At 33.6% G+C, this 68159-nt stretch overlaps 1 long non-coding RNA gene across 1 annotated transcript; it reads right to left on the bottom strand.

The window, feature by feature from the left end:
• Positions 1 to 31149: 31149 nt before the first annotated feature.
• Positions 31150 to 56724, bottom strand: LOC103102232 (uncharacterized). The gene is made up of 2 exons (XR_457305.2): positions 56574 to 56724; positions 31150 to 31280 (listed from the first exon to the last, which is right to left on the bottom strand). It is a non-coding gene; the product is annotated as an uncharacterized LOC103102232 (long non-coding RNA).
• Between the last annotated feature and the right edge of the window lie 11435 nt (positions 56725 to 68159).

Raw genomic sequence — 68159 nt, 5'->3', positions numbered from 1 at the left:
ACCACAAAGGGAAATCTCAGGGTATGCTCTGTTTCTGTCCATTTTGATGTAGAATGGCCAATTCCACACCGAGTCAACAACTGTGCATGCATAGAGGTTGCCTGACCTATAGCACTCACGTCAGCGAGGCAAGAGTCTCCCCTTCACAGAACTTCTTCTGGTATGAAGAAGGGTAGCAGATAGATCCCAGATCCAGTGGCCAGACTAGATTGACTTCTGGGGCTGATGGGAGAGAGAGCATGAAAGAGGTCTCACAAAGATGTCACCCAAAATATGGGGGTTTCAGGAGTCCAAGAAAGGCTCCTTCCTACCTGAGAAGAAGAGATTTAGATTCTCTAAATCTCTGCAAGTTTTTGGTGCTTCTAAGGTGGAATAATCTTGAGAGTGGTGTGATCACTGTTCTTCTGGTCTTTACTGAGAAAATACTCCATACTCCCTTGTAGTCAGAAGTACTAGTGCTCCTCTCAAAACCAGCAACTGTGACCCAGGAGTTAAGGCCAATAGAGATGCTAATTAGCAACTGCTCTTAGGTCTAGGAAAGGTTCCAATATAATTTTTTTCTTGCCAGTTATCCTACTTTCTTACTGCCTTCAGGTTGAGAGATCCTAAAATTGCTTCTGCTGCTGCTACTACTCTTAGGACCACCTTAAAAGGTCCATCTCTGGTCCTCTTATAGCTCTCTGGGCCTAAGTGACCCTAGTGTCAAAAAATTCTCCTACAGTCATTCTGGCTGGAAAAATGTCTCTTTATGACCCTTTGTTCACTCTGACACTCCAAAATTTGATTTCAAGAACTATTTTAAAGTTTGGGAGGGGAATTTTTAAAGAGTTTAACTGAGTCCCAGTCACTGGGGTATCATCTTGGCTATGCTCTTTTGATGCCTCTTTCAAGAGGATGTTGTTTGGTACCAGTGCCTTCTATTAACAAAGGTAGCAGGTAGGTCAAATGTAAGTTAAACCACTGTTGTTTTCATTTTAATATTGCAAATAAATGAAGGACATGAATTTTTCAGGAATCAACAAAAAAGTTTATTTTGCACAAGAAGAAAAGGGACCTTAAATGATCATTAAAAATATAAAATAAAATACATAGCATAGATAGACTCTTCCAAACAAAATATGCCTGGTCACAAATCAAGACAGTGTGTGGAAATTTGGAGGACCTTAGGAGTCTACTGATTTGGTAGGAAGCTAATTAGATGGAGAAAAAATCATTGGAATATAGCAATTACACTTTCACACAGAATGAAGAATCGATGGAATATATTAGATGGGAACCAGTGAAGGGGAGAATCAACAACAAATTTCAGCTATATACAAAGTACAGATATTATCTTTCCTGCCAGTAAGAGAAGAATACTGAAATTGTACTGTAGGCCAAGTGGTGACAACCATGAAATTCAAGCCTTCAATTGTTATGCTATTTTATCTTATTTTGGTTAGTGCTAAACTATCATTTCTTATTAATAAAATTTGGAAGTGTTGCCTCCCCTTTCTTATCTATCTATCTCCCTTGATCACTGGCACTTAAGCTTGAGAATGCAAGAAGAGAAAGGGGAGGGGAGAAAGATAGCTGTAGTTTTCACCCAACAATTCACACTATTTAATTGCCCTTATAAACTATTTGAAGAGCATCACAATATTATTTTGGCACTGGTGCTGGGTGTGTTGATAGTGAGATATAGCCCTTGGGTGTGTTTGTTATGGGGCATTTGGCAGTTATTTCATTAGGGAAAAAGAATGAAAAATGAGAGAATGTAATTTTTATTGGGACAAGACTGGGGAGGATATGAAAAACCAGTGGATAATGGGAAGTTTGTTGCAGGGTATGGAGGAGTTGAGAGGAGAAAGGGAATATTGCTCAGTGAAGCAGAGGAGAGAGATGCCCCCTGCCAAGAGGAAGCAGCAGAGGTCTGATTAGGATTGTTTGTCGTTGAATGACTGAACTGATGTTCAGCTCCTTCTATGCCCAGAAAAGATAGTCCACTTATCTGACTTCAAATTCAAATAATATAAACTTTAATAACCAGTTGGGATTGAAGTTTTTCCTCAGCTTCAGAGCTGAGGCCAGGCCCCAGAGGCTGGCGGAGGGTTTTTCCCACTTCTGTCTACTCAATATCTGTCTTCGCTTTGTCTAATTCAGAATTTAGCAGTAAACAGAAAGCCAACAAGAACAGTTCTGAATTTCAGAAGTGATTGGGCCTGAATCTTTGGGCCGAACTAAGAAGAGGCATGCTACTCCAGACTGGGCTGAACCAGCTCCTCCCTCCTCCCACACCAGGAAGGAAGTGCTAGTCACAAGACCCAATTGCCACTCCCAGCAGGAAGTGCTAGTGACAAGACCCAAATGCCACTCCCAGTTGCTCCTTCCCCCACCAACTGTCAGTTTTGTTTCCTTTCTACAATCATCCCCTTTTTTGTTGTGACCTTCCCAAGGTCATTTATTTATATTATAGTTACCAATTTATGAAATCTACTCTAAGGAATTTTTTTCAGGAAAGTTTGGGTAAGGGCAGTTTTAGGTTTTACAATAAATTCAGTACAATAAATGTTGAACAAAACTATTACAAGAAATTTGATTCTTAGTGCTAATACTACTTACTCTAAGTTAACTAAAATTAATACATTATTTATATATTATACAACAATACACATTGTTCCACATCATGATGTCAGTCAAATAGAAATACCTATTGATTTTTCTATTTGCCTAAGACCTTATGGAACTAAATATATACATATTTACATTTTGCATAAATACAATCTCAGACACTTGTTTATATAAACAAGGTCTCTCAATATGACAGTTTGTGGTTTTGTGTTTTGTGTCTAATAGTGTTGTGTTGAATTAATACTTATCAAGTTTCTTCAGATTTCCACTTCTCATGTTGTCTGATGGATCTCTTCTTTCTTCAATGTTATGTAGTGATACATTATATTTCCCTAATATGTGAAATTAGTTTTTTTTAATTATTTCCACATACTCATTCTTATATATAAGTCTCATTTTTGATCTGTCCTCTTCTTATATAAACAAATTTACAAAGGTCAAAGTCTTAGCTGTCCATTTCAGCTTTTTTTTTCTTTGTTTCCTCTCTAGCACCTTTTCTTGATGCTTTTCCTCTGGGCTGCTTTTCCTCTGGGATGCTTTTCCTCTGGGTTGCTTTTCCTCTGGACTAGAAAGTTATCTCGAACATTATGTGTCACAATTATTTCTTTGTGTTGTACTTTTTATGTTAATCAGTTTTTGTTTTCATTTCTCATCACTATCTGTTGTCTAATTATCTTCTATGTCTGTTAAAGTGATGTTGAACTTTTTCTGGTTTCAAGAGGGAACAATGGAACCATGAGTCCTTCCCTGCAATTTTTAAAGCTGTTGGGGTAGTAAGCAATACTTCATGTGGTCCAGTCCATTTTATGTCTGTAGACAATTTTCTATTAAATTTTTTTAAGTATACTATGTCTCCTGGTTTGATGTTGTGCAAATTGTAATCCAGAGGTACTGTTTGTTGTATCAAGCCCATTTCATGCAACTCTTTTATTCTTGTTTGTAAAGCTTGTATATATTTTAATTGACAGTCTCCACCTATCATTGCAATGTAAGCTGGTTTACAAGCCCTTCCTTGCCAAATTGTGTGTCCATATAGCATCTCAAATGGAGATATGTGCAAATCTCCACTGGGTCATGTTCTAAGATGGAACAGAACTAATGACAGAATGTCTGTCCATTTTTGGTGTGTTTCTGCGCAAAATTTTCCTATCAATGTTTTAATGTCTTTATTTAATCTCTCCCCTTGCCCTGAACTTTGGGGATGATACAGTGTGTGGAATGTTGCTTGTATTCCTAGATTTTTATAAGCTTCATTTAATATTGGTTGAGTAAAGTGACTTCCATGGTCTGAGTCCAATTTTGAGGGAATCCCAAATATAGGCATTATTTTTTTTAATAGAATTTTGACCACAAATGCTGTGTTGTTCTTTTTGGCAGGGAAAACTTCTGGCCATCTAGTCAGTCTATCTATGATGACAAGGCAATACTTAAACCCTTTGGCATATTGCTATAATCTATCTGTATTCATTCAAATGGAGTATATGCTAAGTGATGACTTCCTAACCCTTTAGTCTTATAAACTCCCTGATTGAACTACATACACATTTTACATTTTTGACAAACTCTTATGGCATATGAAGATATGCCTGGTGCAGTCCAAAATCGTCTATCTGAATCTATCATAGCTTGGGTTCCACAGTGTCCTTGTGCATGTATTGCATTGCACACATGATAAAATAAATTTTTAGGCAGAATTGGCTTGCCTAGTTGAGAAAACTATATTCCTCTTATTTGTTTTGCTCCTAAGTTCTTTATCCATGATTGAATTTCCTGTTCATTATAGGCATTAATTAAATTGTCCTATTCAACTATTGAGAAATTCAATACATGTAAAGGTCCTTCTCTAGCTCCAAATTTTGCTGTAATGTCAGCTCTATGGTTTCCTAAGGACACATGATCATTAGTCCCTGTGTGTGATCTACAGTGGATTATTGCCACTTCCTTGGGAAGTTGTACAGCTTCAAGAAGTTGCATTATTACTTTATCATATGTGATTTCTTTGCCTGCACTTGTCAAAAATCCTCTATGTTTCCAAATCTCTGCTGTGGCATGAATTACTGAAAATGTGTACTGGGAATCTGTGTAAATATTGACCTGTTTATCTTTACCAATTTGCAAAGCATTTAATAAAGCAACTAACTCTGCCCCTTGAGCGCTCACATGCTTTGGTAAGGACACATACCATAATGTCTCTGTTTGTGTTACTACTGCCGCTCCAGTATACCTTTCTCCATTAACTATCATGCTCGAACCATCAGTATACATTTCAATGTTGGACTGTTCCAGGGGAGTGTCTTTTAAATCATTCCCCCACCAACTGTCAGTCTTGTTTCCTTTCCACAAGAAAAATAATGTGTACATAAAATACTAGGGAGTGACAATGAGTAGGAAGGATATGAGTTCAGATCCTTAAATGAAACTCTATGTTTAATACATAGGATGTAGGTTTGAGAGCCAGGCAAATATAATTTACTCAAAATAATGTAGGCTCAGGGTCACCTACTACTTCCTATGGAGTCATACTAGCATTTTGAGCATATACATTGACACATATAAACATGTTAACATTAACATTCTGAACTTCTAGTAATCTCTATATGAGAAAAGATATGTTTTCAGAGAAGACAATATCTCTATAGTATGGGTGTGAAACTATGTATTTCTGGTTCTGTATCAGTAACTTCAGGAAACAAAAATGTATGATCCTACCTGAAATGCTTTTAAAATGTAGAAGAAAATTAATAGAAGTAAGGGGAAGGAATGTTATCATTTCTCAAATACCTGTTTGCATTGATTTATTTCCATAATTTAGTCAGTAGGGAAAATTGAGAGGATGGAGCTTTAGGTAAATAATTAAGATATTTTAATAATCACAATTTGTTTCTATATATCATTTAAAAAGGGTACAAAGAATCATAGAAATCTTTTATTAGAATAGACCTCAAGGGCATTTGATCCAACTCCTGAGCAAAGTGTGATAGAGTCTGGCACTAAAGAAAAAGTGCCAGATTGAAGAGTATGTAAAATTGATCACCTCAATGGAGGAGGGGCCCCAGGAGTGAATTCCCTGAGGGTTACCCATTTTTTTTGCTGGTGACTGGAAATCTTTCCCCCCAACACTTCTAAATTGAAGGTACTTTCTAAAGAGAAACCTGAGCAGACTTTACCCCAGTTCCTGTTGCCCAGAGGTGAATCAAGCTGACATTCTCTCAGGGGTACTTAGGCTACCAAGATTTCCAGACACCAGCGAAAAATGGGTAACCATCAGGAGAAAGTCTTTATCCACCTTTTCTCTTTGACAACCGAGAGACACTCCCAGCTCTCCCAGCCAGAGTTCTCTTTCCTCAGGATATTCACTCCTGGGGCCCCTCCCCCATCAAGGTGATCAATTTCACATACTCTTCAGTCTGGCACTTTTTCTTTAGTGCCAGCCTCTATCACAAAAGGAATCACCAATATTATAAATATATCAGCTCTTCAAATATCAACTTGAAGATCTCCAAGGAGAGATAACAGACAATTTTTCAAGCTGCCCCTTCCACTTTTGGATTACTATAAATATTATGTGATTTTTTCCCCTTCCCCCTATGTTTAAAACTATTTGAGTAATTAAACACCACGTAGAAATCCTAAAAATCAAAGGAGAGGTTAATACAATTGAAAGTAAGAAATCAGTAAATCAATCAATAAAAGTGAGTGCTGATTTTGTGAAAAAAAAAACAGTAAAACATATAAACCATTGTCAATTTGAAGGAAGAAAGAAAGAACGAAGGAATGAACGAATGAAATAAAGTCATTTTCTAATGTCAAAAATGAAAATAGTGAGTTCACAACAATAAAAAGGAAATTAAAACAATTATTAGAAATCATTGTACCCAATTATATGCCAATAACTGGCATTTTAAGGGAAATAGATTAATATTAAAATATATAAATTTCCTAGGTATATGAAAGAAACAGAATATTTAAATAACCTCATCTCAGAAAAAGAAATTAAATAAGTCATCAGTGAATTTCCTTAGAAAACAATCCCCAAAGCCAGATGGATTCACAAATGAATTCTACTAAACATTTAGAGAGCAATTCCAATACTATATGAGCTATTCGGGAAAAGAACTGAGAATGGAACTATTTTTTTTTTATGACACAAATACAGTATTAATAAATAACACAGAAAAGATTTAAGCCTAAAAGAGAGAAACAAATAAAGAAAATTATAGACCAATCCTCTAGAGGGTGTTGATACAAATTTTTAAAACTAAAACAATATTAAGAATATTACAGCAATATATAATAAGAATCATTCACTATGACCAGGTGGATTTTATATCAGGAATGCAATGATGGTACAATATTAGAAAACTATCAACAAAAATCATAACAGTATCTCAATATATGCAGAAACCTTTTGACAAAATACAACTCCTGTGTCTATTAACAATACTACTTAACATTGGAATAAATGGAACATTAATCAAAATGATGAATTGAATCTATGCAAAACCATAAACAATCATTGTCTATAATAGGAATATAATAGAGGTCTTCCTAATTTAAACAAGGGTGAAACAAGGATACCTATTATCATCACTATTATTCAATATTACACTAGAAATGCTATTTGTAGCAACAAGAGAAGAAATTGAATAAATTAAAATATGTAACTAGGAAATAAAACTCTCACTCTTTACAGATTATATGATACAATACAGTACTTAGATAATCAACCACATCTAACTGAAATGATCAACAACTTTAGCGAAGTTACAGGATATAAAATAAACCAATGTAAAGCACAGCATTTTTCTGTGTATATGATTTTCTCATTTTGAATATTTCAAGATCTGTTGATCTGGAAAAGAAATTAGATATCCTAATTGGTTTCATAGTAGGGAATTAGGACTATTGTATAGTAGTGACAAGAGAAGTTGAGGTTGGTTTAATATAAACAAGAGATTCCTAACAATTGGAATATTTTCAAAATTGTATGTACTATTTCATTAAATAAAGATATCTCTATGACTGTTCAAATAGAAACCAAATGACAACTCATCAAGCTGTTAGACTTTTGAAGACTTCTCATATTCAATTAGAGTTTGGATCAGATAGCCTTTAAAGTTCTTTCCAATTCTAATCTATGCTTTGGAGGAAATATCTGGCTACCCAGTGTGATGTACGCATGATATCAACTGTTTATATGACTTGTTGCACAGAACTATATTATTTTAGGAAGGAAGTAGAAATTGATCAGTACTAGGTATCACTGAAATTTTAAGGAAATGTTAAAGTTATAAACACATTTAATCAAAAAACAGTAGTGCTGTAGACCTATGTACTTTACAATCCTTGCCTAGCTAGCCTAGCCTTTCCTAACCTAGTCTAACAATAATATCCTGTACTACTTTGCCATCATTTTCCAAGGATGAGACCAAGGACAGAAGTTCAGAGTTAGGAATATAATCTTTCTTTCTTAGCTATCCAATGCTCATCTTAGGTAATTACAAACCTCTCTTTAATTGGCTCAGTACTAAAAATTGCTACTAACTTCATTTCAATCAATTCATTTCACAAATGAAAGATCATTTTGATATCCTCTTACTATGAGTACTGGACTTGGAATCTAAAATATATGTAGTTCTATATCTGGTTTCACTAATTTTTATTATATGATCATAGACAAGCCATTCAATTTCTTTGATACCATGTTTTTTTCATCTACTGAATAAAGCACATTAACAACATGATCTGTTTCCTAACAATTAAAACATTCTTTGACTCAATGAAAAATTCTAATTCTATTTGAAACTGTCACCCAATCATATCCTTGATCCAAATCATACTCCTTACTTCTTACATCTCAGACCTCACTCTTTATATTCCACTGAGATAAAATTAGATAATAGGTTATTTTTGAACAATATATTTCTGCCTTTTCAATCTTAGAGTACGTGTGCATATTTGCCTAAATTCCCAAAATATCCCCTTTGTCCCTACTTGACTGGTTTTTATTATTCCATCTTTGAAGATATAATTGAAAGACAATCTTTAGGGGTGAAGCCAAAATGTGGAGCAGAGAAATAAATTGATATTATATTCCCAAGATTTTCATCCAAACAACTTTAAAATAATGTCTCAAATCAAATTCTGGAGAGTAGGAACAAACAAGTTTGAGGTGACACTTTTTTTTTTCCAAAGTAAGACAAATTAGGAGTCAAAAAGAGAAGCCTGTCACACTGGGGTGAGATTTGGCTTAGAGACTCTGGGCAGCAATGCCAGCAGTGGGCCTTAGAGGTAGAAATGGCAACAGAAGGAATTTCAGGAGCTCTCAAGCCAGAGAGTATAAGAATCTTGCAAATGTTGTAAATGAGACTATAGAGGACTCCTGTGCTAATATTTGGCATAGCATAGTTTGTTGTGCAGCAACTTCATTACCTATAGCCATATTTGGGTTCTCAGATCACAGAGGAATGCTTGATGTCCCAAGGGAGAAGGGGTCCTGAGGAACATTACTACTTGTAGTCTCAAGAGAGCAACAGAAACCACACTTCTCAGCAGATTATACCATCTTGAAAGCACTAGCAATACCAAACTTATAGAACCATCTCTGAAAATAGCAGTTAAAAAAAGCTTGAAGCTAAAACAGTTACTGCATTTCCTGACTGCCACCCTAGGAACAGAGCTCAATTTTAAAATGAATCTCAGTGTAAAAATAAACCATGAATAAAAAGATTTTTATCATAAAATTTACAATGGTGATAGAAAATATTAAGACATAATTTCAAAAGACAATGATAGCAAAACAATAATAAACAAAAACCTCAAAGGAGAAAAAATGTGAATTATTATAAGAGAATAATAAGAATTCCCAGAAGAGCTAAAATTTTTACAAATGTTACATGCAATAGAGGGAAAAAAACAGGAAAAGAATAATGTTATACAGGAAAGCATGAAAAAAATAATTAACATGTTGGTAAGAAAAGACACAAAAATACTGAACAAAATAGCACTTAAAAAAACATAATTGTCCAGAGAGAAAAATATGTAGAAAATGTTATTGAAAATATATTTACTAGGAGACTATCAGAGTCAAGATGGTGGCGTAGAGGCAGCGAAAGTTCAGACCTCTGAAAACCCTTCCTCACCGTTTAAAAACAAAATGCTCCTAGGGGACTGAAAACCAAACCTAACAATAGGACAGAGCCAAGGAATCCTCCTGATGGATTCAAAAGTTACACCCCCAAAATGCCTGAATTTGAGAACACTTGGGTTTAAGGGAAAGGAAGAAGGAAAGCCCCAGGACCCTTGCCCCACCTATAGTACTGAGCCTCCAGCAGGAGATGGAAGTCTCTGGATGGGCAAAGGCTCTAGTCTGAAGGGAGTACCTTGTGAGTAAAGCTGTGTCAGGCTCAGGGCATAGAACATAGGCAGTGGGGAAGCAGCTGGAGAAGAAGCAGAGAACAGGCAGCATAGTCTCACCTGAGACACTCCATGTTCCCCCACTCTTCTCAGGGTTTTGGACTCAGCTCTGCAATTTTAACCATCCAGTTCTGCAAGTTTAACCCTGCTGGGCTTAATCTTATCAAGCCTTCAGTGAGCATGGAAGCTCAAGCTCCAATACCACTCCCCGACAGACTGCTCTGAGTGCCTTGCTAAGCTCCAAGGGTGAAGGTTGACAGAAAAGTCCAAACCCACAGATCCAACACATAATGAGAGGAGCAGGACTAAAGTCAACTACAGGAGAAAAAGAAGGGGCAAATATGAACAAACAACAGAAAAAGAAAAAAAAAGAAATTACAGTCCACAGCTTCTATACATGCAATGAACAAAGAACAAATGTAACAGAGGAGAATCAAGGAACACCAAGCAAAAACACAGAAACTCTAGCAAATTGGACACAGGCTTTGGAAGAACTCAAAATACAATTCAAAATACAATTAAGAGAGGCTGAAGACAATTAGAAAAATAACTTAAAAAGCAAGATAAGTCATCTTGAAACAGAAAATAGTGTCTTGAAAGCCAAAATTAATCAGCTTGAAAATGAGGCAAAGGAGATGAAAGATGAAGTAAGTAAAATGAAAGATGAGGCAAAGAAGATGAAAAATGACCTCCAAAGAAAATGAGACCAGAAGGAGAAGGATGACCAAAAAGCCAGGGATGAAAATCAGTCTTTAAAAAACAGAATAAAACAATTACAAGCAAGCAACTTCACAAGGCAGCAGGAAACTATAAAACAAAATCAAAGGAATGAAAAAATTGAGGAAAAATAGGAAACACCTCATTCACAAAACAGAAGATTTAGAAAATTGTTCCAGTATAAACAACTTAAGAATCATTGGTCTACCAGATTTGGTAGAGATTGGAGAGAGGAAATACTCAATTCTTACATGCATTGAAATTGACTCAAAGAGGGAAGAACAATCAAATACATTGGGACAGAGAATTGATATGTGCTCTATAGGGAAGTAGAAGGGTAACAAATGGACTGGTGGGGAGGGAAGCAATACAAGGGAGGGAGAGGATGGGGGTAGTTTAAAATGACTTCAAAGAAAATAAGAGGGGAATAAGAAGGGAGGGGGTATAAAGGGAAATAAAATAAGGGTGTAAATTAGGGGGACAGATTAAAAACAAAACACTGGTATAGAAGGAAATAGTGAAAGAAGAAAGGGCAGAATTAGGAGTGGAAATCAAAATGCTAGGAACACAGCTGGTAATCATAACTCTGAATGTGAATGGAATGAACATACCCATAAAATGCAAACAAATAGCAGAGTGGATTAGAAACCAAAATCCTACCATATGCTGTCTAAAAGAAGCATACATGAGGAAGGTAGATACACATAGGGTAAAAGTAAGAGGATGGAGTCAAATCTATATCAACTGAGGTCCTGGGTTCAAATCTGGTCCCAGACACTCCCTAGCTGTGTGACCCTGGGCAAGTCAATTAACCCCCATTGCCTAGTCCTTACCACTCTTATACCTTGGAACCAATACCGAGTATTGATTCAAAGACAGAAGGTAAGGGTTTAAAAAAAGAAAAGATATTTATTTAAAATTAGAATTAGACAAATAGAAGCCAACAACTTAATAAAACATCAAGAAACAATGCAACAAAGTGTTAAAGTCAGAATCACACAAGATTTAGTAGATACCACAATAAAGGAGTAGAGGACTTTGAATAGTATATTCTGGAAGGCAAAGAAGCTATTCAAGATTAATCTCACCAGCAAAACTGAGTACAATATTTTGGATATAATGAAGGTATATTTCATGAAAAAGAAGACATTAAAGCATTGGTGATAAAAATTCCAGTTGAATAGAAAATTTAACTGCCAAATCCAAGATGGAAAAGAAATGAGAGGTAAACATGAAAGAGAAATCATAAGGGAATCAATAAAGTAAAAATATTGTATTTCATGGAAACATGAGAAAAGACAGAGCTCTCCCAAGCTTCAGAGCCCACAAAAAGACAGGGTGAAACATTTTCCAACCCAAGACAACTTGAAACATCTCCAGGATCTAGAATAAGAGCAGAGAACCGTCTCCAGAGAGTTCAGCATACTATGAGCTAAGACAAGCCACACCCCATTAGTAAAACCTGGGGGGGGGGGCAACTGAATCATCAGCAGGAACTACTGGTTGGTACCCTTAGGTCACAGAAGGTAAGGGGTTTGGACAACTGGTCAGAAGGAGATTATAAGATTCTTGTTGCTGGCACTGGGTTCATGACTACTGACTTGACCATATGCAGATCTGGGTTGCAGTCCTGGTTTTCAATTGCAGTGTAAGATTCCTGTTGCTGGAACTGGGTGCATGACTACTAACTTGACCATATGCAGATCTGGGTTGCATTCCTGGTTTTCAATCCCAGGGTACAGAGGCTCTATACACTATAGCGTTGATCTATAGAGGAAAGGGGCCTTGGTCATAGTTCCAGAGGGTAAAGAGTGCTTGTGATAACTCACAAATCATATCATAGGCTAGAATAGTAGTAAACACATCTTTTCTTCTCTCTTTACATCATACCACCTGGGAAGAACCAAAAACTTATGGACCCTCAGAACTCTCTCTGAAAATAGCTGTACAAAAATAATAATAAAGCTTAGACAGTACCCTCTACAGTACATGAGTAGAGCTCATGTTTAAGTTTTTGTTTGTTAAGCTAAAGCTCAAGAACTTGGTTGGCAAAATGAGCAAATAATAACATAAAGAACCTGATCATAAAAAGGAACTATGATGACAGGGAAGATAAAAATACAAAATCAGAAGAAGACAACAACGTAAAAACTGTTAAATTTAAAGCCTCCAAGAAAAATGTTAATTGGCCTTATGTTCCAAAACAATTCATCATAAATTTCAAAAAGGATTTAAAAACAAGAGATCCTTCCACACCAATCAAAAATGGAGTGCTTCAAGGGAACAGAAAACCAAGTGTAACAATAGGCCAAAGCCGGGGGACCCTCCCTCCTGCTGGTTTCAACTTAAAAAGTACTAAAAAGAAGGCTTAAGTTTTAGGTTTAAGGAAAAGGCAGAAAGAATGTCCATGGACCCCTCCCCAAATTAATGTGTTGAGTCTCCTGCTATCACTGGAGTCCCTGGGTCAGCCAGGGCTCTAGCTTGGAGGGAGTGCCTTGCTGGCAAAGCTGTGCTTCTGACCATAGTTGTCACAGAGGCAGCTGGAGGAGAAGTATGGAGAGGGCAGCCTAGTCTTAGCCAAAACTCTCCATCTTGCCCATCCCCTCAAGGTTTTGGCCTCAGGGCACATCCAGCTGCACAGATAAGCTCCACCCTGGCTTAATCTTATCAATAGGGCAGACAAGAAACCTTCAGAGGGCAGAGAAGCTCATTCTCCAACACCCCTGTCCCACTGAGCTAAGAGCCTTGTTGACTAAGTTCCCAAGGAAGAAGACTGTAACAGCTATGGAATATCTTGTAACAGGGGAGGAAGCACAGCTCCCTTCAGCCTCCACACCTTCACCTATACCTTCAGCTTCTACTACCAGCTGGGGAAGATCTGACCTCAAGACTCATTAATACTCTTTCAGCCTAATCTAGTTAATCAGTAGAGCAGAGAAGAAGCCCCTTCAGGGCAGAATAGCCCAAACTCACAGATCCAGAAAATAAAGAGAGGAACAAGATTACAGCTAATGATGGGGGACAAGGGGGAGGGAGGAGGGAGAAGGAAAAATATGAGCAAACAATAGAAAAAATAAATTACAAGCAAAAGCTTCTTCCCAGGTAATGAATGAAGAGCAAATGGAAGAGAGGAAAATCAAGGAACACCAAGAAAAAATTCAGAAATTCAAAAGACAATTAAGAGAGGCTGAAGCCAATTGGGAAAGGAACTTAAAAAGAAAAATAAGTCATCTGGAAACAAAGGCATATGAATTAAAACAAGAAAATAGTGTCCTAAAAACCGGAATTGACCAGCTTGAAAACAAAGTAAATATGAAAGATGACCTACAAAGAAAATCAGATAAAGAATGCCAGAAGGAGCAGGACAACCAAAAACCCAGGGATGAAATTCAGTCTTTAAAAATTAGAATCCAACAACTAGAAGCAAATGACTTCACAAGGCAGCAAAAGTCTATAAAATAAAATCAAAAGAATGAAAAAATTGAGGAAAATATGAAACACCTCATTTATAAAACTACAGATCTGGAAATTAGATCCAACAGAGACAAATTAAGAATTATTGGACTACTATAATATCATGACAAAAGAAAAAGCCTGGACAACATTCTACAGGAAATTATCCAAGAAAACTGCCTTGACATTTTCGAACAAGAAGGGAAAATTTAGACTGAAAGAATTCACAGATCACCTCCTACATTTAATTCCCAATTGACAACTCTCAGGAATGTTATAGCCAAATTCAAGAACTACCAGACCAAGGAAAATATACTACAAGCTGTGAAGAAGATTCCATTCAGATATCATGAAACCATAGTTAGAATAACATAGGACCTGGCTGCATACACATTGAAGGACTGGAAGCATGGAATATGATATTTCAGAAAGCAAGGGAACTGGATCTACAACCAAGAATCAGCTACCCAGTAAAACTGAATATTTTCTTGCAGGGAAAAGTGTGGTCATTTAATAAAATAGACTTCCAAGAATTCATAAAGAAAAGACTGGACTTAAACAGAAAATTTGATCCCCAAGCTAAGAACTCAAGAGAATCACCAAAAGGTAATTAAGAAAGGGGAAAAACAAGCAAACAAACAAAAACAAAAAACACTTTTTAAAAGGACTCAATAAGTTCAAATGATTTGTATTCCTATAAGAAAAGATAATATTGGAAACTCTTAAAAATTGTTATTTTCATGAGGGTAGCTAGAAGAAGTAGGCTTAGAGGGACAGTGACAAACTGTAAAGGATGAAATGAAATATATATGTATACATATATGTATATATATATATATATATAAACTAGGGGTAAAAAAAGAAGATAATATTAAGAGAAATGGGAATAGAGACAAAATGTGGTAAATTTAAATTTTATAAAAAAGCAAATGGGAGAGGTGTGAGATCAATACAAAGAAGAGTAAAAGAGGTTGGAGACAGGTAATACTTAATTCTTATCATCATTGGAATTGATTCAAAGAGAGAAGAACAATCAGATCCATTGGGACAGATAATTGTATTGTGTCCTATAGAGAAGTAGAAACATAATAAACTGACTGGTGGGGAGGGAAGCAATACAAGGGATGTAGAGGGTGGGGGTTAGTATAAAAGACACTATAATCAGAGGGGAATCAATAAGAGGCTAAGTGCTTGGAAGGGAAGTAACATTAGGAAGGGGGAAAGGGGGAAACCAACTGAAAGCAAAAAGTTGAAGGAGAAGGTAAGAGGGATACGCGAAAAGATGAAACCTAAGGAGGAAGTCAAAGGAGGTAAATACACAGGCAGAAATCACAACTGTGAATGTGAATGGGATGAATTCATCAATAGAAAGGAAATAGATTAAAAAATATATTAAGAACTAGAATCCAACCATATGTTGTCTACAAGAAACACATTTGAGGAAGATAGATATATACAGGGTAAAAGTAAGAGGGTGGAGGAGAATTTGCTGGGCTGCAAATGAGACAAAGAAGGCAGGCATAGCAATAATGATCTCAGAAAAAGCCAAAGCAAATATAGATCTGATTAAAAAGTGATAAGAAAGGTAATTACATCTTGATGAAAGGCTGTATAAATAAGAAAGAAATATCAATACTCAACATATATGCACCAAATGGTACTGTAGTCAGATTTCTAAAGGACAAACTAAAGGAGTTTAAGAAGGAAAAGATAGTAAAACCATATTAGGGGGGGACTTTAGCCTTCCTTTATCAGAACTACATAAATTGAACCAAAAAATAAATAAGAAAGAAGGGAAGTGAATGAAATGTTATACAAATTAGAACTAATATTTGGAGAAAAATACAGAGGAATAAAAAGAAATATACTTTCTTTTCAGCAGCACATGGCACATATACTAAGACTGACCATATACTAGGCCATAAAACATTACAAGCAAATGTAGAAAAACAGAAATAATAAATGCATTTTTTCAGACCATAATGCAATAAAAATCATAATAAGGGCTTGTGGAAAGGCAGATTTAAAATTAATTGGAAAATAAAAAATCTAATGCTTCAAAAAGTAGAACTGGCATGAACAGAGGTCTCTAGCATGAGATTTCTAGCTGCCTTAGGAGGGAAGTGAGTAGAATGGATTGGAAGTCAAATGATTAAAAATGAAGGTTAAAATTGTTAACACATTTACTTGGAAAAAATTAAAAATATTAATTTTTTTAAATTATGAAGTTGGGAGATGAATTGTCTTGTTCACTAATTAGCAAAGAAGACAATGTCACTTGATTGATCTTAGAATATGGGGAAATGTGGTGGGTTAAAGATAAAATGCTAGGGAAATAAAGTTTTGAGATTCTGAGCATATTGATTTATTAAACAATGAATGCTAATTGCATAAGAAATCAGAGCCCTAACCTTCTCAGTTTAGGGTTGGGCCTTGATTATAGAGGGAGACAGATTTTATGCATTTAAAATGAGTTAATCAAACAAAGCTAATTAATTAAAAGAAAACAATTAACCAGAATATAAAATTATGGAATTTTACTTTTTTGTAGGAAAATGACTTTTCATGTCAGGTGGGTAAGAGTACATAGCTAGAATTTCTCATAATTAGAAAATTAAGTGTCTCCTTTTCCCCAAGTATTTGTATTCAATCAAAGGAATATAGAAACCATAACTTATTACTCAGCATGAGACCAGTTTTCATGTAGAATATGTGCTTTCCTTGAGAAATAGAACTGTAAAAAAATCCCTTGTTTCAATCTACAGATATGAGTATATTTCTGGTCAGCATAACCTAGGACCATCTTGGAGAATCTATGGCACACATGCTGGAGCATGCTGGAGGAGGATGCTGGTAAAAATGGAGATTTGAACTTAGGACTTCAATCCTCAGAAGTCCTTGCTCTACTTCCCAGGATGCTTTGTAATCGCACTGAATTCTCTCCTGGGCCAAGAGCAAGATGGGGTATTTAACCTGGCTATAAAGGCTACTGGGGCTCTTTTCCTACTTCTGCTTCGGAACAGATGCATCTCAAGATATGAGTGAAATTTGAATGGGTCTCTTGGCCTACCTAGAATGTGCTTTTCTTACTTGTATATTCTTAAATTCCTTATCTTAAATAAAACTCTAAAAATATAATACTCCTTTCAGAGAGAAACTAATTTCTACCTGTCTCAGTTTCCCAAATTTTTAATCTTTACATGCTCTCTTCCCTCTCTCCACAGTGCCTGAGGGCATTTCTCACATTACCCTCCCCTCTGCCTAGCAGTTCAAGAGGAGTGAATCCTACCTCTCCTGTCTGGGTAAGGTAGGGAGCTCACTTGTAGAGTGAGGGATGTAGTTTGGGTACTCAGTCTCTAAAAGGTTCACCATCACTGATAGTATGTTAATTATGGGTCTCTAAACAGCAGGTAGAGGTGGCCCAGTTCCTATCCATACACAGTAGATTCCAACAATTCAATATTTTTTTCTAAAAATTCACATAATTGAAAAAAAAAACTTCTCACAAGACAGAAATTGAGGCAGACTTATAATTGAATAAATAGAAAAGGAACTGAGCTCATTCCAAAATTTAATCCACAAGATAGAATCATTGTAGTTCACTCAATTCTCACTGCCAATCACTATTCTAATCCCCTTAGAGTAAAGTATAAGAATAAAGAAGAGGCATGAGGTAACTAGATAATGATAAACTTTAAAAACAAGATTGAAGTTTTCATGTTTGAATCTTGAGATTATAGCAAATCTCTGGAGTATATTGAATAGTGAGTAACACAGTCAGATCGGAGCTTTAAAAAGATCATTTTGGCTGCTGAATAGAGGATACATTAGAATAAGGTGAAACATATGCAGAGAGAAGAACTGGAAGTACGATGCAATTGTACAGGGATAAGATGATGAGTGTCCAAATCACCATGGTGGCTATAAGAGTGGAGAAAAGTCAGTAATGAGTGGAGAGACACCATAAAATTAGAATTCTAAATTCTATAGCACTTAACAATAGATTTTTTTTTTCCCAAGTGAATGAGAGTAAAGAATCAACGGTAATAACTGTCATGAGCCTGCTTGACTGAGAAAATGGTGGTACCATCAATAGTAATAGAGAAGTTTTGAAGAAGATAGAGTTTAGGGGAATCATATGAGTTCACTTTGGAACATAATGAGAGGCCTGTGGGAAATTGAATTCAAAATGTTAATATATAGTGTATGATGGAGGCATAGAGGTCAGGAAAGAAATCATGCTAAATAAATAGATTCAGAAATTATGTAGAGATAATAATTACATCTATGCAAACTGCAGATCACCTAATCAGGTGAGGGAGAAGAAAGAGTGACCCTAGACTGAGCTTTAGGGGAAACCTATTATTATTAGTTATGACCAGCATATCTAGCAAAGGAGACTGAGAGGAAGCAGTGAGAAAGTTAGGAGAAAAACCAGGAAAAATCACTGTCATCAAAACCTAAAGTAAGACATTTATCAAGAAGAGGATGATTGACAGTGTCCAAAGATTTAATTTTTGGTTGTAATCTCATGGGATAATACCTCTCTAGTTTTACATCTATAAAGAACATTAGAGGATCTTTAGTACAATGTAATCATTTTGCAGATTAGGGAAGTGTATTTTAGAGTGTTTAAATGACTGAAACAAACTATTAAGTGATAGAGCAAGGACTGAATTCTATTTTACTGGAAAATTAGGCATCCTTTTGTTTGAGCAAGAGACAGGCTAATTTTATTCCATAATGTGTGTATATATTTTTCTGGTATGATTTCATTTAATTTATATATCTAAACAAAAGAAGCATTAGTCTTCCCAATAATTCCTATGAGGGTGCTTTGATTTGTATGTTCATTTTTACTTATTTTTTTTGTAATGTTAATGGGAAAGATGGAGTATACATAAAAAGAAACTGAAATGTAAATGTGGAAAAGCATGAAAATTATTTAAATACCATTATTTACTTAAACCTACCCTCCAATTCACAGAATACTTGAGAGAATTGAGGTGAAGAGAACTAATGAAAATGTGTGTGTGTGTGTGTGTGTGTGTGTGTGTGTGTGTGTGTGTGTGTGTACTTGAGGGATAAATAAATGATGGCAAAAAAAGAAAAATAAACTTTTTTTGTCTTTTAAAGTGACCCTCATGTCAGATAGAGGATGTGGAAAGGAAATAAGACTGACAGTTGGAATACCAATATTGCCACTAAGAGATCAAACAAGCCTACAATCAGATAACAGCATAATTCATATTAAAACACAAACCATTTACAACAGCTGAACTTGAAAGTCTGAAAAATTGGATGCCTTCCTGGTTTTCAGAACCGATGAGATGTTTAAAAGAATTTAAAAGAGCAATTAGGCTTTATGATCCAGATTTCCAGGACACTGAAATTCTTCTCTCAGAATTATTTTCAAAAAGGGAAAAACAACAATTCATTGATGAAACAAGAAACAATCCAAATTTAACATCATGGCCAGAGGAAGGACCAGACATAGAGTTATCAAATAATGAAAATCTACATTACCTAAGAAAGGCCAGAGAAGACTTATTAGAGGCAATGAAAAGTTTTTCTAAAAGACCAGATACTTGGGGAAAATTTGAGAAATTGATACAGGAAAATGGGGAACATTCATCAAAGTTCCTCGATAGAGTGATTGAAGTAGCAGAGGATGTGCTTGGATTTGAAAATTTAACTGAACAAAATCTCCAACACATAAGGAGACAATTTGTGAAAGGCAGTAACACACCTATTAGATCATATTTTAAACTTCAATGCCCATATTGGGAAACACTAAGTCTGGAAGATTTAAGAAAAACTGCAACTTACATATTTTTCAGGTCATAAAGAAATCCTAGAGGAAAAGGATGAAATAATAAAGGAGCTTAAAGCCAAGCTCAAGGAGGCAAATAGCACAAGTAAATATAAAGAAATTGAAGAAATAAAAAATCTAGCCACTCTGCAATCATACAAACCCACAAGAAATTACACACAAAGCAATCAAAGGAGAAATGTACCCAGATGTTTCCTCTGTGGAAAAATGGGTCACATGGTTTGAGACTGTTATTTAAAGGCACAATTATTCCAAGCTAATAACAAACAGAGGTCTTGGAAAAACAACGTAAAGTATAGGAGCAATAATGCACAAACAAATACAAAATGTTGTGATTGTAATTGCAAGAAATCATTGCAAGCACCAAATTTAGAAACCATGGAGAGGTACATCCAACAAGAAGTGAAACCACATTATTCGCAAGTAGTCTCAGGTGCTGCCAAACAAAGTCAGTTATGAAGCCAGGTGCATAGGGTAACATCAAAAAGGAAAAATGGGAAAGGAAATAGGAAAAATGAAAAGGAAGGAGACTGCATGCAGATAGAATGTGGGGTTCCAAAAGCACAAAATAAAACTAAAGAAAATATAGAAGAAGACCAAGAACCTTATGAATATATCAAACCTTATGATCAAGATCACAAAGCTTTACAAGAGGAGGAGACAGATTATTTCATTAACAATTCAAATCAAGAACAAACAATCCAGTCAGAAGAGTTAATTAAAGAAATAAAACACACAATCTCATTAGAAGAAATGCTGGAAGCATTGGGGGTCAAGAAATACCAAGAACTTTGTGAAAAGTATGAGGAATTGGATAAAGACTCTAAATTTGCAGTACAACAAAATCATATACCTGATCCAAAGCAAAGAGAAGAAAAAGCAAACAATTTAATAATCCTATCACATATTCCTTTCTCTGATGTAGAACTTCTCACAAACTAGAATGTAATTAACAAAATATATACAAGCTTTACAGACAAGAATAGTAGAGTTGCATGAAATGGACTTGATACAACAAACAGTACCTCTGGATTACAATTTGCACAACATCAAACCAGGAGACATAGTATACTTAAAAAAATTTCAATAGAAAATTGTCTACAAACATAAAATGGACTGGACCACATGAAGTATTGCTTACTACCCCAATAGCTATAAAAGTTGCAGGGAAAGACTCATGGTTTCACTGTTCCCACGTGAAACCAGAAAAAGTTCAACATCACTGTAACAGACATAGAAGATAATTAGACAAAAGATAGGGCTGAGAGATAAAAACAAAAACTGATTAACATAAAAAGTACAACACAAAGAAATAATAGTGACACATAATGTTCGAGACAACTTTCCAGCCCAGAGGAAAAGCAACCCAAAGGAAAAGCATCCCAGAGGAAAAGCATCCCAGAGGAAAAGCATCTCAGAGGAAAAGATTTTAAACCAGCCCAGAGGAAAAAAGCATCAAGAAAAGCTGCTAGAGACCAGAAACAAAGAAAAAAAAGCTGAAATGGACAACTAAGACTTTGACCTTTGTAAATTTGTTTAATAGCTACTAGAGAAATGAAACAAAAAAAAAACTGAAATGGGCAACTAAGACTTTGAACTTTATATGTTAGTTTATATAAGAAGAGGACAGATAGAAAATGAGACTTGTATGTAAGACTGAGTGTGTTGAAATAATAAAACAAAAGTAATTTCACATATTAGGGGAATAGCATGCATCACTACATAACATGGAAGAAAGAAGAGATCTGTCAGTCAACATGAGAACTGGAAATCTGAGGAAACTTGAAAAGTATTAAATCAATACAACCCTATTAGACACAAAACACAAAATCACAAACTAACATAGTGAGAGACCTTGTTTATATAAACAAGTGTCTGAGATTGTATATGCAAAATGTACATATGTATATATTTAGTTCCATATGGTCTTAGGCAAATAGAAAAATCAATAGATATTTCTATTTGACTGACATCATGATGTGGAACAATGTGTATTGTTGTATTATATGTAAATAATTTCTATAATAATGTATTAATTTTAGTTAAATTAGAGTAAGTAGTATTAGCATTAAGATTCAAATTTCTTGTAATAGTTGTGTTCAACATTTATTGTATTGAATTTATTGTAAAACTCAAAACTACCCTTACCCAAACTTTCCTGCTAAAAATTCCTTAGAGCAGATTTACTAAATTGGTAACTATAATATAAATAAGTGACCTTGGGAAGGTCACAACAAAAAAAAAAGTGGACAATTGTGGAAAGGAAATAAATCTTACAGTTTGTGGGGGAAGGGGAATCTGGGAGTGGCAGTTGGGTCTTGTGACTAGCACTTCCTTCCTTCTGGGAGTCGCAGTTGGGTCTTGTGACTAGCACTTCCTTGCTGCAGGGGTTGAACTCGCTTCCTGGTGTTGGAGGAGAGAGGAGCTTGTTCAACCCAGTCTGGTGTGGTGTGCCTCTACTTTGTTCAGCCTGAAGACACAGGCTTCTGAAGGTCAGAAATGTTTTTGTTTGCTTTCTGTCTACTGCTAAGATTCTGAATTAGAGAAAGCAGAACTGATATAGAATAGACAGGAATGGGAAAAACCTCCACCATCCTCTGGGCCTGGCCTCAACTCTGAAGCTGAGGAAAAACTCCAATCCCAACTGGTTATTAAACTTTATATTATTTGAATTCGCAGTCAGATAAGTGGACTATCATTTCTGGTCATAGAGGGAGCTGAACTTCAGTTCAGTCATTCCAGGACAAGCAGTCCTTATTGGACCCCTGCTGCTTCTTCTCAGCAGGGGGAATCTCTCTCCTTTGCTTCACTGACCAATATTCATCTCTCTCCCCTCAGGTCCTCTATACCCTGCTACAAACCTCACATTAGCCCCTGTTTTCCAATCCTCCATTTCGTTTCACAATAAATATTACAAGGGAGAGTATTGAGTTTAAATTCACAAATATATTTATGTATATGTGTATATAATATGTATATATGGGTGTCTGTGTTATTGTGTATCTTTGTATATTTAAAATATCTTTGAGCAATTTCCATCACTGTTGAGGCATTGCAGATTATTAATAGCATTAGACAACTTCATAAAACTTATAGTGATCCACCCCTCCACAGTATTTGAAATATATCTCAAGAAATTATAAGTTTGACTAAGATTATAAGAGATGGTCATAATTAGATAAAAGCATACTGACTACTTGGAACATTCTGATCTAAATTATTTCAAAAATAAATAATTTATATCAAAGCTACAAGTCAATTCAAGCCAGTTTCTGTAAGAGATGATGAGGAAGATTTCCTGATTTTAAATCTTTGTAATTTTGGAATATAGAGTATTTAAAATCTGTTTTCTGTTAAAAGATGCTTTGCTTATTCTTCTCAGCCCTACTTTTTCTAGTAGTTTTCAATTGCAGGATATTATCTTCTTTTGCCCTATAAAAAAGACAACTGACCCTGGCCAAAATAAAATTAGAATTAAAAAGATATTTTTTACTTTTCCTCTTATTCATTCCCCCTTAACAAGAGTTTTTCCTTTAGCCATCTTCAAGTCTCCTACATTCTTGAATAGTGCAGATGATCATGTGTTCAAAAGACACAAAAATTTTTCTTCTCAAGTTCTTGTTCACCAAATCTTTTTGCAATAAAGGCAATGTGTCAGTAGAAGTTGTTTAATAGAAGGCAGGCAGTGCCCACCAAAGGGGCTCTCAGGTGAATCATCTGCTGACTCTAAGACAGAATTTATGGATTTTCTTGTAATTGAACATCTGAAATGTTAGTTTATGTCTCTGATATTGTCCACATATCAACCAAAATTTAATTTTGTACTCTTTGTATTAGATGATTAGTTGAATAGATAATGCAAACAATATACAGTAGTAAATGACCATGGTGATCTAGTGTTTGATAAATCCCCAAACCCTAGCTTTTAGGATAAGAATTAACCATTTGACAAGAACTGTTTGTAAAACTGGAAAACAGTATGACAGAAACCAGTTATAGACCAATACTTCATATTATAATGTAAGATAAGATTAAAATGGTTACAGGATTTAGATATAAAGGGTAATATCATAAATAAATTGAAAGAGCATGAGAAAATTTACCTATAAGATCTATGAATAAGGGAAGAAATTATATCCAAAAAAGAGATACAGGATAATATCAATATAAAATGGATAATTTTGATCCTATTTAATTTAAAAGTTTTTGCACAAACAAAACCAATGCAACCAAGAATAGAAGGAAAGCAGAAAGCTGGGGGAAATTATTTCAAGTTTCTCTGATAAAGGTCTCATTTGTTAAATATCACTGAATAAAATGTATAAGAATATGACATTCTCCAAAAAATGGCCAAAGGATAGGAACAAGCAGTGTTTAGATGAAGAAATCAAAACTCTCTCTAGTTATATTAAAATGTTCTAAATTACTATTGATTAGAGAAATGTAAAATAAAATAGCTCTGAGATACCAACTCATATCTATTATATCAGCTAAATGACAGAAAAGGAAAATGATAAATGTTGGAAAAGATATGGGAAGACTGAACATATACACTTGTTGTTAGAGTTATGAACTAATCAAACCATTTTGGAGAGCAATTTGGCAATATGCCCACAGTCCAAAAACTGTCCCTTTAATATAAAAATACCATAAGAGATTTTATTTAAAGAGTAAAGAATCCATAAGTACAAAAATGTTTGTGACAGCATTTGGTAGCAAAAAATTAAAAATTGAGATGTCTATCAACTAGGGAGTGGCTGAACAAGTTGTGGCATATGATTTTAATGGGATATTATTTGTGTTATATATAATGATGAATGGGTCAATTAAAAAAAAACTGGACCTATATATTTGAAGTGATGCAATGTGATATGAGCAGAAACAGGAGAACAATGTACACAGTTCAATAAGATCAATATTGTTTCATGATCACCTATAAAGGGCTTCGTTATTCTCAACAGTACAATGATCTCAGACAATTTCAAAGGACTCATGATGAAAAATGTTAACACTCTTCCAGAAAAATAAGTGATGGAATTTGAATATAGCTTGAAGTATACTATATTTCACATTATTTTTCTTTTTATTTTGTTTTATATGAACCCCATCATATAACCAATGTGGAATTTTTTGCATAATTGCATATGAATATCTTTATTAAATTATTTACTATCTTAAGGACAGGGGAGAAAGGAAGGAATGGAATTAGGAACTCAAAAATTTTAGAAAACAAATGTTAAAAATTATAACATGTAATTGGAAAAAATAAAATATATCATTAAAATATGTGATATATCTTTTTCTATGGGTAAATGGTACAGATAATTTGCATGACAAAGTAATATTTATCAATATTAGTGAAAATGTGTGGAGCAAATGTTATTATGGAAACGAAAACTAAGTTGCTGTTTATCTCATTTTTCTCTCTGCTTATGCTCTCTTAATGAATAACAGTTATATTTGTAATTCTTTGGAAGGGAAAGTGGATTAGAAAGAGAAGGAAAAGAAAAATAAAACTTGTAACATATATTTTTATGCAAGTATTATATCAAGTTATTATAAAAATTGTTCTTCTGGTTGTTTTCACTTCACTGTCTATTCAAATAGCTTGCCATTTTTCTTTGAAATTGTCCGTTTTGTTTCATCTCTCATGATGAATAATAGTCTTATAATAAGTACCTCTGACACTTTCCCTAGATGAGGCTGATTATATTAACTTTCATTGTGTTGTTGTTTGACCTTTTTTTTTTGTAACAGAAAAAGTAACATCATGAGATGATGTCTTGACTTGTACATGAAATACATTTAAGTGGTACAGAAAGTTGTGAAATTCAGTCTCTCTTCATGTAATTTTAATCTTACATCTCACAGAGCCATTAAAGTCCAGTGCCAAGACAAAAGTCAGGATAACTTTTGGATGACCATGGCACCTTCAGTGTCTGACCAAGTTCTAAGCTCTCCAAAATGTCTGTTTCAGCAGCCTTCATTAAAAGAAATTATTCTCATTTGCCCATTTCATCAGGGGAGGTCTTCCATGATTGGGGTTGCCACCCCCATAGCTCACTGAAGAATTTGTTAGTCTCATTGCTTTGTCTCAACCTGGTTTAGCCCATCTGCTAAGTGATTTACCAGATTTTGACTACTGAACATGCTTCAGGATCTTAAAGCAACAAGTGATAGTATAGTCCCAGGAGGACACCAAAAGTAGATGATGCAGCACTGAAAAAGGCAGTTACACCCTTCACAGCCCTGGGACATATTCTGGGACATTTAGTAAGTACCTCTTTTCTAATGCTATTGGCTTGCCCTCATGTTCCCCAAAATGTCAGTTTCATTTAACCATTTGATGATGATTAGTTCTTTTGATATGATGCTTATTTAGAAATTATAGTAAGAACAAAATTCCAAAATCCCCTCTACCACTACCATCACATTCAGGGAAATCTCTTTCCTATCACTACTCAGCTATTCAGTCTCTGAGAGATTAAGCTCGGACACAGATAGGTTTCTGCATATTATTGGTCCTGCCAAGTTAACATTCAAAGCTAGTCACTGCTGAATGATGACCTAACTCAACAACTCCTAGACTTCATTTCACTCCATGCTTCTTTAAGTATTGATGATGAAAGAGACTTAAAATCCATTAAAAATGCTAGAATGTCAGTATTCTTAGACACTCAATTCTCCTAATCTTTCAAAACTCTCAAGATTAGAGTCTAACCCCTTCACCAAAAATGAAAGTATAATGGATGCAGCAGAGACAAGAGATCCAGATCTCTTTCAGAGTTCCACAATGATAGACACAGAGGGGACAAGTCTTAGGATTTCTCCCCGTCTAGCTTTGATATGTAAGATTCAACAGCAATAAATATCTGAAAAATCAGAGAGGAGCTGTAGAGAAAAATGGTTGAACCTTTTTTTAAAGGTGTCTTTTCAAGACACTCTCAATTTTACCTACTCACCTCATCAAAGAAGCCTTTTTCAAACAGATTTGGGAAATTTGAACCAGTTACATAATATCTTCTCATGCTCAAATGTCCCCAAGAAATACCCAAGCATCATGACTTTTATTCATAGAATATCTCAGACCTTACATTGTGGCAGGATATGAATATATGTATACATGTATGTATGTATGTATGTATGTATGTATGTGTGTTTTATATATATCTATATTTATATAATATACATAGAAATTTTGTATTGGGTCCTATTGCTTTGATTTCTCTGTGGTATAGATCCATTAAAGGTATGAATGGTTCTGAAGTTTTGAAGGCATTTTAAAAACTATTTTCCCATGTTTTTATTGTATTCTTATTATCTGAACACTCCCCCGAGTCTTCATTTCCTTTTTCAGTTGCAAAGTCTTAAATTTCACATAATTTGTGCCTAGTAGAGTCTAGAGCTATCACTGGAGACAAAGGATGCTGTCAATGATAGTTTTTGTTTTATAGTTAGTGTTTTTGTTTAACCTTTACTGCAAGTTAAAATCTTGTTTTCTTTCCAAATAAATGAAAATATATACCATGGATTTTATTGGATTCTTTGCTCTTTTAGATGGAAGATATTATGAATATTGGGACTTAATAAATCAAGAGGAGAATTTCCTCAACTAGCTATGAGAAAGAAAGTGGTATGGGAAATGCATAAGAATATTATGAAAAACTCAAATATTATAAAGACATCAAATTCTGAATGGTCAGAAGTTTTCTAAAATATGAACAGATGGAAAATGGAAAAGGATTTGTGTTCCTTATAGTGAATTTGTTACTAATGACAAGGTGGGGTGTTTTGAATTAACCTACCTCTCAATAGAAATAAGGAGGAAATTCCTCAAACAATGTGGTTGCTATGAAGCAAAATCCATTTGTCTGTGTTAGTTATAACTCTAGTAGAAGGACCTTTCCAAAAGTTCCTAAAATGTAATTTATAAAAGTTTGCATTACAAAAAGAATGAACAGGACCCATTTTACTTAAATAAAGTGAAATGATGTGTTTGAATAATACCTAATTTGTTAGGTTTGGGTTATGTTAGCTTAGTATCACAAGTATATCACTGTCAACTTGTAAATATATAAAATAATTCTAACTTTGAAAGGACATGTGTGTATGTATATGGGTTTCTGTATATGTATACACATATAAAAACAAAAATGTGTTTAAACAGGTATGCATGCATACCTACATTCAGACTCAGAACTCTATCCAATGTTCCACCTACATTTCCACAAATACATAAATTTGTGCACATATACATGCATACATACAGGGAGAATCACTAAAAGAAATTAGAATTTTAAATTACTATAATAATATGCATCAATTGTTACACTTGAATGGATATAATCTTGATATCCCCTCATCATGCCTCTCCCAATCTTAAAGTTTATGTAGCTCTCAAAAATTATTTTCCAAAGCATGTAAGAGGAGCCAAAATCAATAAATCTGTGAATAATACACCAGGACATATTATTTGTCTCTTCTGAATTCTTATGGGGTCACACCATTAAGTTCACATAGCTGGCCTATTTCCAGAAGATTTCTGGGAAACTAGAAACATGTCACTGACTATATGCATGGGAGGAATTACTTTAGCAAAACCAGTAGAGAGGGCCTTGGAGAGTTGCCTATCTGTGAATTGAAAGAACAAATTGGAAGAAGATTATTCTTTCAAGTTCTCAAGCACTAGGCACCATAATTTATGGCAAATAATTTTATCTCCTAAAAGGATTACAAATCAAACATTTTTAAGACCTAGATTTAAAAAATTTTCTTATCACTGATATCCAGTCTAAGAGGGCTCAACCTACAGTCATTTCAGTCATACTTCTCTATACTAAAAATTGCTTTATTTTTTTAAAAAAACAGAACTTTGGCACCTACTTAAAAAATTTAGAAAGAGATATGGAAATATGTATCAAGATATACAGAGTCAGAGCAAATGAGGTTAGTTCAAAATACCTTTTATTCTTTTCATTATTTAAAATGAATATAATTCTTTTTCAGCAGTTTACCTCAATTCTTTTCCCCATTATAGCCTGTATACCCTATATCTGTATATTGTTTTTAGGTCTTTTCAAGACAGTCTTCTTATCTTTCCTCTGCCTTTTTGGGAGTATTTTGTTTCTCATACATGGCAGAGGACTATTGAGACAGGTTTGGACTAAAGTTACCAGTTTCCTATGTGTAATTGCCTTCCTTTTCTCTCCAGTTTGAAACAAGGAAAATAGAATAAAAACTGTTTTGTGGTGCTCTTCATGAAGTCATTTCTGGCCTTAAGTAGATTCATTATTTTTCTTGTTTTGTTTTTTGATAGGAAGATAACATCTGAAGATAAGCCATTAGAGCTATTCCAATTTTATATTTATTTTCTAATGTGTCTCTGTGGATGTTTCTTTGTACTACAATAGAACATAAGCAAATGCAATTCCATTGTACACACATACACACACACACACACACACACACAACACACACACATTTATGCCTTACTTGAATCTATATCTTTTATCATTCAACCTCCCCTTTAGGGAAATTTGGTAGTTCCAAAAGGGGGTTGCAACGTGTACTGCAATAAACTACTTCTTAGATTTCTGTGATTTACCCTATCTTTGGGAATATATTACACTACTACTATAGACTATAGCCCCCTAGTCCTTGTTGGTGTGTTTCTTATTTAACACATCAGCCAAAATGATACAATTTGATATTAATAAGAAATATATGCTTAATAGAAAAGCAGAAATAATTAAAATACAACATTCCACCCCTATATATGGATTTCGTTTTCCTACTATTGTATATGGTGTCCATGAGGGAAAGTGGTCAGAAAACTTGTAGAACTATACTAAGGAGGTACATTAAAAAGGACACATTCCCCTTGGGCAACACACAATTCTGGAGTATAGGCCTAGAATGTCTTTACAGACATCTGAAAAAGTCAATATGCCAATTCATTGTTCAGTAAAATTGTCCCACTTTTGATTCTCTCCTACTGTTTGAGGTCTTTTCTTGAATATATGCTACTTTTGGCCCTTCCTATTATGTGCTACTCTGTTTTCCTGCTATGTCTGAGAGAGATGCTCGGTGCTAGAATCAAAAAGCAACCCCAGGACAAGGCAATGAGAATATCTCAAACAGTACTGCTAACTTCTGCCTAGAAGAGTTAACTGCCATGTAAAGAAGTTAACTAGAGGAAGTAAAAAGTCCTACCACTTGTTGCTAGAATCTAAGCTGAGTGGAGAGTTAGTGTTAAAAGGATACCTCCTGTTGGGTTGTGAGCCCAGACCACCTTCATGGCCTAACCAAGGGAGCAGACATGGAAAACCTCTACTAATCTCAGGTTTAGGGTTTTTGTTTTGCTATAAGAACTTAATACTGCTTCAAGAGCCCAAAAGGACATCAGTAAACATAGTTGCAGGACCATTTGGAAGTCTTAACCTATTGTATTTCATATCAGAGTCTGTTGTACGAAATGACTCAATTATAATCTCATGTTGAGGAAATGAATTCCACAGTCAGGCCATCTAAGCCAAAATTAGGTAATATGCAATTGATCCACAGTCACCAAATTAAATTCTGCAAATGATGATAGTTAAACACAATTTACTTAGCGTTTCTTTTCTCTGTGGATGAAAAGTATTTCTCTCGCGTTTTCTTTGTAGATAACTTTATAAGTATTTCTCTCACATTTTTCCCTAAATCTATTAATAAAAGTCAGCTAATAAGAAAGGGATATCACTATTCAAGGGTGATGTGATGTTGAATATGAACTAGATAATCTTTAAGCACTCTTTTCCCACTATTATTCTGTGCTTATACAGATCCAGATTATACATTAATATTATTAATGTTCTTGCACACAGTCACGGATTACATTTTAATTTCTTCTTGTTTTGTTTTGTTTTGTTTTCCTCATGAACTATTACTACTCCTTCCTCCTTAACAGTAGTATGTATTCCATCTCCATCCTTGCTTTATCATCTTCCAATCTTTAGGAAAAAGGTAAACTAACACTTGAATTAGTTTTTCAACACTAGTAAATTAGATAAAAAAGACAGATATTTAATCCTGATTTATACAAATCCAGATTATAGATTAATATTATTAATGTTCTTGCATAGAGTCAAGAATTACATTTTATTTTCTTGTTGTTTTGTTTTGTTTTGTTTTCCTCATGAACTGTTATTACTCCTTCCTCCTTAACAGCAGTATATATTCCATTGCCATCCTTGCTTTGTCATCTTCCAATCTTTAGGGAAAAGGTAAATAAAAACTTGAATTAGTTTTTCAATATAGATCAAGGATAGTTTTATCGGTGACCAGAATATTGAGTTGTCCACGAGATATGATTTGAAAATGTATTAAGCTAATTCCTCTTCTTGTCCACCCCATTTCCCCTAAATATAGATCTTTTTTTCTAGTTGCTATAATGATAGAAATTATATAGTCAAAGATTAATAACCTCAGTTTAAAACTATAATTTTCAAAAATTAAAGTATCTTCTTTCAAAATAGCAATGATTCTTGCTGCTCACAATTTTATGAGTTAATTATTAATTATTGAATTTGTTGATCAAGTTCTTTTTTCTTTGACTGCTACTAAACCAATAGAAATGAGTAGGAAGAATGAGTACTTTTGCCTTATAAAATATGCTTAAAAATTTATATCTGATTATAGAATTGTCATGACTTTCTAGGATACAACATATGAAGGATAAGTGCCAGGAAGTAGTATATGATCAGTAGTAATAGAGATCAGAATACTGAAAGGATAAATTGTAATTAACTGTTTTAATAAGTTTTGACCCACATCCCATGAGGAATTTTAAAGATGATGTGTATTTTAAAGATCATTAGCTTCTTTTATTGTCACTGATGAGGAAACTGAATTCTAACCCAGTAAAGTAGCTTATTCCAGTTCTGGGAAAATCATAAAAGAAATGGGGTAAGAACCCAAATAACTTTAACCCTAAATGCAACATGTTTTCTATAGCTAATATTATTAGCTCAGCATAAGTGAAGGAGAGAAATGTTTGGAAGGCAACTATCTTACTCTGAAGTGGAAACCAGCTTATTAACCCTTTTTCCTCCACCTTTCCAATTATACTTTTGATCAATTCAAACATGTACCTTTTTTCTGTCCTTATATCACATTTCTTTGACTTATTCATGTCTATCTTCCAACCAACACATATGATACTGCTGCTTTCAACTATGAAAACATCCTTCTATTGTTCTTTATTACACATGTTATAAGATAACCTAGAAAAAAACCTCTTCCTGTATTATTTTACAATTTTGTGGCTAGACAAGAAAATTTAATTCAGCAAATACTCATAGAGTATAAGACAATTCTATTTAAAGGAATTATTTTACTTGGAATTGGAGTCCACTTTTTTAAGGCCTCCCTTAAGTTAAAAATTCTCGTTAAAGATAGAAAGATGTGAAATAACCTAAGTTCTACCTTAAAGGAAGTTACAAACTGTGAGATACTTAGGACAACCCTTAAATAAATATAATTTAAGTAAGAAACCTATTGAGTGTTTTAGGCCTGAAGGTAGTTATAACACAGTAGTGTTAGGAAAAAGAAAATACTAAAATTTTACTGAAGTATAAAGTTTGAAAAACGAAGTCCCATAGAACACAGTTTAAATAATAATACATTAAAATAGGGGTTAAAAAACACAGATTGAGAAACTTGTAGCTAATTTAATAGTAAAAAAATTTAAATTAATCTCAAATAGTAAAAAGTATTATATTTAAGAGATTTAATAATTATCATTAGAAGTAAAGGAATAAAAAGGCAACAAAATAAAACCACATGCCCTTGGCTAATCAGCCTATTAAAAATCCCTTCTTACCACCACAGTTGCAACAGGAAGCCAAAGAACCCCAGACCAGGAATGCCCACTGAATTTATCCCTCTGTCTACAGGATGTACATAATGACAGGAAGTCAGTGAGCTCCCGGGAAATGTAGTTTTTTTAGGGCAACAGATTTCCAGTTACACATTAGGCAAAGTCCAAAGCATATTTTTAGCAATAGGATAATCTTACCATGTCAACTGTGTAAAGGATTGACAAGAAAGCAAGAGAAACTGAAAATAGTGGAACCAGTTACAAAATTAAAATAGCTCAGAAAAAAGACAATGAGAATATCAGTAGGAAAGTGGAAGGAAATAAATATGTACATGAAAATGTATATATATATATATATATATATATATATATATATCTTAGTTATGATGAACACATGGTTACATGATCTAAAAGGCTAGATGGAAAAGATGGCCCTGAGGAAGAAAAAAAGACCTCAGAAATATGAATGTGAAATCTAATAAAATATAAAATTAAACATTAAACTATTTCTTTATCTAAACTCACAACATTTCTCCCCAGTCTTTCTCCTCCTCCATTTTTGTTGAGAATACTATCATAATTCCATTCACTTCAACCAGTGTCATCCTTCTCATCTTCCTTTTCAGTAACCCACCATTGAATCTATTGTAACACCACATGAGTTCAGTCTCATAATTTCTTGTCTCATCTATTATAACACCTTTAAAATGGACTCCCTGCTCCAGGTTTCCCCTTCCTTCAATTAAATTCCAAAAGTAATCTTCCTTAAGTTTAAGACAGACTATATAACTTAAATGCTTTGTAAAAGCTATCCCTCTAAGCTATAATGTACTACCTGCTCACTTTCTCTCTTAGAAGACATACTCATTCAAGTGGCAAGTCACTTGCCACTTCCTAAGAAGACATTTGTAAATTTCTATCTCTTAATAGTTTTTAGATCTCTCTCCCTTCTCAAATGATCATGTAAGTAATTATTTACATACATATTTAACTTAGAAGTAGAATGTCAACTCTGAATGTAGATATTTTGTTTTTGTTTTGTTTTTGCTTTTATCAACAAAATCTTGTCCATCTTCTTACACCCATAGTACAATATTTTGTTAAATTAAGTTAACATATCCATTATGAATATAGGTATATTAGACAAATTAAGGACTGAATTCAGAACTAGAGATGTTGGTTTAGAAGCATATTTAAATCTCTAAGCCTGTTCTGCTTTGAGAAGGTTTGAATACATAAATATATTGAGAAATGTGGGAGAGTTGAAATGAAACGTTTGAGTGATTCTCTCAATATTAATAGTGAAATAGATGAGATCATCTGCATAGATAAGGAGGAGGTAATTTTTGTAGTTGACTAAAAGGACCAATTATTCTTTTACACTTCATGCAAAACTCTTAAAATTCTCTAGCATATTTTTCCTTATTCAATTCATATTGTTATAGTTGTTAGTTAACTAAAATTCACTGTTCTTCCTCATTCACTGGAATTGTAAAGATTAAAAATGGTGTTACTCCCATTTTTCCTCCTACCTATTTCACTTCTTCTAAACCATTTCTATCTTTGCCCTTAGAAGGTACCATATATTTTCTACTTTATTAGATCATTAATTCTAAACTGTAGAAAAGTTATGAAGTTCTGATAAAGCCTTCTATGGCTATAAATAAGAGGAGTTGGATTCATGGTTCAGCTGCCCAATTTTATAACCTTGAGAAAGTTAGGGGATCCCTTTTTAACTCAGTTTACTTATTATTCTTAATAGTAAATAGATAATTCTCCTTTTCAGCTTCATGAAAATTATGCTATAAATATATAAATGATTATTAATTGAATTTAGTCTTTTCTATACTATGCTAATGTTGAAGATGGAAAAGATGCTGCTGTATCTTTTATTACATAAAGTCTCTTAAAAATAAAAGTTCAGGCTTATTTAACCTTTAATGTCTCTTTTTGCACTAGTATACTGTATGCTTAGATCAAGTAGCATCTATGTGCCCTATATTTAATTTGAGAGGAATGGAAATTATTTTTTGTATATAAATATTTCCCTCTTTCATTTTTCATTTCCAGCACAATTTTTTCTCCTGGGTATCAAGCCTGGAAAGTTGCATGAAAATTTAATTATGCTTTTGTGGAGATTCAAATATATTGTTAGTTGACCAGTTAAGTCATTTACCTTTGATCTTTGATCCAATATTTGCGAGCTTTGAAAAAAAGGAGGTGGTATGGAAGATTAAGAAATAGTACCATAAAGGGCAGAGGACACTAACAATATTATTTTTTTATTTGGGAGTGGTTTAAGTTTTGAAAATCACATTCCTCACAACAACAAATAAGAGGTGAGGGATCCATGATATTCTTATTTTAAATAGAAAAAAAAATCTATCACTCTGAGAGAATAAGTGACTTGCTTGTGACTACCCAGCTAGTATTATAGACAAGGCTCAAACTCAGGTCTCCTGATTCCATATTCATAATTCTGTCCATTTGAACACAATAGATTTTAATTATTTGATTCACTGCCTAGTAGCACTCTGATTAAAAATCTTTGTCCCTGATCTCAACCTCTAGATACATATGTAAAACTATGTCCAACCCATCACATTCTGGATGTTCCACTTTTACTTAAAGCTCAACATGCAGAAAAATGACTATTTTTTCCCCTTTGGATTTATTTCCCCTTATTTTAGTATTTCTGTTTATTATAAAATCACTTGCCTTGTCCTCTATATTCATAGCTACAATCTTTGACTCTGTTCACTACCTCACAACTATATCCATTTGTTTATTATGTCCTTTCAAGTCTAACTCTATATTATAAACCACAAATATCCTCTTCTATTCTTTTTACCCCTACTAGCACCTCCCTACCATCAACAACTAGCTACTATGGTCAAAGTACTAAATTTGAAACTAAGGAAGCTATACTCAAAGAATGGCTTCATGCCATACTACCTTCATGATCTAAGGTAGGTCACCATCTGTGTGAATCTATTTCTTCCTCTTATCACATGAGGGAATTGAATTAGATGATTTAAAAGATTTGCTCCAGATCAAAACTGAAAGCATAAAACTCTTTTAGAGGGCTCCTATGATAATTGCAAAGTTTTAATCATCAAAATGAAATTAATTGAGATATTTAGTTAGAAGTGCTTATTAAACTTGTAAATGTGTTAAAAGCTTGAAAGTGCTAATAGAGGAAGCACTATGTAAATGATCATTTCCTCTTCCCCTCCCTGTTTTTTCAAAAGTCTTCATTTCATTACTCTTACCCATCACTCATCTTCTTATTGCTATCAAAATAATCCCATACATAACTTTGGAAGAAAGAAAAAAAACAAAGAAGGAAAAAAGGAAAAAAGAAAGAAAAATAATTTATGCACTATAAAGTAGATATCCAAATAGAAATTAGAAATAGATACTTTAATAGCATTCTTCTAAGAAACATCAATAGGGTCCTTATCAAATACTGAATAGCATTAAAGTTCTTTTATCTGACTTGCATGGTTTTCTTCCCTGTTCTGACACCATATCCCCTTCCATCTCTCTCCTTGACTTTGCACTCTAGGCAGACTAACCTGTCTTCTGCCCCAGAATATGGCTTATGTTTTCTGCCTCTCTCTATTAACTTTGATGACCATGTTCCTTATGTCTGAAATAGCATCCCTTTTGATCTTTTCCTAATAAATCCGTACCCATATTTTAAAATACAACAGTAATTACAACTTCTCTGTGAAGCATTTCCTGGACCCCCTTTTTGATAGAGCAGCACTGCTCTTTCTCTAAAATGGCCAATTATTTTATGGGTTTGTAATTAACAAGTTATATAAGATTGTATATCATATTTCTCAATGTTTGTGTTTTATCACTCCAACTACTATGTGGGCTGTATGAGGACAGAAAAACAATGTCTGATTTAAATTTTCTTACCCATTCTCCCATATTTTGATTGACAAAAAATTATGTACACAACAATTCCTCCAGCAAAGTATGTACTGAATAAATGATTTGTCTTTATAAATGTTCATTGAATGAATGAAATCATTAAGGATTAGAGGAATCTTTAAATTATTATCTGTGGCCACAGATGGAAATATGTATGTCACTTTTTAGTCTATTCTGATCTTTCAATTTCTGTTTTCCAAAGGAGGAATCTTATTATAAGGGCAGGAAAGTGATCAGCTTGTAAAATCTGCATATTTTTGACACCTTCATATTCTCTTGTCATTTTAAAAAATCAGCAGTAAAGCATGAACTATAAAAAGATATATGGAAATAGCGTACATAGGAGTGACCTTTCACACAGAAGCATTTAGATATTCTATATCACCTAATTGCTAAATAAAATGGCTTTCTCCAAAGCAGGTAAGTTCTTATAACCTTATTTGATGATCTCTTTTACTTGGACACTTTCTGTTCTCAAGGGTAAACCATATATTGCTAAAGTAGTCAAAAGATCATGCTTCAATAAGATAAAAATGAAGAAATTTTAATATATAACTTTCAGCAAAGGTAATGTTTTCTTGTTTTTATATTTGAAAATAATTATTTTGAAACTTCATATTTTATTTTTAAATATTTGTATATATAAGTACAAACTTTCACTCCCCATGTATGTGCATGAGTATGTATGTATTATGCATGTATATATGTACTCAAAGTAAACTGATTTCATTATTAAAAATTAGATTGTATTTTTTTCAAATGTTACATAAAACACTAAACAATTTAAATTAACTGATGTAATTTAAATTAATAAGTTAATTTAAATAAATAAAAACATATTAAAATAGGGTAAGAAGGTACCTAATTTTCTTAAATGAGGTCACATTACTAGCTTAAATCAAAATATACTTAATGGTACCAAAATAGCACCAGGGGCCTGACTATTGAACTGTTAAAAGTTATCTATGTAGAACAAAAGATCAAGAACATCAAGGGAAATAATGAAAAAAAAATGTGAAGGAAGTTAACCCAGCAGTAACATATCTTAAACTGTACTATAAGACAGTGGTCATCAAAACAATATGGTAGTGGCTAAGAAACAGAAAGGAAGATCAGTGTAAAAGGCATGGGGTAAGTGACCTCAGCTAGACAGTCTATGATAAACCCAAAGATCCCAGGTTTGGAGACAGAAATCCACTATTTGACAAAAACTGCTGGGAAAATTGAAAAACAGTATGGGAGAGATTAGGTTTAGATCAACACCTCACACCCTACACCAAGATAAATTAAAAATGGATGAATGACTTAAATATAAAGAAGGAAACTAAGTAAATTGGGTAAATACAGAATAGGATACTTGTCAAATCTTTCAACAAGGAAAGATTATAAGACCAAGCAAGAGTTAGAAAAAATTACAAAATATAAAATGAATAATTTTGATTATATTAAATTAAAAAGGTTTTGTACAAACAAAAGCAATACACTCAAAATTAGAAGGGAAGCAAGAAATTGGGAAAAAAATCTTTATAACAAAAACTCTGACAAGGGTCTAATTACTCAAATAAATAAGGAGCTAAATCAGTTGTACAAAAATCAAGCCATTCCTCAATTGATAAATGGGAAAGGGACATGAATAGACAATTTTCAGATGAAAAATCAAAACTATCAATAAGCACATGAAAAAGTGTTCTAAATCTCTTTTAGTTAGAGAGATTCAAATCAAAACATCTCTGAGCTACCACCTCACACATAGCATATTACCTAACTTGACAGCAAAGGAAAATAATAAATGTTGGAGGCGATGTAGCAAAATAGGGACATTAATGTATTGCTGGTGGAGTTGTGAATTGTTCCAACCTTTCTGGAGGGCAATTTGGAACTATGCCCAAAGGGCTATTAAAGTCTGTCTACCACATCCAGTCATACCACTGCTGGGTTTATACTCCAAAGAGATCATAAGGAAAAAGACTTGTGCAAAAATATTCATAGCTGCGCTCTTTCTGGTGGCAAAAAATTGGAAAATGAAGGGATGCCCTTCTATTGGGGAATGGCTAAACCGATTATGGTATCTGATGGTGATGGAATACTATTATGCTCAAAGAAATAATGAGCTGGAGGAATTCCTTGTGAACTGGAATGACTTCCAGGAATTGATGCAGAATGAAAGGAACAGAGAACCAGGATAACAATGTACACAGAGACTGATACACTGTGGTACAATTGATTATAATGAACTTCTCTGCTAGCAGCAATGCAATGATGCAGGACAATTCTGAGGGACTTCTGAGAAAGAACACAGTCCACATTCAGAAGAAGAAATGTGGGAGTAGAAACACAGAAGAAAAACAACTGCTTTATCACATGGGTTGTTGTGGATATGATTGGGGATGTAGACTCTAAATGGTTACCATGGTGAAATTATTAATAATAGGGAAATAGGTCTTGATCAATATTACATGTAAAACTCAGTGGAACTGTGTGTTGGCTATGGGAGGGGGGAAGAGGAGAGGAAGAACATGAATCATGTAACTATGGAAAAATATTCTAAATTAATTAAATAAACATTTTCATTTTTTAAATTTATCTATGAAAAATGATGGAGTTATAAATAAATCTATTTTTCTACCACTGTGACTTGAAGAATAATTATTTCCAGAAAAATAATAGATAATAAAATATAAAGTATATGCTACTAAATACAATAAATTTTTAAAAATTGGAATGAACGAAGTCATGTTGGAAGGAAAACTGTCAATGTTGAGTAAGGGGTTTAGATCAAATATCTGTTATATAAGGATTTAGTATTTCAACATATGATGGAGGATTAACACATAACACATGTGACTAGATGGATAGCTAGATAGATATATTTGTGTATATTCATATATATGTTCTTAGACACATGCATAAGACACAAATATCTCTATGTGTATGTATTAAATATATTAAAAGGGAAGTGATGAATGAATATAAAAAACTGAACTCAAAAAAAGAGTCGTATTACTAGTAGCCATATGAAAGACTATAATAACTAGTAATAAGTAAAGTTCAAAAATAAAAATAATTAAGGCTCACCTAATTGACAAAGATGACAAAAAAAATTTAATTGTCAACCTACAGGCACTCTAAAGTTGTCTTGAGGAAGCTGTGAATTGTTTCAAAGATTCTGGAAAGTAATTTGAATTTATACTTGTAAAATAGAGTGAATAAATGCCTGTAACTTTTGATCCTAGAGATTATACTGCTAGGAATCCCATTGTTTGTCCCAAAGAGGCTACAGACAGAAAGTTTCCTTATGTACCATAGAATCACCTTTTTCATGGTGACAATTAAATAGAAATAATAGTTGTCAATTGATTTGGGAATGGTTAAATAAACTGCAGCACACAAGTATAATGAAATATAACTTCATCATAATAAGCAATGAATATAAATAATTCAAATAAACATAGAGAGTCTTAAATAAACTAAATGTAAAGTTAAAGAAATGAAGGTATACAGCAACATGTGCATGAATAAAATGTGAGTAGGAAGAACAATAAAATGAAAATGAATAGTGGAAAAGTGCTATGGCAAAGCTTAATACTAAAGGAGAGATGAGAGGATACCCATCCCTCCTTTTCCTGAAGATGTGGGAGACCATGGATGTAGGAATTTACATGCTTTTAATTGTAGACATTTTTCTTGCTGGTTCCACTGAAATGCTCCCCTATTACCCTTTCCTTTCATCTTTGTTGCAAAAGAAGCTTAATGAGGTTGGTGGTAGGTCTATACTGGGATATGAATGTGATATAAAAATATAAGGCAGATTTTTTTTAAAAAATGATAGTAAACAAATAGGTTTCTGCAGGACTAAAAATAGAAAATGTTTCATTTTTCAAATGATTGAAGAAGAAAGGAGATGACATTGTGTAGCACAAAACACATTGGGTTGGGAGTCACAGAATCTGATTTTAAATCTTGGCTTTGAAGTATATGTATGTCATCCTGGGCAAGTCATTTTGTAAAATGAAGGGTTGAACTAGATACCCTTTCAAGTCCCTGTCTATTCTAAATGATTCTTGGCAAACTACTACTACATTAATAATTGTTAGTATCTACATAACACTTTAATATCTGATAAGCACTAACATATTAACACATTTGACATTCACAACAACTCTGAGGTAGTTATTAATAACCGTAGTTCAGTGATAAAAAAAAAAAAACTGACGCTCTGAGGTCACCTAGCTAGTAAGTGTCTGAAGCAAGAAACAAACTCTAAGTTTAACCTAAAACTCCCTCATTATGCTACTACTAAATTCAGTTTTGGATATTCATCATCTTCCCAATTCCCCCAGCCTCCTTTCCTCTCTATTTAGAGGGCTGTTGGGTTGAGCATCCAAAACCTTCTTTTCTAGAGGGCAGGATCTGTATTTTGCACCTCATTCACTATCATTCACATCTTTGTTTGATTTCAGTTCCAAGAAACAAGATGCTCCCATCATTTTTCCAACACTTTCAATATTCCTTTTGTGAGTTTTCTTCCTCCATTGAAAGCAAGGACTGTCTTTTTTTTTCTTATTTGTATGCTGAATGTTCAGCATAGTGCCTGGCACATAGTAGGTACTTTTTAAGTGCTTATTGAATTGACTTTAAGAGCAGTCATACCATGTATTTGATCCCAGTTCACACACACACACACACACACACACACACACACACAAAGATTAAATCAACTCTCGCCTGCCCATTTTTAGATTTAATCACCAGAAGTGTGTACACCCCACTTATACTTGAGTGGGGGAGGTGTATGACCCATGTGTGCAATAGTGGGTAAAGAATCAGAATCGTCTGACTGCCCTCTGGGAAGTCCTAAGCAAACAAAGTCTTTTCGGATTTTTGTCTTCACCTTGACTTTGGAGGAGCTCTGACTGAAGATCACAGACTGTTTCTTCTTTCTTTAGAACTACCAGGTGGGGTGAGTGAAAAAGACTGACTCATTTCCTGGATTTTCTGAAGGGACTAGCCTCAGGAGAGACCTACCCTCTTGAGAAAGGCTCCTTGCATCCTCAGGTCCTTGGTTCAAGGTTGAGGCTCCTCCAGCTAAGGACTAAACTCCCCTGTCTGGGTTGAGCCAGGGGTTGTAGCAAAAAATTAAGTGTGTTAGGTTAGATATGTTACCCTGTCTACTCTCTGATTTTCTTACTTTCACTCTTTCTATATTTTATAAATAAATCATTTTGGAATTGATTAAAATTCCTGGTGACCCTACTCTTAAATAATCCAGTCCAACCTTTTATATTAACCCTTTACATTCTGGCCCTTTATGTATATAAATGAATTTAATAAACAAATGAGTGTGCATATGTTCAACTATATTATCAAAGATTTAATGAATTCTAGATTAGGATGCTTATCATATTTTTCAATGATACAAAGATGAGAAAAAGAACACATCAGATGATAAACATGATCCCAAAATTTTTAGACTTTTAAAAATGGGTAAAATATAAGATTATATGGGCTAGGCATACATCACACAAAGTCCTAAATTGGAGGTCAAAAATATTAATAAAGATATGTAGGAGGATAGAAACAAAGTTAGATAATAGTTCAAGTTTTTTTTTAATTATAGAAAGTTTAGGAGATTGTAAATGCCAAATGAGTCACTACTACAATAGATTAGCTTGTTCAAACTTATGTGAATGTAAGCTACAATAAGAAAGGTGATGATTTTGCTGTCTGCCCTTGTCAGATTGAATTTGGAATATTATATTCAGTTCCCAGCACCATATTTAAGAAAAGACACCATCTGGACTATATCCAGAGAAAAGTGACCAGGGTGGTTATGCAACTCAAAATCATCTCACACCATTTTGAGTGAAAGAATTGGGGGTTTTCCTGGTGAAAAGATGACTTCAGTGCTGATGAGATGTGAGAAGTGGGGCAATGTAATGAGATATGTTGACTGTCTAAGAATTTGGTAAGTTGTCAGAGAAGAAGACCGGGGGAGAGAGGGAGTATTGGGGAGGGAAGGAGAGAGAGGGAGGAGAAGGAGAGGGAGAGGGAAAAGGAGAGAGAGAGAGAGAGAGAGAGAGAGAGAGAGAGAGAGAGAGAGAGAGAGAGAGAGAGAGAGAGAGACAGAGAGAGAGAGAGAGAGACAGAGACAGAGATAGAGAGAGAGAGAGACAGAGAGAGAGACAAAGAGAGTCTGATTTATTTTTTTGGTCCCTGAAAGGAAAATTGGTAGCAATGGGTAGAACTTACTGAAATATCAAAAAGTGAAATAAATTATCCCTAAAGAGAGTTAATTTTTCATCCCTGGAGAACATTAATTAGAGCTTATATGATGATTTGTAGAATTGTCATTAAAGGAATTCTTGCTGAAGCAGGAGCCATACTAGGTTATCTCTGAGGTCACTTTCAACTGAGAAGTAACTACTTCTCAAGCACCATAGTCATGGTAAATAATTTCCCTTTAATATTAAAGATTTTTCCCCCATCTTGTAAGTGGAAAAATTGTGGTACTCTACTGGGAGAGAGGAAAGAAATTACTGGATCAAATGTTACAAGGACTGGATTTTAGTCCTGGCTCAGCTACTGTATAATTCTGTAACACCCTCAGGCAAAAGTAATCTATTTCTCTGAATTCCTATGACAAGCTACACTTCTGTTACCTCTGGTTTTACATTTATCTTTTAGTAGCATTATTTGTGCATATAGCAGGGTTGACAGATGCTATGTTTTCCCAATATAGGAATGAATACTTTGCAGACAAATGATGCTTCTTTCCCCATCTCCATTTGATCATCTTGAAAATAGAGATAACAATCCTTATGCTAAATCCCTTAGCAGGATACTTCTAAAAAATTCCTAATAAGAGCCATTAATATTTTGCCTATAAATTCCCTTAAGTGTACTTACCAAATTGTTTGATTTCCTTTAAATGAAAGTCACTTTTGGATATATTTTTTTTTGAATCTCAAATTATTTTGGTAAGATGATCTCTAAAATTGGCAGCTGGGTGTCTCAGTGGATTGAGAGCCAGGCTTAGAGATGGGAGGTCCTGGGTTCAAATCTGACCTCAGACACTTCCCAACTGTGTGACCCTGGGCACGTCACTTGACCCCCATTGCCTAGCCCTTACCATTCTTTTTCCTTAGAACCAATATCTAGTATTGATTTTAAGACAGAAGGTAAGGGTTAAAAAAAAAAGAGAGAGATGATTTCTAATATTCTTGATGTCACCCTGTAAGATGATCTTCAAAATAACATTAGTGTTCAAAAGAAAATAAAAATGTTTATTTCAGCATGACTCGTACTTGGATGTAATCATAACATTCTAAGCACTTAAAGATAAAAATGGCTTTTATTTGTGTTTCCTTAGAGACTGAAACAACTAGAAAAAAAAGCATTTACTTGTACATAGCCAGGATACCCACTCATTTTGTATATTTTCTTTCACAACTAAGTTCTGTGTATTAAAATCATAGATTGAGAGCTGGATGACATTTAGTATAAGTGACACATAGGTTAAGCAACTTAACCAAGGTTACACACACAGTATATGGCAGAGTAGGGTTTCTGAGGAAATTCTTATTATTTCAAGCCCAACGTTCATTTCCCCCTACAAAGCAGCCTGTCTACATCTACAATATTACAGATGATTTAAGCATTTAAGCACCATCTTTATTTTTGCAGAAATAAAATATTCTAGTAAAGGAGTATATCCTGTGCCTTTTAGTCCAAATATAATATAAATAATGCTAGAAATTCTCCCAGAAATTTTTAACATATACATATACATATATATGTGTGATAGATTTAAAAAAAATAAAATTTTTATCGTGAATTAGAGAAAATCATGAGAAAATCACTCATGAATAGTGATTTTCTGGTTCTTCTCACTTTACTTTCAATCAGTTCAAATAGTTATTTGAAATTGTTTTTTCTCCTCGAAGCCATCTCTTTTATTATCTATTATAGTCCAATAGCATTTCATCATAATCATATATCTCAATTTGTTCACTTATTCCCCAATTGATGGGCACCCCATAAATTTATCTTTGCCACCACAAAAAAGAAATTCTAAATATTGTATACATATAGGTCCTTTACCATATATATAATATATATATAGCCATATTGTTGAGAGACAGAGAAATACGTTGCATTCCTGGGTCAAAGAGTATGAATAGCTCCTTAGGTATAGTTCTAAATTGTTTTCCAAAATGGTTGTACCAATTCATAATTCTACCAACAGTGCCTAATTTCCCTCATCCCTTCCAGCATCTGTCATTTTTTAAATTTATGTCATGTTACTCCATCTGATAGGATGGGATGTTATTTCAGAGTTGTTTTATTATCTGTTTCTCTAATCAATAATTATTTAGATCATTTAAAAATATGGCTAAAGAGAATTCTGATCTCTTCTTTTGAAAACTGTTCATTGACAACCTTTGATCATTTTTCAACTAGAGAATGGTTTATAATTTTGTTATTTGGCCCAGCCCAGATCCTTATATATTTGAGAAATGAGGCCCTTGGTAAAGATGCTTTCCAAACCCCCCCTTTTTTAAATACTTTTCTTGTAATTATGGCTTCATTGGTTTTCTTTGTAGAAAATATTTCCAATTTCACATAATCCAAACTATTTTGATGTCCATTATTCTATTTATCTCTTATATTGTCATATGCTTTTAGGTAAATTTTTCCATGCTTCCATAATTTGCTTATGATATCACTCTTTATGTCTATTCTCACCTTATCTTGGTAAACAGTATGAGATGTTGGTCTATGCCCAGTTGAACCAAACTGCTTATAAATTTCCAAGCAAATTTTGTTAAATAATTGACTCTGGCTCCCTAAATTTAATTTCTTTAAATTTATTAAGCAGAAAGTTCCTATAGTCTTTTTCCAGCATTTTTAAACCTAAAGATCCTAGGTTTCTATAAGTACAACAGCATATCTGTAGAAAGAGCCCAAAACACCATGAACATATATTTTGCTAAGAAAATTGTACCAAAATTTTAAAAATGAAGTATGTTCAACAGAATAAGTCCAGAATGGTTCAAAAGAGCAATAATCATTGCAGAATTATAAATCACAAGCATCAGCATAGGAAAATGTGAATATACCATGTCCACCAATTGGGAAATGCTTATAATAAGAGATAATCTCATGAAACCATTATGTCTATGTAATCAATACCAATCCATTAAATCAAAAGATATATCCTTTCTTTAAACAATCAAAAACCCACAAAATGAAAAGAAACATTTAAATTATTACTTCTAAATTTTTGCTAAGTATTTCTGCTTTACCTTTTTGAGATAATGTTCTTTCTATGTGTGTGATGGTAGTGGAATATTTATATGATGAGAAGTATTTGTAGTGGAAAAATGTGAAATCATACATCTTAAGAATGTTTTTGGCAACTGGATTAAAAAACAAAACCCTAAAAGAAAAACTTTAATTTATTGATTTTTGTGATTTTTTAACTTATTTGTTTTCCTTGGACATTACTGACAATTAGAATGATTTTGAATTCTAAAACAGCTCTATTTAAGAAAGCAATAGATTATTTAGAATGTATATTGATGTAAATCCAGTGTGTTTTTCATATTGGTTTTCTTAATAATGGAAAATAAAGTTATGTCCTTCTTTGTACTTAATTGTAACATAGAGAGAAAGAGTTGTTATATTTCATACTAAAAAGGAAACTAGTTTTACTAATCTCCAAAACTGAGCATTGAAAATATTGACACATCGTTTCCAAGATTATTGTGTTATTAGGATTATATATTTAATTAATACCAATGTCCAAAATCCTCATCTTAATTTACATATAGTGAAACTGTACATGCTGGAGTTCTAATGAAATAACAATTCAGTAACAGTTTTCAAGGTTACTCTGTCTATATAATACTATTTGTTATATTTGAAAATTAAGTTAAACTGATAGACAACATTCTGAGAATAATCAATTCATTATTTAGGCTAGAGGTAACCAATAAGCTGAATCAATGGCCTTTTTCAGTGACCTAAGAGCTTGAGTGAAAGTTGAAAGAATATTTTAAACTTGTGAGCCTTCCTTCTAATTGGCCTAACAGTAAATCATTTGGACTTCCCTTGGAAAAGGTAAAAATATCTTACCCAAATCTTATGTTTTTCTTCCCTTATCATCTCTTGATTTCCCTGGCCATTTTTCAACTCACAGCTAAAATTAACCTCATCTAATGCTCAATACTAGGCAAATATTTTAATGAGGATGTGGGGTGAGAGTTACCTCAGCTCTTTCCCATTCAGAAAATGAGAATAATCTTCAGATAATAGGATTTGACTACTGACAATAGAAGTAGTCTGCAGCAGTTTGGTTTGAATCAACTTGAATTTGAAATAAGTGAATAGTGAGAAAGGCTACAAAGAAACTTGAATTTGGGATAACTAGATATTGGGAGAGGTTAAGATAAAGGATGCCAATAGTATACTACATAAGAATGGAGATTCAATTCACAAAAGAGATTAGTTCTGAATGAAGATTGTTGTTGTTCATACTTTGTTTTGCCTGGGCTTTTTTGGAAGTGTACCAAAACATCATGATTATGATTTCTCAACTTGCTCATAAACTCAATTTAAATGAGGCAGAGATACAAAAAATCTGCAACCTCATCCCCCCCCCACCCCCAGTTATTCAAGTCTAGTAACAAGAATAAAATTATTGTCAATGAGATGCAGTGGATGACTTTTGTGTCTTCAGTTTCTGACCCTATTCTAAACACCTCACTGCACCTGCATCAGTCACCTTCATGGTTTTTGAACTGAATTGTTCTAATCTATTACATTAGAGGAAGTCTTCACATGCATTGGAGTAAGCACCTCTTAACTCTTTGACAAGTCTGAGGTCTGTCATTGACTGACAACCTAGTTTAGTCCTCCTACTGAGATGTTTTAAAGAGGATGTGGATAATATGCATGCTACAGATTTTTGGAGTTAAAGGTGAGAGTTGGATTTAACAGACCTGGTGAAAATTGAACAGAAAAAAAAAGAATATTACTTTTCTCATAAGGGTATAGTATATACATAAAAATTAACCATGTATTAACTAACAAACCTAACAAACATGTAAACATAAAAAAATATATGCAGTAAAGCATAAATATTAATCACATTCTTTTCCAATCATAGGGCAGCAAAAATTATATTCAGAAAAAGCTATGAAAAGACAGATTAAAAAATATTAGGAACCTAATTTAATTCTGAAGAATAAGTGAGTGAATGGACAAATCACAGAAATAATCAATAATTTCATTGAAGATAATGATAATGAGACAATATAGCAAAATTTATGAGATACAAGCAAAGCTGTATTTAGGCAAAATCTTGTAGCTTTAAATGTTTACATGAATAAATTAGAAAAAACCTGATAATTGAGTTTGTTATGCAACTAAAATAGTTTAAAAAGAACAAATGGAAAATCCATAATTAAACACAAAATTTGAATTTTTGAAAATCAAAAGAGATGAATAAAACTGAAAATAAAAAACCTTTGAACTAATCAATTGAAGTAATCAATAAAATTAAAATATATTTTAGTGAAAAAACAATTAAGAAGATAAACCATTGGTTAATTTGATTAAAAAAAGGGAAAAAAAGAAAATCAAACCACCAGTATCAAAAATAAAAAGGGTGAATTAATCAACAATGAAGAAGAAATTAAAGCAATTAATGAGAGTAATTTTTCCCAATTATCTTCTAACTTTGCTAATCTAAGTGAAATGGTTGGGTATTTTCAATATATATATTAACTGCCCAGATTAACAGAAGGGGAAACAGAATACTTAAACAATCTTATTTTAAGGGAAAAAATTAATTAGCCATACACAAAAGGTCAGATGGGTTGACATGTGAATTCTACCAAATATATGAGGAACAATTAACCTCAATACTATAAAATTTATTTAGTGAAACAGGGAAAGAAAAGATCCCACCAAATTCCTTCTATGATACAAATATGGTCCTGATACCTAAACTAAAAATAGAAAAAGAAAAGAAAATCAAAAACCAATTTCCCTAATGAATATAAATAGAAACATTTTAAATAAAATACTGGAAATGAGATTTTATTTTATATCACAAGGACTATTTAATTAAAAAACACTGGAAAGCAAAGGTATAAATGGAAGTTTCCTTGAAATGATAAACAGTATTTACCTAAAACTATCATCAAGTATTTGTTTTTAATGGAGACAAGCTAGAATATTTCCCAGTAAGATCAGGAGTGAAATAATATTGCCCATTACTACCACTATTATTTAATATTACATAATAAATTTCTATAATTCAAACTCTATTATAAAGCAGCAAGCATCAAACAATTTGGTACTGGCTGAGAAATATAGTAGTGAATCAAGGAAATTGAAGATAAAAAACTCACTGTAGTGAATGAACAAAGTAACCTAGTGTTTGAGATCCAAGCTTCTGGACTGAAAACTTATTTGATAAGAGCTACTTGTAAAACTACAAAAGAGTATGGCAGAAACTTGGCATTGATCATATCTCACACCATATACCAAAATAAAGTCAAAATAGATACACAAATTAGAAATTATCACAAAAATGTGATAAAAGCAAATCTTAAGAGCTCAAAATAGGGCCTATCTGACCTATGAATAAGGGGAAATGTTTTGACAAAACAAGATATAAAGAACATTACAATATGTAAAATAAATAACTTTGACTACATTAAATTAAAAAGGGTTTGCAAAAACAAAACTAATGCAGCAAAGATTAGAAGGATAAGAAAAAAACCGGGAGAAACATATAATAAATACCTCTTTAAAAGGACTCTTTTCTCAAATTTATAGAGAATTAAGTAAAATTTATAAGAATACAAAGCATTTCCTAATTGACAAATGGTCAAAGGATATGAACAGGCAGTTCTTAGATGAATAAATAAGAACTAATTTTAGTTCCATGAAAAAAAATGCTCTAATAACTATTAATTAGAGAAATGAAAATTAAAATAATTCTGAGGTACCACCTGACACCTAGGTTTGATTAACATAACAACAACAAAAAGAAAAAAAGTACTTGGTCTATATCTCAAAGAGATCAAAAATAAAATGACCTACTTATATAAATAAATTATTTCACTCTTTTTGTGATGGCAAAGAATTGTAAAATAAAGAGATGGCCATCAATTGGGGATTGTCTAAACAAAATATATGGTATATGATTGTAATGAAATACTATTGTGTCATAAGAAATGATGAAAAGCATGATCAAAAAGGAAAAAATGAAAGGTTTATATGAAGGGATAAAGTAAATTGAGAACTAGGAAAATATTGTATACAATAACAGCAATAATGTATGATGATCAACTGTGAATGATTTAACTATTATCAGCAAAGCAAGGATCCAAGACAACTCCAAAAGACTCAACAAAAAAGGCTATCTGGTGCCATTGGAAAAATATGATGGCATCTAAATGCAGATTGAAGCATACCATTTTTTACTTCATTTGCTTAATGAGGTTTTGTTTTATTTTTTGTATATGTGACATTCTTATCTCACAACATGAAGAACAGAAATCTACATTGCCTGATATCACATACATAACGTATATATTATTATTTGCTGTCTTTGGGAACTAGGAGTAGAAGGAGAGAGGGAAAGAGTATGGATTGAAAATGTCAGAAAACAATTCTTACAATTGTATTCATTTATAATCTGCAAAGTAAAAAATATATTTAAAGTTTAAAACATTTTGCTAGAATGCTAGCTTTAGCAATAAGAAAAGAAAAAGAAATTAAAAGAAATTAGAATAGGTAATAAAGAAATTATACTATCATCCTTCATAAATAATATGATATGTTAGAGAATTGTAGAGAAGAAATGAAAAAATGGAAATAATCAGTATTTTTTAAAACTGCAGGATATTAAAACCCATATAGTTAGCATTTCTATATATTATCAAGAAAGTCCAATAGTAAGGGATATAAAAAGAAATTGCATTTCGATAAACTATAGATAAAATAAAATATGTGGGAATCTACCTGCCAAGACAAAACCAGGAACTATATGAATTACAAAAATAAAATCAGATCAGAACATTGCAATATTGTGAAGTATTAGAAAATATTAATTCTCATGTAAAGGTCAAAGTAATATGATAAAAAAATGATAATTCCATCCAAATTTATCTACTTATTTATTCCCATACCAATCAAGCTGCTAACAACATTTTAAAAAGCTAGAACATTAATAACAAATGCATGTGGAAGAATAAAAGTTAAAGAATATCAAGGCAATTAATGAAAAAAGAATGAGAAGGGCTATACCCTAGTATGTCAGTACCAGATCTCAAATGGTATTACAAAGTGACAATCATCAAAACAATCTGGTACTGGCTAAAATTTAGAGTAATGAATTGGTGAAATAAATTATGTACACAATAATGAATAATAAATGAAGATAACTTAGTGTATGATAAATCAAAAGATATGAGTTTTTGGAGCAAGAACTAACAAAAAATATTGAAATAGCTATAAATCAGTTAGGCAGAGACTAGGTACACATTTATTATTTTTTTAACAAGAGGTCAAAAAGAGTACATGATTTAGACATAAAAGGTGATACTATAAGCAAATTAGGAGAACAAAGAATAGGTTTCTTTTTCTGTCAAAACTATGGCTAAGGAATGATTTATAACCAAACAAAAGACATAGATTATTATGGAGAACAAAGAATAGGTTTCTTTTTCTGTCAAAACTATGGCTAAGGAATGATTTATAACCAAACAAAAGACATAGATTATTATATGATATGAAATGGATAACTTTGATTAGATTAAATTATAGGTTTTTTTAATTTTTAAAAAACAATGCACCCAATATGAAAAGGAAAAAGAAAGTTGGAACTTTGTTTTTTATAATAAGCATTTGACAAAGTTTTCATTTCTTGAATATCTGAAGAACTGAGTAAAATTTATAAAAAATGTCATTCTCCAATTGAAAAATAGTCAATGTATACAAGCAGGAAATTTTCATCTGAAGAAATCATAGATACCTATACTCATATGAAAAAAAATGCTCTAAATAACTTTTGATTAAAAAATAAAACTACTCTGAGTTACCACCTTGTATATATCAGATTAGCCACTGTGACAAAAAAAAGAAAAAGAAAATAATAAATATTGTATGGGATATGGGAAAATTGGGACACATACACAGTTGGTGGACCTGTAAATTGATATAATCATTTTGGATAGCAATTTTGAACTATGGCTAAAGGGGTTGAAAACTGTTCATCCTCTTTGATCCAGCAATAGCACGGCTTGGTCTGTTTCTCAAAGAAATAAGGAAAATTACCAAAAGGGTGGGGACACCTATCCATATTAAAATGTTTATTGAAGATCTTTTTTTTCACTGTTACCTCCTTTATTTTATCTTTAACACAGTTCTATTTTTTTTTAATTTTTCCAAAGTTTACATGATTCATTCTCTTTCCCTTGCCTCTCCCCTTCTCCCTCCCAGAGCCAAGAAACAATACCACTGGGTTCTGTTACAGTTAAAAGAGTGGTTGCCTTAAACTGTGACTGCAAAAATATAGTTTCAAGATAGTGTCTTGATGTTATATTAAAAATAAAGAGGTCGCCAGGGAAAAATTCCCAAATATGAAATATATCCAAGTCAGCTGGATTTTTATGGAGATTTTAATTAATACAAATAAGGAATTAATGAAAGAGAGAGAGTAAGAGGAAACAATGAGAAAAAGGCTAGGCCAACCCAGGCCATCCTAGGCCCAAGCCCTAAGAGAGAGATCAGTCAGTCTTTAATCCACTCACCACAAGATTTGTCCCAAGCAAGATTCTAGTGTTCAGAGAGACCCACCAGTTCAGCTCCTGAGTTCAGCTCCACTTCAGCTTCCAAGGCTGAATTCTCTCAGAGGCCTTCTGATTCTCCTTTTAAAAAGAATTTTCTCCTATGTCACCTACCCTAAGTTCTCACATCTACCAATCACAGTAGATGTTTTCACAGGACTGACCATTCTTAATTCACAACTTCTTTAGTTCTCAACTTCTCTGGGTAGACTAAAACTTCTGAGTAAGTTTACACCTCTTTTTCCCTTGCAAATTTGCAAGTTGCCTCATCTTTTAGTGATTAATTTGACCTTCATAGGTACTGAGCACCTTTTTGTATTAGATCTAAAAATAGACCCAGCTTAAGGTTTTTTAGCTTTACTTTAAGTATGAGATAAGTAATTTTCATTGTTCAGGAAAGAGTTTACAACTTTATCTTCCCCTAAAGTATGCTTAAGTATGGGTGGAGTAGAGTTCTCACATTCCTGATCAAGTACCTTCATTCTTTAAAATGGGAAATGGTCTTAACCAAATCTTCTGAAGTAGGGTCTGAGAATTTTTAACATTCACAGTTCTACAAATGTAATCATTTGGTACCTATTTCCTCATTATTCATTTTTATCATGGAGCAATCTTTTAGAGCTGAAACCCCAAATCATATTACCAAATATACAAATGATAAGTAATAAGTCATTAGTTTTTCTTTTGCATTTCTTTACCCACAGTTCTTTCTCTCAAAATGGAGAGCATTCTTTCTCATAAGTCCCTCATGAATGTCCTGGATTACTGCATTACTACTACTAGAAAGCCCATCACATTGGATAATTTCATAGTGTTTCCCTTTCAGTGTACAGTTTCTCTTGGTTCTGCTCATTTCACTCTGCATCAGTTCTTGGAGGCCTTTCCAGTTCATATAGAAATTCTCCAGTGTATTACTTGTTATAGTACACAAGTATTCCATCTTCATCAGATACCACAATTTGTTTAGGCATTCTCCAATCAAGGAACACCCCCTCATTTTCCAATTTTTTTGCCACCACAAAGAGTGAAACAATGAATATTTTTGTACAAATATTGTTCATTATTAACTCTTTGGGGTACAAACCCAGTAGTGGTATTGCAGGATCAAAGGGTATGCATTCTTTTAAAGCCCTTTGTGCAAAATTCCAAATTGCCTTCCAGAATGGTTGGATTAATTCACAACTCCACCAGCAATGCATTAGTCTTCCAATTTTACCACAACCCCTCCAACATGCATTATTTTCCTTTAGTGTCATACTGGTCAATTTGCTAATTGTGAAGTGGCATGTTGGCATTGTTTTAGTTTGTATTTATCTAATTAAGAGGGATTTAGAACACTTTTTCATGAACTTATTGATAGTTTTGATTTCTTTATCTGACAATTGCCTATTCATGTCCCTTGACCATTTATTAATTGGGAAATGCCTTGATTTTTTGGTACAATTGACTTAGCTCCATATAAATTTGAAGAACTAGATCATTGTCACAGTTTTGTTATAAAAAAATTTCCCCAATTTGTTGCTTCCCTTTTAAATTTTGGTTTCATTGGTTTTGTTTGTATAGAAACTTTTAAATTTAATATATTTAAAAGTATTCATTTTATATTTTATAATGTTCTCTTTCTCTTCCTTGGTCTTAAATTCCTTCCTTTCCCATAGATCTGACAGGTATACTATTCTTTGTTCACCTAATTTATTTAAAATTTCCTTCTTTATATTTAAACCATTTACCCATTTTCAATTTATCTTAGTATATGATGTGAGATGTTGATCTGAATCTAAGTTCTTTTTATGTGGTAGCAAAGAATAGGAAATTGAGGAGCTGACTACCAACTAGGGAATGGCTGAACAAGTTCTGGTATATGATTGTAATAGAATACTATTTTGCTATAAGATATAACAAGTGACAAAATTTCAAAAATCCTGGAAAGATGTACATGAACTGATGCAAAATGAAATAAACATAATCAGAAGAACATTGCACACTGTAACAGTAATATTTTTTTATGAAAAACTGTAAATGACATGGTTATTCTGATTGATATAGTGATATAAAGCAAACTAAGAGATTCATGACAAAATATATAAGCCTCCTACAAAGTATGAACTGCTAATGTTTGAATGCAAACCAAAAGCTTGCTTTCTTTATTTCTCCTCCTCCTTTTCCCTCTCCTTCCCCTTTCTTCCCTTCTTCCCTTCTTCTCTCTCTCCTCCTCCTTCTTCTTTTTTTTCCTCCTCTTCCTCCTCCTTGTCCTTTTTTCTTCTTCTTCCACTTCCACAAAATGACTGATATGGAAAAACTGTTTTACATGATTGCACATGTAAAATCTATGTAAATTTGCTAGCCATGTGGTAGGGAGGGTGAGTTAGAGACAGGGAATGAGCGATGGTGGAAGGGTTTGAAATTCATTTTTAATGAGTGTTGAAATTGTTTTTTAACAGTAATTAGAAAATATAAAATATTATTTTTAAAAAGTTTTGAGTTCCAGATTCTCTTTCTCCTTCCTACCCTTCCCCCATATTAGTTGTGGGTGCTGTTGCACTGCCATTGGCTTATCCAGATTATCAGGATATGGATGTTGGCTTAGGCGTAAGTTCAGAACCTGAAATAGTAGATTTGGACTGATAGGGCTTGCTGTTGCCTTGCACTATACTCCTTGGTATAGTTCTTGGTGGCTCTGCTCACCTGTCCACCTAGTGAATGAGGTGCTCTCTGCTTACCTTTTACCTTGTTCTCTGCATGAAACTTGCTTCATTCTGTCCTCTTTTTGGTTCTTTCACTCCTGTATATGATTTGAGGCATTATTTTAAGTTTGGCTAGAGAAGATTCCCATGGTGGTTCGAGCTTTCCTTGTTTCTACTCCACCATCTTGGCTTGCAGTATCTCTTAATGAACATCTCTTTACCAGTTCAACGGACATTTATTAACTTCCTATTATGTCAGTCTGAGAAGACAGGCTCACTCTTTCTTCTCAGGCTCTTCCAGCTCTGCAAGCTGCTCCCAAACTCTTCCCACATTGTATGTAACACCATCATGGTAAACCTCAAGACAGTTGTTATAATTGAGGTGAGCCAAAGAAAATGGCTCCTCTTCCCCAAGGAAATAGGGGACAGTGAAAATGAGGAAATGTCAGATGATAAAGACTAAGGTGGTGGAGAAGTGCTTAAAGTCCTTCAGAAGAAAAGCAAGAAGTTAATGGCTAAATTTGCAAAGCTAGCACAAATTATGAAAACCATTTTTACTAACATGACCATCAAGAAAGGAACATTAACTTCTGATAAAAAAGGCAATTATGGACATTGGCAAGAAAGTGGCTATCCTAGCCAAAGGTACCATCAAATCAGGCATGAAAGGAGTCACTCCATTTAAAGCTGTAGTTTCCCAGCAAAAATAGTTTCCCAACCATTTCCCAAATGACCAAAATAAAAAGTACAAGAATTCCAAGAAAGAGGACTGTGAATCTGAGGACAGTGAAAGTGAAGAGGATAAAGAATATCAACTACTCAAAGTCACAAATAGAAGCTGTTGTGAAAGAAACATACCCAAGTTTGTAGCAGAGTCTTGCTCTAAGAATGGAAGACTCAAACTCCATTTAATACAGAAGTAAGAAAAGAATTCTGTTTGAAAAAGAAGAGGTTTGTATGAAAACAACCAAATAAAATAATGTTTAAAAATTAAAAAAAAAGAGGTTTGTGGTAGTATAATAGCCAAATAACTAGTGGAATATTGTGGGGGCTAATCAGGTAGCCCCAAATTTGATGGATTAGCCCAAGAATTTGATGGTGAACCTTTTAAAGACAGAAGTGCTGGGCCCCACCCCTACCCTATCCCCCAGACCAAGTATTGTGCCCCACCCCCCAAGTGCCCAGCATACCTGACTGTCCCCCTTTATCACAAACAGAGAAGGGAGAAAGTGTTCCTTTTGGGTTGCTGGGAAAAGGGGAAGAAAAAGTGGGGAAAATCCTCAGCCAGTGGAGAGAGCGGGATGGTAATGGCCTGAGCACTCTGCTCCCCTCCAGCTCTACCACCTGTGATTCCCCCCCCCCACCTTTACCCCTATGCATTCCCATTGTGATGTTGGGCAGAGGGGTTGGGGACATGAAAAGATGTCATCAGGCAAGGTGGAGGGGGGAAGCAGCTCCACCCACACCCCTCTGCTTTTCTATTAATCACCTCTGGAGGAGGGTCCTATGCCCACAGAGAGTGCTCTGTGTAGGATCTTTGGCACCTGTGCCATAGGTTCTCCATCACTGGATTAGGGGCTAGTAGAGTAGCCTCTCTGGAGCTGATATAAAAGCCGCACTCCAGGCACGTAGGAGCAGCTCCAGCAGTGGAATAGCAGCTCCAAAGTCTTGGAGTGATGGAGTAGCAGCCCTGGAGCTTTTGAAATAGCAGCTCTCATGGTGATGGAATAGTCTAATAGGTAATGTAATAATCTCATCTGTGGAGTAACAACCCAAGGTGTGAATCGTGGTTTGTATTTATTTTTAGGGTCTGAGAGCTTGTCATCTCCCATTACAGAGAAAGCTTCACCCCTCACCAAAACTCTGGAAAATAGGCTTGGCCAAATTCAGGTGGAGATGTGTTTTGTGATTTGACATGGATGTCATATGGAATAAGGAACATGCACAGGTTTGGGGATTCTTCTGGAATTTCAGTGTCTCCAGTGTTCAGGTGGCTTGTTCCCCCATTGTCCACCTTGTCATCATATGTCAATGTGGGAGAGATCTCACTGCCCCTCTGGATTAAGAATATGGGGAGGGGGGAGATGTGGCCCATTTTCTTTTCCTCTGATATTTGAAAGAATTCTGGGGTTTTTATCCTGTCATCTTATAATTGACAGAGCCTTTGGAGGACATTCCAAGAAAAACAGACAGTCCAGAGGTCTTCTTGGAAAAACCCTGATGACATTTCAAGTGAGAAAGCGTGTTGGTTTTCATGAGATGTATATTCCATATAAAGATTTTGCAGAGTTGGGTGATAGATGTGGGAGTTAACCTTTTTTTCTATGAGTTGTCTTAATTTGCCTTGTACTATTCCATTCACAAAATCATTTTTTCTAGAAAAAATATGCCTACTAAGTCAACATTATGCACTAGACATTGTTAAAAATTGGGAAATGGTATGGTTCTTGCCCTTAATGAGCTCTACATGTTCAGAAAAAAATCTACCGAACAGTAGTGTATGATAGGGATAAAGGAAGAATGAGGAAAATTTTTTGTGAAAATGTTTGTGTAGAAAGAGTTTACCTTCAACTCAAGGAGAAAGTGGAGGTTATATGAAGGAGGTGGTGACTGAAATGAATGCTAAAGAAAGGTTTCTTTGTTGCTTTTTTGTTAGTTGTTTTGAAATAAGAAAAGGATTTTCTCAGAGAGAGATGAGGGCAGTCTAGCCCAATAATGAAAACAGGTGCTATAATTGCACAAAATTTGAAGCTCAGATGCAGACTAGGAAATAGCTACTTGTCCTTTGGTTGGAACAGAGGGGATGCAAAAGGGAATAGTATTAAAATATCAATAAAGGTGGATTAGTCATAAACTGATAAGGATCTTAAATATCAGGCTAAGAAGTTTGTATTCTGGTCTACATAAAAAGGAACCATCAAAAAGAGTTCAAGCAGGGAAATAGCCCAAAAAGGCAGGACTCACTTTAAAACTTAAACTGCACTATTAACATTTTTCTCAATTACATTATTAAGTCTAGACAATCTAAAAAAACAAACAAAAAAACAAAAACAAGCCCTTATTTGTAGCATTTCCTGAATAACTGTCAATAGTCAAGTTGAAGAATCAAAAATTCTTTCTTGTGAAGTGAACTGACTCTTATCACCATATTGCTAGAAAGAGGTGAATAAGTAACAAATTAGAGAGGAGAAAGGAAGGCATAAGTGGGATTTTAAAGATCAATTAAGAGAAAATCACCCTATTTCAGATAATAGATGAGGGGAATTTAGGTTAGTGAGGTAGCAATGGGAGTAGAGAGGAAGAAATGGGGGAAGAAATATTGAATAAACAGAATTAATGGGATAGATGAATGCATCAGGTGACTCTGAATGCCTGTAAATAATCATCCAAACTCAATTCCATACTCCATACAACCTAATTCTTCATTCCCATACTCCTCAATACTCCCACCTCAAAGTTTAAATCCAAATCCCCCCAGATCTTCCACCCTACCCTCTGGAATACCTATTCCTTAGGCAATAAACTTCCTTTCATCTTAAATGTTCTTCTCCCACTCCTGCTCTCTATTAACTATTACTAAAGCCCGACTTTCTTCTGATGATGTGGTCTCCCTGGCCCCCCTTTTTGCACCATTACTGGATGCCGTTTCACTCCTTCTCCTCAGCTCACTAGTTCTGATGAGGACATGAGGACATTTCAAATAAGAAATGGAGAAACAGATACAAATAGATGCATGTATTTGTATGCAGATAGATGTCTAAGTAGATAAAGATTCATATAGATATAGATATATAATCAATGAAGCAATGCCAAGAAATCCTAAGCATATCATTCTTTCCACAATATAAACATTAAATAAACCTATTAATAAATATTGAGGAATAGAAATGTCATGCCTTTGAGAAGAAGACCAAGATGAATGTAAAGTATACCTTTTCAGATTGGCAGAAGTTGGTAGATCATTCAAATGCTGCTGCAATTATTTTTATCTATAAGAGCTTTATTTTTAAATAATGCTATGCATTCTGAGGTTTCCTAGTGAGTATGTTTTAATATCTAAAAATAAATGAGAAGTAGAAGAGAGATGGCAGAAACAGCTTGTCAACATGTGACAGCATACTGCCAAATCATAAATGAACAGTGATGGTAAATGGAGATGTATGACCAAAAAAAAATCTGTTCTTAGAAATTCCAAAGACTATTTTTGGCTATATTATTTTTGGTAGCATTAAAATCAGTGAAATTAAAGTTAAGTATTGAAAATGATATATTAACATTATATATGCTGGAAATCAGGAAGCAATAATCAATGGCCCATATAGATGCTGTTTATTTCTTGAGTTCTGACACTGATCATATCTGTAGTTTCTTTTTTTATAGAAGGAAAAGAAAGAATGAATGTAACTCTAACAAAATGAAGAAGTTACTCACATTATAATTGATTAGATCATTCAGGGTGATGGATCAATTTGTAGGTTAACTGTGTTCTTTTGTCTCCTGTTTTCACTATTATTTATGTATTATTTATTTCACAACTCATACCCTTGGAGAGAAAAGAATTGGGAATAAAGGTGAATTTAATCAGTTAATTTGGCTCTTTTGTTGAAAGCTTTGCTAAAATCTGAAAGGAAAAGAGAAAGACAAATATTTTAAATGGAATTTTTATCTGTTCATTCTATCCTTCTGCACCTTCTGACACCCTTTTAAGATGAAAAATACAGATCTGACTATATAGTCTAGTAATGAATCACCTAATATTGCTAATGAAAAGTTAGATTTGGGTTGCTAGGTTGAGTTGTACAGAGGGGTGCTAATTAAATTGCTGATTTCTTATTACAATATATATTTTTGTCTATGTTATAGGCAAAGAAAAGACTTCTTTATACATTTAGAATCTGTGATTATAGATAGTGTTTTAGGAAGGAAAGCATAGAAAACACAATGAAATGGGGTTGGTTGTCCCTCCCCCCTTCCCTGTTCCACTATCTCTCATTGTGTCTCTTTAATTACCTTTTTGCTCTTTTGAATTTCTTTGTTAGCTTTCAATTGTAGTTGATTTTATATAGGAAAGAGATAGGATAGGAGACATTTCCTAAGGTATGTAAAGGGAGGTGGACAGGCTAAAATTTCATTCTGTATCAATATAACCCTACATATAGATACTCTGGTTGTTTTTATCTCAACGAAGTTTACCATTTCTTATTTTATTTGGGTGTTGTTCTAAAGGAAAATGCCGTGAAAGTTTCTATAGCCAACTTTTAATTTTCTTTATCCAGCATCAAACTTTTTTTGCTATATTCCTAGATAGTCTTGAAGAAGAGATAACATAAGAAAAGTTCAATTAAAGCTTTTGGTCAAGTAATGACATCCCAACATTATTGATTGATATTCTTTCAATATTTCAGGAAGATTTGAAGAATCCAGTAGCCTGCATAAATTCTAGCTTCCAGCCCAGCCCTCTAAATCTGAATGATAATTACTGTTATACAAAAAAAATTGTAACATGTCTTTGACCAAGCAGTATTTAGACAAAGTATGAAATAATGGATAGAATACTAGACGTGTAATCAGGCAACTTAGATATAAATCCTACCTATGATATTTACTAAATATGTGACCCTGAACAAGTCAATTAAAGCCTCTGAGTCTCTGGGTCTACATCTATAGACTGAAGGGTATTGTGATAAAAATGATCAAATGTATGTACGTTACTAAAAACTAATAGCTATTTTTGTTTTATCAACAAAAAATTCATTTAATTTAATACATAAATGACACCAATGTGTTACTTTGGAATATGCAATTTCTCAATTAAAAAAATTAACTATGGATTGTTTCTAGTTGTTTTATTATCACACTAACTAGTTAATTACCTCAATGTTCATTATTCAATTATTGGCACTTGTATCATGGAAAAAATATTGGATCACTCATTCATGGAGATCCCAATTAAATAAAATACTTTCTTTTTTGCCTTCTATTATTTTCTTAACCCAGAAAAGCAATTCCTTCTAGTCCATGAGTATAAAACACCACGCTTGTGAATCTTACATCTTGATATTAAGTAGCAACACAATGATATGGAAAAGGAAAAGGAAAATCAATCTTGAAAGGATATCAGAGTTCAAGAATCTAGCTGTTGTTCCACAAAGATTATGCATTCTTCTTGGATTTCATTGATTCTTTGAGTTTACCTATAGAAGGACTTCTAAAGCTTTGATTTCTATCTCTTTTCTCAAACTGAGCTGATAAATGTTATTCTGGTACTTGGAAAAGGAGACAATGATGGTCTATTTTTAGCCATGCGTCTACACAATAGTGGATTCTATTTGATATGTGTTTGTTCATATGTTCCATAGAAAACTGAGCAAAATTACTAAAGTAGGACCCTAGATTTTCACATCTCTTATCTCTAAGTTTCTTTGTATTGAAAGCATAAAAAAGTTGAAAAAGGTTTATAATTATTAGCTTTACTTTGCAGCCTTAACAGAATGATATGGTGTGGGAAAAGAAGAAACCAAACTATTTTCTTTAATGGTAGGGATGACTACCCATTACTTTAAAACTATTCATGCCTCACTATTAAAATGTTTCTCAAAGGAAAAGGGACATATCTAGTAGGGCCTAGATATCTGAAGATTCAAGTTTTCACTTCTTCCTTGCCCATCTTCACTTCTACTCATTCATAATTCTCCTAATCCCTTTTCATCCTTTCATTCTGTCTTGAAAAGTCATATGTGTCAATTTCCAACAAAGAGCAAATAAAATCATTATCAGAGAAAACACTAGTTTCCTTTTTCTTCATTCTTTGGAGGAAAATGGAAGGAAACCTACTCAGTAATAATATTTTCCTTCTACTTGAAATATGTGAAAGCTATGGTATTTTCCCTGCCTATTCCAACTTATGATTTAATTTTCCTTTTTAAAATTTCAACTGGCAAATGGATAATAGGGTAACAGCTTTTAATGACAGTTATCATGATGCTTTTGTAGATTCATGTCCTGAGATTGAGATTTGAGAGTTCTACTAGTGTATAACAATATTTAGGTGGCACAACGTACTGTGTCTGGAATCAGGAAGACAAGTTCAAATATGACCTCAGACATCTGTGTGACCCTAGAGAAGTTATTTAACTTTTGTTTTAATTCATATATTTCCTCCAATGTAAATTATTGATAAACATAATATAAATGAAATAATATTTATAAAGATCTTAGAAGAGTCTGGCACAGAGTAGGCACTTAAAATGCTTATTTCATTCTTTATAAAATTTATTTCATTTCATTTTATTTTTTATATGTTGATATAATTTTTAGTAATCATTTTCTTATGTTTTGCAATACACATTCTTTCTTTCTCTCTCCCTTCTTTCCCCTCCCCAAGATGGTAGGTAATATGTTGTATGTTGTCATGTGTTATTATACAACACAGAATGCCATGGAGACTTATTTCTTTCCTTCTTCTCCTTTGTGCCTCACTCCCTTCCTCCCTTCTTTTCTTCCAGGTAAATGACTTACCTGCACCCAAGGATTTTGTTGCTTCTAGTCCTTTGCTTAGTTCCATCAATTTGGAAAGTCTCTTCCCATCCACCTCCCATCTACATATAAAAATATTAAGGTTTATTCCATTTTTCAAGGCTTATCTTAATTGCCACCTCCTCCTGGAAACTTTCCTAATATTCGTCAGAAAGATGAAATTTCACCAACCATTCATCAAGTGACCACTAAATGCCAGACACTAGAAATACTGACACAAAAATGGAAATCTCTGCCCTCTAGGAATTTCCATACTACTGAGAACCATATATAACACATAACCAGATATTAATGTTAATTTTTAGAATAAATAAAAAAGTCTCATGTAATTTCTACATGTGACATATTAACTGCATTTTTCTATTATTCACCTTCATATTTTAATTATTTGTGTTTCTTCTCTTTCTTATGGATTCTAAACTCTTGAAGATATAGAGGCATGTGAAAAACTAAAATTAATTGTTGAACTGACAATAATAAGAAATAGTATTCTAAAAATCCTCTGTAAAATACCTTATTGAATATTGATTAGAAAGATAAAAATTCTTTCTTAAGAAAATTAATTAAAGTTGGCATACAAAATTTTAAGAGTTATTATTTTTCCTTTGTTTCAAAGATGATCAATGCCATCACAGGATTATGTATTTATTTGAATGTGCATTGTATTTAAGTGAGGAAAATTTGTACAAAATCATTAGATTCATTTTCTTCCAGAGTTTTTGAAGTTCAGTGGCAAAACAAAAGTTAGGACAATTGTTGATGACTTTGGATATTGACAACTTTGATGTTTGAGCAAGCTCTAAGTGCTCCACAGTACACTTTGATGACATTCTTGGCCACTGGAGCAAATTATTTTCCCCTTCCACCTGTTTAAATCTCCATATACTTGGAGTAAACATAACCCTCCCTGAATTATGAGTGATAGGTCTGATGTTCAGTCAGGGCTTGTACCTCTGGTGTGAAGATGGACTATGTCAAGGACTACTCATCTATCCCTGGTGTCCTTCTTTCACCCAACTGGCACCTATGGCTTTAAGAAGTTGTAGAATACATAGTGTCCTCATTTAAAATGTCTCCACAGACATGCTAAAGAACAAAGAGCAGCTATTAATTAGGCTATTGAGTCATCTAAACATGGTCCTTTATTTGTCCATCTAATGAAGAGAATGATACTGGGTAAGGATTAATATAGTGTTTATAAAGAATCAGTTCCTTTGATTTCTCCTAGAAAAAAAATTGAGAAGAATGGTCAAGATAGGTATTGTTTTGAATATTAACCCCAAACATACAATATATTATTTTTAATTGTTATTTATTACTATAAATATTTCCACAAATCAACTTGAGGTACACATAAAAGTTATAGATCATGGAGGTCTATGCCAGTTTTCAGATATTTATCTCAATAGTTTAAGATATGGTTTGGATATTAGATTAATGTTAAATTTTAAAAGAGTCTGTGATAATTATGTCTAAAACATAGTACAGAGCTAATTTTTTTCACTTAGGTCAGAGACTTTACACATACTAGGTTCTAATAAAAAGTTTATAGAAAGTAAATATTTTTTTAATTCAATTTTTTTCTTTAACATCCTCCTATTTACTTGGTACATGATTGACCAATTTTATCTCAAGTTTATTAGTGAAGGAATTAGAAAGTGCCCTCAGGTCCCTTATATAGAATAATATAAATTAAAAGGTGATGATATAGTGCCAGAAACAGAAATGAAGATAATGATTTTTTCCTTTGGGCCAAAGGCAGGAAATAAAAATTATGGTATGATAGCTTAGTATATTTAGGGTATGGAAAAGAAATAACATTCATTTTGGTAATTTTTTTTAGTTTTATTTTTAAGGCATATTCAATCTATGACCATTCTGCTGATACAGTTAACATCTGGCTGTCATGCATGTATTTTCTCCATCAGAAACTAGTCTCTAGGCTCCAGTACATTTCATTTATGTTGTTAGATTGGGCCATTTAATGGTCATGACATGTGGTCAGACCAAGTTGGCCTGCATTCAGATAGATGACCATTTACCATTCCTTAAGTCATGAGATGAGCTTTATTGGATTTAATTTAGTGTGACAACATTGTTCCCAAGTTATAGAACAGGCAGCTGCATGTGTGATACCCAGAGAGGCATTGAGGTTGTAAAGAGACTGAACAATATGTCAGAATAGCTATTGTTTGCGTTCTTCTCTTCTGAAAATTAGCAGCTTGATATGTATATTGTACAACACTAGGCAAGCTAAAGATAGTATTTAACAATCCATCTTCACAACAGATGGGGCATCATTTTGGGGCCTGACTAAGTCTAATTCGTACAGTTTTGTATTAGGTCATTGACTAGGCATATGCCTAGTCATCGAAGGAGCTATAACTGCATCATTTATTCTATGGTATCTAAGAAACATGGGGGTAACAGTTGAGGTTAATTAGGATAGAGAGATATAATATCATTTTTCTACCTGGAGAGGAAAGGAAAAGCATGTACACACACGTACACATAAAAATAAAATGTTAACAGTGCTAGAAAATATAAAACATATATGTATTAATGTACAAAACACAAATTAAATGGCCTTTTTATTGTGATTTAATTTCCTCACAGGAAGTAGCTAACTCTCCTGAAGGTAGATCATTTGTTGGAGAAATTTTTCAAAAGACCAGTATCACCCAGATCCCCAAGAAATGGCCTAAATGACCTAAAAGGTTTATATCAGCACTAATCTCTATGATTTAGAAACAATTCCCTTTTACAATCTTCCTGCTTGCTTCTGGGATGAGGGAGAAACCCATAGATTGATTGTCATTATCCCCTGCAGCTAGCTTGTGTGCACTGTGTAATGAACATTTATAGAGCTATGTTTGTCTGCTGCTTAACTCCAGTAGCCCAAGAAGCCTTTGTGTGACTTATTTATTCACTCAGAATAAATAATATCACAAAGAATAGGTGATTTCTCTTTTGAGTTAGTTGACCCACTAATCCTCCCCCCACATTCTTCTTTCCTATCCAATTACCCTAAAATGACATTTAATACAGTGTTACAGCTAAATCTTCACAGTAACCAGTGCTTACATTAATATTTCATAGTATTAAAAGATAAAGAACACCCTTCACACTGATACTACAGTATTGTTCTTGTTGTTGCTGTTCAACAGTTTCAATTGTTTCTGACTTTTCTTGATCCATGTAGGGTTTTCTTGGCAAAGGAAAAGGAGTGATTTGCAATATGCTTCTCCAGCTCATTTTACAGATGAAGAAACTGAAGCAAACAAGATTAACTGACTTGTTTAGAGTCATACAGCTAGTAAATGTCAGAGACCACACTTGAACTCAGGTCTTTGTGATTCTGTGCTCAGCACTCTATCTACCACATTACCTAGCTGCCCAAAATCTAGAATGCTTCAGATAAAACATAATAAGATAGCAATATATTTTTTAAATGGAAGAAGAGAAATGTATATAGAAAAATTCAGCCAGGATACAGATTGATGTGAGATAATCTAAGAATTATAAGAATATGAAACTTTGTAGAACTCTTAGAAATAGAGTAAAATGATAACAGAATGAAGTTACTGGTCACTTTCAGAAAGAAACTCCAATGAAAATTATAAGGAACATAACAACTAAAATTCAGATATTCCAAATCAAAGAAAAAATACTATGAACAGTCCAAATGAAGAACTTCACATAACAAGAAATTCCAACAAGGATCACAAAGGACTTAACAATTGTCACTAAAAGTACAGGAGAATTGGGAATACAAAATGCCAAAAAGCAAGAGAAAAAAACCAATGAAAGCCTATCTGGCAAAACTAGGTATTCAACTGGGCAAAATTTTGACTTTTAATGGAAGGTCATATGAAGTCATTACTGAAGAAATGCCCATAACTATATAGATAAATTTAAAATGGAGTTGCAAGTATCAAAGGGAATAAGGAACATTATATTAACATATTCAATTGAAGGGGGAAATATATGGGATTGAATTGCTTATGTATTAATAGGGAGACTTCAGATTCACAATTTTATTAATATTCAAAGAGAAAGGTTAAAAATTAAAGTGCTTCTGTCTGATTTAATTGGTCTAGGAGATTTAAAAATTGAGAGGGACAAGGAATCATATTGGATAAGGAATATCATATTAGTCCAAATATAGTGAGATATTTTCCCCCAATATCTACCTTTGAAAGTCACATTCACATTTTATTTGAACACTTCCAGCTTTGAAACTATAAGTTCCATATTGTGCACCTCAGAATACATAAAAAACACAGCTATCTCCTGGGGCAAATGGGAAATGCCAACCAAACACCTGTTTGTTTGGATATTCCATCAAATATCACCCTTAATACCAAAGGCACCAAATTAGTGTTGACTAAAACTACTGAAAATGAGAAAACTAGAATGACTGTGATGCTTGCAGTCATAGCTGAGGGGAAAAAAACTGACTCCTTATGTAATTTTAAGGTCTAAAACATTACCTAAGGAAAAGTTACTTATTAGAAGTAATCTTTCATGTGCAGGAAAAGCAGTGGATGAATGAAGAACTTGTGCTAGATTGGTTGAATGTGGTCTGAGGTAGTCCAGGTGCATCACTGCATCAGAGAGGAATGCTCATACTCAATGAGTTCAAGGGTCACCTGACTGAACATGTCAAGAAGAGAATTGCTGAAAGGGGCATGGACCTAGGTAGTTGTTATTCCAGGAAGAATGAAGTCACAATTACAAGTGTTAGATGTAATAATTAATAAGCCATTCAAAGATCATTTGAGGAAAGAATATAATGAGTGGATGTTGACCATAAACCATGAATTTACTCCTTCAGGAAAAAAAAATGAAACTGTTGGTCACTGTATTAGAGAACTGGATCAAATCCACTTAAGACAAAATCTCCACAGAGTCCATTGTTCTTGGAATTTTAAAATGTTGTATATCAAACAGTATGGATGGAAGTGAAGATGGTGTTTTGTGAGAAGAGGGTGATGGCAATGACCTGAATGATGTTACCACTTCAGGAGAGGAGGAAATAGAAGAGGAAGGAGAACATGATTAAATATTGGAAGGTAGTTTCTCACACGTTTCTATAAAAGTAATACATATTTAATAAAATTGTTGGCATAAAACTTCTTTAACTTGTTTTCAAGACCTTGAAAAAACTTCAAATATAAAGTGCCGACATTATTCATGAGTTAAGAGAAAGTTGTCATTTAAAAGGAGAAAATAAAATG

Source organism: Monodelphis domestica, chromosome 1, assembly GCF_027887165.1.
Source record: "Monodelphis domestica isolate mMonDom1 chromosome 1, mMonDom1.pri, whole genome shotgun sequence".
Classification (NCBI taxonomy): Eukaryota; Metazoa; Chordata; class Mammalia; order Didelphimorphia; family Didelphidae; genus Monodelphis; species Monodelphis domestica.
The sequence above is the reverse complement of the archived record's forward strand: the minus strand, read 5'-3'. Positions and strand labels throughout refer to the sequence as shown.